Genomic DNA, 66,410 nt, shown 5'->3' with positions numbered 1-66,410 from the left:
CTCCCTCCCTCTGTTTCGCTGGAAGCGTTTTTAAGTATTTTTTGAGAGAACGAGAGAGATAAACACTCTCTCTCTCTCTTTTACCGAGATGAAAGAATTTTATGGTACTAGTATGTAAAATGTTTATTGATAATTTCAGTTATTTAATATAATAATAATACAACTAATTACAAATTCATAATGGTCGTATTTTAAAGAGATGAAAATTACCTTTCCTTTTCACTTGTAAGGATAATTCCTCTTTCTTACTGATGAGAGAGAATTTTAGGTAGATGCACGTTTATTATATTTTCAAATAATAATTAATAATAATAATAGTAATAGAAGTAGTAAAATAATACGACAACTAATTTCAAAGAAAATTCTTCCCTTCGTCTTTTTCTGTATCAATTTCCCTACCTCATAACTCCAGTGAAACTCAGAGCTGGGAAAGTAACAATACCATACAATGGTCAACAAATTTAATGGTTTTATGTAATTCTCTCTCTCTCTCTCTCTCTCTCTCTCTCTCTCTCTCTCTCTCTCTCTCTCTTCTCTCATTTTAATGAAAATATACAGTAATTTGTGAATACACAGTGTTGCACATGGAAAAAAGTAAATTATAGTGATAATTTTAGGGATACGGCCCTAAGAAAAATTGCAAATTAGTGAAATTTTCCCTGTGGACATGTTTTCAACAACGTCATTCCGGCTTACGACGATTTTCGGGTTACGAACGCGTCTTAAGAACGGAACCCCCGTCGTAACCCGGTGACTGTCTGTATTGAATTCTCCACCCGAGTCAGAGATTATCATGTGTGGAATTCCATGTTTACAAATGTAGCACTCGGGAAAACTTCCTACGCATTCGATCGCGGTTTTAGTTTTAAGCGCTATCAGTTCTGTATATCGAGTCAAGGCATCTATGATTACTAAGAGGTGCTTATTTCCTCTGTCTGACTTGTAAAACCCTGTTAATAAATCTAAGTGTACTCTTTCAAAGGGTTGATTGGGCACGGGATAAGCCCCTAGGCTGACAGGTGTCTTTGTGTGCCCTTTGTTTTCCTGACAGTGCGACAATTAGCTATGTGCTTTTTTATATCTGTAAGCATCGTATTCCAATAAAATAATGATTTGGCTTTCTGTGACATGATGGAGAACCCCTGGATGGCCATGTAATGGATTTGCATGCAACCAATTTAAGACAGTTGGTATAAGTGAGATTGGTACCACTACCTGGTCGTTAGTCACCTGTGGCGTGTTGCGGGTTTTCCTTGTCACAGATCTACAACAGAATATTATCCTTGATTATGTAATTCTGCTGCGTATACTTTATATATTCTTTTTCCTTAGGATTTCCGTTCAAAGCAGCTATGATTTTTTCTAATTGCTGATCTTTTCTTTGTTCAGTCTGTATTAGTTCAGCGCTCCAGCCCAGATCTTCCTGTTCAGATACAGTTTTAACAATAGGCATGGATGTTGATATATCTATTATTCAGCTAATGGCTCCGTTTTTATAAAGGATGACGTGGGGTTGCGGTGAAATAATGCGTTCAGCAATGCTAATTTGCTTTCCCAGGCAGATACCCGATCTTCGCGCCAAAGTCTTGGATGATCATATGCCACCGAGTTCGTTTGGGACTGTGACTAAACCCTTTAAAGAAGTCGGTTAGGGGTTTATGATCAGTGAGAACTTTGACGGGATAATTTTATATTATGAACTTAAAATGCACTAGTGAGTTAACAATAGCCAGCCCTTCCTTATCTATTACTGCATATTTACTTTCGGAAGGTCTAAGTGTACGTGAATAAAAAGCTATAAGGAAAAACTGTTTGTCATATTGCTGAAGCAATACCCCACCTACTCCTAGGTCTGAGGCGTCTGTTGCAATAAAGAATTCCTTACCGAAGTCAGGAAATTTTAATATAGGAGAACTACACAGTTCATCTTTCAAGTTATCAAACGCCTGTTGATGCTTCTCAGACGATATGAAATCTACGCCCTTCTTCGTAAGATCGGTTAGGGGAGCGGCTATTATTGAGTAGTTGCGTATGAACCTCCTGTAGTACCCGCTACACCCCAGAAATTGCTGTATACCCTTGACGTTAGTAGGTATCGGAAAGTTACGGATAGCCGACACCTTATCGTGGACTACTTTAAGACCTTGACTAGACACCGTAAAACCTAAATAGACTAGTTCTGTTTTGAAAAATTCACACTTACTTATCTTTACCCTTAAATTATGCTGTCTTAGTCTCTGTAGCACTAGCTCCAGTTTACGTAGATGTTCTTCTAAGGTATTAGAAAAGATTAGGTCGTCCATATAGGCATGTAGGATATCCCCTAACAAGTCTCCAAACACTATGTTGATCATTCTAGTAAATGTTATTGGAGCACAACGTAAACCAAAAGGCATACGCAAAAATTCATAATGTCCCCTGGCTGTGCTGAAGGCAGTGTATGGGATACAGTGGGGCCTCGCTTAGTCGCGGATCAGCAATCACGGATTCAGTTAATCACGGGTTTTTCCTTGGACCACTTCTCAGTCTATATATCGCTGGTATGAATCACAGCATTGCGGGCTTGTCGGTGGTAGGCTAAGCCTTGTCCGTTCCGATAACCAACAAATGCATGAACAGATTCACTTTATGATATTAACTGACAATAAAAGTAATAAAACCATTCTCACCTTATATATTATTGGCATATCTTCATAATATATAGCCTATTCATGGAATAATTCCACGTCATTGACATCAACTTGTAGTTAAGCGGCCAGCAGAAATGTAAACATTGAGTTACACTTCACAGCATCTTTGTCATTCTTAACCTTTTAGAAATGTTAATAGTAGTTAGAAATGTTAATAGTAGTAGTTTAATTACAGTAGTAATAACATTTAGGAAAACATAAATTTTCAATTCGAACTTCATTATTGTTTTGGTATAACGTAATCAACTTCTCTGAACACTGCAGTCATACAAATGATAATTGTCATAGATTATCGTATGTTGTTTGCAATCGGCGACGAAGCGTAAACGTGTAATAAAACCATTTTTACTTTACATATTATTGTCATATATTCATAATAAAACGCAAATCTTATATATTATTGGCATATCTTCATAATAAAAAGCCTCTTCAAGGAATAATTCCTTGGGGAATCCATTTTTCAAAAGACAAAAATACACTTTACATGTTTACAGTATACAATGAACAATGATTACTTTATTTTGATATGATTACATTAATGTTACAGTATGGTACTCTAAGCAGTACAGTAACTATTTATTATCATAAATGTATAGTCATTCACGAAAAAAATACATATGACCACCGTGACGTCACCGTTCTACAAAGTACCGATGTATTTTTACGTAAGTATCCTCTAAACTCTGTCATATATCACTTTACTTACTTTTTTTGTGAAGCCCAAATGCTACGTATATTCCGGAAAATTAACGAAATCGCGAATTTTATCATAGAGCAAGATTCACTAATTACTGTTTTCTTCTTCTTTTCATGACTAAATGCATTTTTAGAATAAACTCATTCACAAATTTTCAAATACTGTGAATGTAAATAGCAAAATCTCTCTCTCTCTCTCTCTCTCTCTCTCTCTCTCTCTCTCTCTCTCTCTCTCTCTCTCTCTCTCTCTCTCATCACTTACAGAAAAAAAACTATAATACTGATCTATTATTATCGTAATAAAAGAACAAGATGGTCCCCGAAAGAATAAAAATATGTGTTGCCATATTTTTATTCTTTCTACGATTTACGAAACTGTGCTTCAATACAACTTTTATAGTTGACTCAGTGATTATCACATATTATAACAGTATACAAGAGAATATCTTATCACTATACATGTTTCATTTCTTATTATCATAAAATATTTAAAATACAAATTTCATGGTTATTCTCGAGCTAAGATAGTCAACAGTACTCTAGTCCTAAGCTGCTCTCTCAAGCTATTCTCTTGCTAAGCTGCTCTCTCAAGCTATTCAAGTTACTCTCGTCACAAGCTGCTCTCTCTCCTCTCTGCTCTCTCCATCTTCTCTCAATGAAATAAATTGATTACTCTATCATAATATCATAAACTATTATGTACAAAGTTAAAAATAAGAATAATTAATTCCATTAATAAAATTAGTTTTCTTTTAAGCAAAACTAAATTGTTATCCAAAATAATTCTTTCGGTAATAAACGTCCATCAGCTGATTCTAAACGTAAACAAAAGACAAAACTAGATTTTTATTGCTGTATTTTGCAGTTTATACATTAATATTATAGTTGGGTGCTGTAATCATTACAGTAAATCATGTTTTTTTTATAATAAATATGTTCATTCCAGAAATAGATATACTATGTACTTTTAGTTTGGTGCAGCAGCCAAATCATGAAAATAGAAAGGAATTGTTAGGTAATTATAATTTTGTTTGCTGATCTGATGCAGGGGAAATTGAAGATAGGAAAGAATAACTTTGAAACTGTCTTGAATTTAGTTTAAGGTGATAGTTGAAGAAATATTTGGTGCTTGAACTAAAGTAGGCAGATACAAACATTGAAATAGTGGTCTTGGGTGGGCTAATTATTAAAGTAGGCGGTTTAAAGCAATTTCCAGGGGGGGGGTACCAGGATAACACTGGTATTTACTTGTCACGGGGGGTTCTGGGCCCTATCCCCGTGATTAACGAGGCCCTACTGTACTCTCTTCTTCTAAAGGTATCTGGTGAAAGCCTTTAAGTAAGTCCAAACTAGTAAAATATTTGTTCTTACCTAACAAAGATAAAATATCGTCAGTACATGGTAGTACTGGGAATCGATCAGGGATCGTTTCCTCATTTAAACGACGGAAATCTACGTAGATACGCCAAGTTCGATCTTTTTTCGGTACGACTATTAACGGAAAATTATAAGGGCTGTTCGATTTCCTAATGACTCCTTCTTCTAGCATTTTACCTACTTCATCATTTATCTCATTCTGTAATTTCATAGGAAGTCTGTACGAAGGTACATAGATAACTTTCTGCTTGTCTTTTAACCTTATTTGGTGTTCTATGACATCCGTTTTTCCTAAGGATCCCTCAGTAGTGGAGAAAACATCATGATATTCAGTTAAAAGATTCAAAAATTTCTGCTGAATTTCTTCTTCTTGGATGTCTTTATTGATTTTACTTTTAATAGATTGCAAAAGGGATTCATCCGCAACTGATTGAGCATGATTGATCTCAGCGACGGTAAGAATGCGATGTTTATAAACTTCCACATCCAAGATATGTTGATTTTTGTGAATTACTAAAGTGGTATTCAGATGATTACAGACTTCAATGTTGCATTGTTGTTGTGAGCTGACTGTATATATGGCTTGTGTGACGGACAATCCGTTAGTTTTCAGAGTGTCGGAAAGGATTAACATTTCAGATCACGGCAAAGTTTTCTTTACTCGCACTAATATATTCGAAGTTACGTTCGACTTGAGAGTTTGCGTGCAAGCTGATATTACGGGTGAGCAAGAATTCTGTTGGGTCGCATGGATTATTTCTTGATTCATGAGACAAGTGATTGGTTCCTCAACGTACGTTACTGTTTTATTTGTTGTCTCCTTTTTGTCCAAAACTGATTTTAAGGTGTTAGAAGACTTATAGAATTTTCCTTTGATATACACGCCGTGTTTGGCAGGGGTCTAAGGTAATGTTTTGATGCCCATAGACGGGGTATCCTATAATTACAGCTGGATACATATCAGTGTTTTGTACAACGATAAAGGTATCGGTAAACGTGCGCTTACCGACCTTGTACTGAATATTGAGTTACTCTTACCACATTTAATTCATTATTTCCGATCCCCGAGAGCCTTACTCCGGACTTCTCTATAGGGAAGTTCGAAAACAAATAATGTGAAGGACCGGTGCTCTAAATTTACTGCATGTAATGTGGGGCGTAATTCATTTTGACTTATTATGGCGTGAATTTGTTGCAAATCTACGGGAACCTGCACTGATTTTTTGGATTCGGCCGTGTGTTTCATAGGAAAACCGATTGTCTCACAATGATCTGGTAAATGATTAAATTGGTTATTTGAAAGAACAAAACGATCTTGATATAATTGACCCAACATCATCCTCTCCCCCATTGGAGTTGACTACGTGGTATTTGTTTTGCTTTGCACACTCGGAAAATTCGTCTGACCTTGTGAGTTTTGGCTAGACGGCCTGGGAACAGAGTTACTTGAAGCACAATTTGTTTGTTTCTGATGCTGTTCGTTCTGCTTCTTCTTATAGTACTGAGGATTCTTCTTCTTGTTTTCATTGGCAACAGTTTGCGTGTTTCTAGGATTCTGCTGTTGATTCCGCGAGAAGCAACGATTATATGAATGAGTGGAGCTGTTATGAATTGAACAATAACGCGTCCGACAGTCTGAAATCATGTGTCCTGGCCGCTTGCAATTGTAACAAGTCATCCCTGCAGCTTGATTATTATTAACTACGTTTACTTGTTGTGGCTTATTTTCAATTTTTTTGGTTTGCAAAAACAAATTGAGTAAGCAAGGGATCGAGGTCAGTACACTTAAACATGTGCTTTTTGATCTGTTTATACACATCTAGTTCCGTACTGTCGGGCGTTAGCTTTTTGTCAAAACACCGCACTAAAGCTTCAGGCAACATAACTGTCATGGAAGTCAAGGATATCAGCCGTATGAAATCTTTCACAGCGATATTGGCTCTTGTAACCCAAGTGGAGTTACGTAAGTTATCTTGATATTCATTTAGCCGGTCGGCAATTACTGCCACCCGTTCTACAACATTAAGCTGAGTCATAGAGGCTTGATTAAGGATGTTCCTTAAAGCCAAAACTACAACTAAGGCTTCCTGTAATTGTACAGATGGGTCTGTGATGCATTTTGCGTTTAAATGAGCATCTACTGATGAGATCCATGACTCGACGTTTTGAGGCAGGAACCCATTGACCCGACCTTGAAAAGGAACTATCGCTGACCTTGCACTCACTAGAGTAACAACGGGATTGTGGTTACCGGGTGCGGAAGAGCCAACAGCCGCAGTGGTTGCCATGTTCACTGTTGCTTTTTTCTTATCACTACGATTCCTTGCGATCCTATCAAAGTATCTATATGAGTACACCCGTCCACTGCGTAAACGCATATGCAATATAAACTAAAGATGTGTTGCAGATTATAGTAAAGTCCCCCAAAATGATAATATTAAAGACAGATAATGTGATAAAGATATTTCTGGAGAACTGCTGTAAGAAAGAGGAATTAGCAACAAAGAGAAAAAAATTCTGCAGGTCAGAATTCGTAGTTGAAGATAGATTCCTGTAATGAAGGAAGATTAAGATTACGTATAACTCACCCCAGGAATAATGGACGATCGACTCTTGATGTAAAACACTTCACTGATAAACCTGAATGGATAAAGGATGTACTTAGCTTTAGTATATATGCAGGAAGACTGTTGTTGTTGTGATGACGTCACAGCCTCCCTCTCTCTTGTGTTGCAGGAAGACTGTTGTTGTTGTGATGACATCACAGCCTCTCTGTCTCTCGCGTTGCTCCGTGCTTGACCCAATATCTTCGCCTTGGCTTCTGGTCATGCGTTGTTTATTTGTTGAATGTTTCGCTTCCCATTGAAGATCCGATGCTGCATTCACGTCCGGTTTGATTCTTGTAGATATGTGATGAAAGTCATTCTCTAAACGTTGATTTGGCTGCTTGAATACGTCTCGATGAAGGACATTTCTTAGTGTTCGTAGGATGTTTATAGTTGCCTATGTTGATTGAAGATCCTGTTCCTTCTGTTTTACTTCTGATTAGTTACATTCTCGATGATTCCATTTGCTTCGGTAGACGGTAGATGTAGACGGCTGCCACCATTATTTAACTGTCTTCGGTCCACCACTTACAATGATATAGGACAGAGATCAGTTATATGTCTATTCTTGCTACTGTGATAAGCAAGCATTGTGGTTCTTTCCCTTTCTAGTTGAAGTGACATCAAGTAGATTTTATTCTTCTTCAGAATTGGGGAGATTACTCAAACTTCCTGAGTTAACTTCTTAACAACTTTATTTCTCTTCTCCATCACTGGAGTATAGGAAAGGTTGGTCAGATGACCGCTCAGTTTGAGAATTTAGGTAGAAGTAACTTTACAGAGGGTTGCATCGATAGCTTAACACTAGCTATCTCAGCGTTTACAATGACAAAAAAAAAGGAGCCAAAAATGAACTCTTAATCTTGAAAACTAAGCGCGCTGTGATTTAAAAAAAAAAAAAAAATTTTTCTGCTTCCGTGCTCACTCCGAGGAAACCCCCCCGGCATATAGGAGACAAATTTTAATATACCGCTTCGGCGTTTAAGGGTTAAGATGAAAACGATTACATAATGAACGTGACGGACAAAGAAACAGACAGGCGATCATAACCAAGTTTGTTAGGCCTAACGGGAGCGAAGACATGCATGTCCGGCCAGTCCCCGAAACCTCAAATGGTTCACAAAGCCTTCCTTCAGCAGAAGAACTCTTCACGAAGGATGAGATAGAGTAGTATGTAGGTTTTTTGGCAGAGGATAGGTAGAGGAAATTCATCCTAAAGGTTTTTTTAAAGGAAATGACTGTATCGATAGTTCAGTACTTCAGTACACTTGCACCCAATGGTGGCAGTGTTTACATGTGGGAGTTTTCACCATCCTGTGTGTAATTTTAAACTTTTTCATATTATTAAAACCTTTTTAATGTTTTATTTATCCATAAGAACAATTTCATATTTGAAAAAATTACAGTATAGTACATAGAAAGCATTGAAAATGGGTAGTATAAAAAAGTTTGATTGGGAAAGTTGGCATTTGCCTTAGCCCTAATGGAATTATTCCCTTAAGTTATGTGTATCGAAATCTGTGATTTTCCAGTTCTGTGAGGCCTTGGATTGACCAAATTCTTGCATTATTGGGGACTGTACTGTAGTAGGAAAACTTGGTATTAGCATTTGCTAAGGATAATAGAAAGTGGCCTCTTTTCCTGATTGCATTCGTACTCACTCTGTTACATGTTATAATGTTTATTGTTACAACACATACCCTGCCGTAAGACCAGTTAAGAGAATTCTTTGACATTAGTCTGATCACCATGAAGGTCTGGATAGACCATGGAAAGAGGCTATCCAATTAGGTTGAAAGGTCACCTGCTTGGGCATGAGCAGTCCACTGTCTAGTGACCCTGTCACATTTGCTGTGATTATCTTGTAAGTACAAAACATTCTTGTTATTTTATTGGACTTAGATGAGCCCATATAGTAGAGCAACCAGCTAGGCTGATATCAGTTAAGTTGAGTGCCACTATTTAGCGAGATGAATGATAATTACTTGTATTGAAATATAGTAATAAGAATTTTCATTAAAAAATTATTTATTTCGCTACTATCAGATATTTGTGAAATCTACTGAACCTCCCCATTCTAGTTGACAAAGCAAATAATTACTGGAAAGTTGGAGATTCACTTGAACTACCTGTGAGAGGGTAGAAATGAAATTCCCTTTTGGTCATGCAGGTAAAGTTACACCTAGATCTGACCCATAATTAGGATATGCTCTTGACTAGCAGAGAATAGTAGTAATGTGTAAACTATTATTCTTTATGTATGTAGTACAATTCTGCATAACACTTGCAATTTTCTTGTTTTTAAAATGTATACTTGTATTCTTAGTTTCATTTTTATGACTTTAGTTTAACCATTATGTACACCATATTGTAATTTTGTTTATTGTTGCAGGGTCTTGCTATTGATACTCTCTTGAAAATACCTCCTCACATTCTTCTCCCAAGTGATGTTGAGCAAGCAACACAAGTTTCTATTGCAGATGTGGCTCTTTTACAGACCGAGATTGATAATCTACATACACAATTAAAGAATGTAAGAAAAGTTGCTTTTGTTTGTATATACAATACATATTCCTTATATTTTTCAGTCATGTTGAACTCTAATTGTGCTTCATAATTAAAATCTTTAACCAGCACTTTATTTTCTTCTCTTCAAGAAGCTCCTTTTGACAGCTCTGTTGAGTATTTTTTTTTCTGTAGTCACCATTATTATTGAGACTTTGACATATAGTAGAGTAATATATGTAGTACGTAATGTTTTGCATGTACTGTTTATAAAAAAATAAATGAATTATTAGGTGTTCATGCTCAGTACAAACAATTATAATGTGAATGAGTGAAAAGGTTCCATCGAGTTTATATGGTTGCATCAAAAAATGCTTATGTTCCACTCACCATTACTACTAACCTCTCAAATATTCTCTTTCCAAGAATAATCCCTGTATTTTCTTCCCAGTTTTTTATTTTGCACTGATAATAGATCACGCTTCACAATTAGAGTAGAGCAAATGACCCATTTCAAATTTCAGCTTCTTTTCTCATCTTACATATTTCTCTTTAAATTATTTGCATAATAAACTTGACTGTCATCCATTCTTTTGAATTGGCTTGTCCTATTTATTAGTCTTTCCTTGCTTTTCTTATGGTAATTTCATTTTCATTGCTTCTTTTTTGCTCTTTTGGTGTTCCATGCTATTCAGTTTCTATATCATTATCGATTTTTCTGGGCTCAGCTCGTGTCAGCCTATGAAATATCCTTAAGATCATTATTTCTAGGCAAAATTAATCTAAAATTACCAGAGAAAAACAAAATTAAGAAAATGTCAGTAAAACTGACTCGCTCACTCTATAAAAGAAGTGTCGGTATGTGAATATAGGCGAGTGGGATCACTACCACGAGTCATTCACCATTTAGACCTTCCAACATAAAATCCCCACCAGAGAGAGCTGATGCTAAAGGGTGATGCGGCCGCTACTACTACTACTACCGACGCCACGGACAGCAGCGCCCCTAGCGGTCATCCTTAATCATTAGGTTCGCAGCGCTTGAGTGCTTTTTCCTCTCGTGTTGTCGTAATTTTACCTCGTCATTACGATGGAACGTGCAGCTATCGCATCGGCTAAGTTAAGTGCCTCATAAGTAGTATTTTACTGTTTTTTAGTCTTCCAGGGACCAGTATTTTCCTTCTTAATAGGTCATATACGGTCTCCCGGTTGACTCGTGGCGGCTGCGTGCCGCCTCGTGTTAAGATTTCCCGGTCTCCCATACTGGGACATCTTATACTTATGGGCTTACTATATTACGTTCATCGTTTATTACATCGTTTTTATAGCTAGGACAGCCCTTTTACCATTTCTCTTAGTTTGGTATTTAGGGCTATACCGTGTTTCTGGTCCAGCATCCCGGCTCTTGCTCTACATCGGCTACCGCTGGCTCCGAGTAGTCAACTGTTCTTCGGAACAGCTTGCCTCCTCCTGGGCTTCTTTCTCTTTTACTAAAAGTGTCTTTTCCCCCTTTACGATGTATTATCAGTGTTATTTAGGGTGTTAGGCTAGCCTAGGTGCATGTACCATGTGTTGGTACAATCTGGTTCACGTGGCCCCTGGCGTCCATGGTTGTGTTGCTATCGCGGCTTAGGCCACCTGCGATCACGTGTCCCTTAGCACCTTACCCTTCCCCTTCCCTCCCTACCAGGTATAGGGAGGGGTCTGGGGGACTCCTTGGTTGCCATGACAACCACAGTAGCCTTCCTCCCTCTCTCTCTGAGGAGGCCAGGAGCTCCCTCCCAGCTGGGGTACAGGGCGACCACTTGTCTCGGGTACCGGGTCACCGAGCGGGTAGCTGTAGGGACGGGGAGGGGTAGGCCACCCCCCCTCTCTCTCTCTCCCGCCGTGTTACCCCGCCGGGACCTCCTACCTATTGCTTCAGTCCCACCCTTCCCCTACTGTAATGAACGGAGCCTCCGATGAAGCGGGGGCCCCTTTGGTTATAGGTTCGTCTGGCTCCGCCAGCGGGCGGGGTGGACATTACTAGTGGTCTGTTGCTTGCCTACTATATCCTTTTTTCCGCTACCGGAGGAGAGCTCGCTCCTTACCCGGGCACTCTTCTAGTAGACGGAAAAATTTATACTTCGTTATATATACGGATATACCCTAATATTACGGTGAATTTTAGTTTTAATTTATTTATGTGTACCATCTCCGTCGTTCTCCATCGTGGTTTCATGGCTCCTCACCACTCCTGGTTGGAATCTTTTTCCTGTCTCCGGCGTAGCCTTAGACAACTCCAACCGCCTAGTTACCACACGTATTATGGCGGGGCTCTGGTTTAATCTAACTTTCACGCTCCGGCATGCAGCGGAGCAATTGTTAGGCTGTAAGTGTGCACCTGATACTTATGTATCTCTCCACTTACAGGCTACCAACTGTCAGGTCCCGGGTTGCAACGCAAACACTCTACGACCCCTGCGCCCATGAGGAGTGTAGGACTCACGGACCCCACCCCGTGTGCAGCCACCACCCACAATGGACTGATCGTCTGGCACCCAGAAGCTTGCACCATCTGCTACGACCTTGTTAGTCAGCTGTTGGGTGGGGTAAGTCTACTCTTAGACTTCTTGGTCTTATCACTAATAACACTTAGTTTTAAGCTTTGTTCAACCCTGTCTCCGCCACTAGAAGCTTCATTTCGCCTTCTCTTTCAGGCTGCCGCCGTGAAGGAAGTCGCCTTGGCAACCCTGAAGGCTTGGGTGGGCAGCTTCGGGAAGAACGCCGCCAAGGGCCAGCCGTACATTCTGGACAAGAAGCTGGCCGTTCAGATCTTCCCCGGTGGCAAGTCGACCGGCTATGTTGACCCCATCTCGGCAGCCCCTCTCATAGCTTCGATACAGCAGGAGGTGCAGCAGGCGTTCGGGTCCGTCTCCACGCAGGAGCCGGTCCCAGATGTGGCTAACCTGGACCTGAACATCGAGCCTATGGCGGTAGGGGCAGAGGATTTGTTGGTTGAGGTAGGTGTGTCGGGCGCCCAAGGTCTTTCCTTGGGCGCTCCTGGATCTTCTTCTCCTGTCCTTTCTACTGCCTCTTTCCAAGGCTTTACGGGATCTGAGATCCCTGCCCGCTCTCCCCCGCTCTTTCTGTACCCCGAAGGTGAAGGGACAGAGAGAACAGAAGACCCTCCATAAGACGACTTCTAAGAAGTCGTCGTCTTCTTCAGCTAAGAAGTCTACGACTTCCTACGCTGACGCGGTGAAGGCAAAGCCGAGCTCTTCTTACTCTAAGAGCTCTAGAAGCAAGGCTTCTAAGGAGAAGGCTCGCGCTCCAGCCGAGCCAACGCCTTCTCCGGCATCCACCGGATCCACTCCGGTAACTCCTGTTGGGGTGGCGGGACCAAGCTCCTTTGATCCCACCACCTTTTCGGCAGTTGTGATGCAGCAAGTGGGAGAGATGGTTGGCTCGAGGATGTCCGCCCTCGGGTCTAGGTTTGAACAGATGTTTGCGCAGCTGTCAAACACCATCAACCAGTCTGGCCAATCCATTCAGGATCTCTCTAACAGAGTTAGAGAGCAATTGGACCGTTTTGCTGGACTTACTCAGGTTCCTCAGCCAAGCTCCCCCGTAGCAGGTACTGGCATTTTGCAGTTACCTCCCTACGAATCCCTACCAGCCTTCTCCATGGATAACCCATGGAGAGTGGCCGCTTATGCCCCCTTCAAGGACGGCATGATCTCTATCCCGGAGTGTGGAACTCGAAGAATTGAGGACTTCGAGTTCTATCCTCCTGGACTGACTCAGCCTTTCATTGGGTATGCTAGGCTGACCGTTGCTGCTCTCACTAGAGAGGACAAGATTTCCCGAGAGAATGTGCTGTACAGTAGGGATCACGCACAGCGGGAATGGGTTCACTGCCTGGAGGATTGGGAGTGTACTAACACTAAGCTCCAAGCTTTCAAGAGTCCGTTCACTATTTTCGCTACGGAGGAGGAGGCTTCTCTTCCGTTCGCTACCAAAATAGTGGAAGCGACTCTTCAGGCAGTCCTCAAGGACGAGCCCATGCCACAGCTGAGGGAAGCGGAATCTACTTCTCCGCTCTTCCCAGCCTTTGGAGAATTGTGGGAGAACTTGCCTGCCACGTTCTCGATTGGTAAGCTTAAGCCAGACTGCGCAATGGACCAGTTTGGCGAGAAGCTTCCAAGGCTGCCTGATACCCTGATTCAGGCAGAGTTTGATGCTCGAACAAGATTTGGGAGGTCCCTTAACTCCCTAATCATTACAGAAATGGCTGCCCTGTCTTATGGCACAGAACCTTTATTCAAGATTCTGGCCAAATCTCAGCTCCAGACAGTCCAAGCTGATGCTTTCGACTTCTTCCTAGCTAGGAGGAACTGCCGAAAGCACGTCTTGCAGGAGGCCACTATCAGGCTTCCAGCATGTGGGGTGCGGACCTCTTCCCAGAGTCCTCTGTGAACGAGGTGCACCACGAGGCTGCTAGGCTCAACCAGAGCCTTAGGGCTAGGTGGGGCATCTCTTCCAAGAGGAAACAAGAGACCGCCCCTGCTGCTGGTAAGAAGCTTAAGAAGACAGGAAGAAGGTTCCAGCCTTACCAGAAGCAACAGCAGCAACAGCAGTTTGTTCAGGCCGTCCCAGTTACTCAACAGGGACAGCCGTCTACTTCAAAACAGACTCAACCCATCCTCCTGTTGTCTCCTCAGACTCAACCGTCAACCTCCTACGCAGTCTCGCTTGCCTTCAATTCTATGTACGAAAGCCAGGCCTACCCAGCCTTTAATAGGTTCTCTAGGGGTAGCAGGGCGAGGGGCCACTTTCGCCAGCGTGGCACAGGAAGAGCTGCAAGAGGTAGACAATTCAGAGGAGGGCGCGGAGGTCAACCCGCCCAACAACAGTGAGGCTCCCCAGGTAGGAGGGAGGCTGTTCCTCTTCCGTCACAGGTGGGGTTCAGCATCGTGTCCAAAGGATTGGGTTGGAGTTGGATCAAAGATCCCCCTCCAATCAAATCATTCTATCAGGAACCATCAAAGGAATTGACAGATTATGCGGAGGAACTCCTTCAGAAAGGAGCTATTGCGAGAGTCAAGCATCTAAAATTTCAAGGTCGCTTATTCAGCGTACCAAAGAAAGGCTCAACAAAAAGAAGGGTAATCTTAGACTTGTCAAAGCTAAACTCTTTCATTCGTTGCGACAAGTTCAAAATGCTCACCATCTCGCAGGTACGGACCTTACTTCCCCGTGGGGCCGTCACATCCTCCATCGATCTTACAGACGCATACTATCATATCCCTATAGCCAGGCACTTCTGTCCATTCCTCCTAGGCTTCAAACTAGGAAATCAGACGTTCTCATTCAAAGTGATGCCCTTCGGTCTGAATGTAGCCCCCAGGGTATTCACGAAAGTAGCAGAAGTGGTAGTTCAACAGTTGAGAACTCAAGGGATAATGGTAGCAGCATACCTCGACGATTGGTTGATCTGGGCACCAACGGTCGAGGAATGTCTCAAAGCCACAAAAAAGGTAGTTCAATTTCTGGAACATCTGGGGTTCCAGATAAACAAAACGAAATCCAGACTTACTCCGGAGTCTCGTTTTCAGTGGCTAGGAATCCAATGGGATTTGTCTTCCCACAATCTGTCAATTCCGGTGGTCAAAAGGAAAGAAATAGCCAAGTCTGTGAAACAATTTCTCAAATGCAAACAAACATCAAGGAGAAACCAGGAAAGAATCCTAGGTTCTCTTCAGTTTGCCTCAGTGAACGACATCCTCCTGAAAGCAAGGCTGAAAGATATAAATCGAGTTTGGCGATCGAGAGCAAACGCCAAATCTCGAGACAAGTTGTCAATAATTCCACAGATCCTTCGCAATCAGCTCCGTCCATGGACAAAAGTGAAGAAACTTGCCAAATTGGTACCCCTTCAATATCCCCTTCCAGTGTTAACCATTCACACGGATGCCTCCCTGTTCGGATGGGGGGGATATTCTCAATTCAAGCAAGTTCAGGGGACTTGGTCAGTTCAGTTCCGCCAGCTTCATATAAAACGTCCTGGAAGCAATGGCAGTATTTCTTACCCTGAAGAGACTCCTTCCCCCGAAGAAGTCTCATCTAAGACTAGTTTTGGACAGTGCAGTGGTAGTACATTGCATCAACAGAGGAGGGTCCAAATCAAAACACGTAAATCATGTCATGATAGCTATCTTTGCGCTAGCAGACAAGCACAGATGGCATCTGTCCGCCACTCACCTGGCGGGGGTAAGAAATGTGATAGCAGACGCTTTGTCCCGGTCAGTCCCTCTGGAATCAGAATGGTCCCTGGACGACGGGTCATTCCAGTGGATATGCCGGAGAGTCCCAGGTCTCCAAGTATATCTCTTCGCCTCACAAGCGAACCACAAGCTCCCTTGCTATGTGGCCCCCAACCTGGACTCTCGGCTTATGCCACGGACGCCCTGTCGTTAGATTGGAATCAATGGAGGAAAATTTATGTTTTTCCTCCAGTGAATCTTCTTTTGAAAGTCTTGAGCAAGCTGAGGACTTTCAAGGGACTAGTAGCTCTGATTGCTCCAGACTGGCCAAAAAGCAACTGGTATCCTCTGCTTCTGGAATTGGGTCTCCGACCTCAACGGATTCCCAATCCCAAGCTGTCGCAATCAGTACAAATGAGGACTGTGTTCGCTTCCTCAGGAATTCTTCAGACCCTAACTTTATGGACTTCATGAAGTTTGCGGCTAACAAAGATGCTAACATTGATCCACAAAACATCCTCTTCCTAGAATCAGATAAAAGAGAGTCAACTATTAGACAATATGACTCAGCTGTTAAAAAATTAGCATCCTTCCTGAAAGAATCAAACACTACAACCATGACAGTTAACTTAGCTATATCCTTTTTCAGGTCCTTGTTTGAAAAAGGCTTAGCAGCTAGCACTATTACTACTCATAAATCGGCTTTGAAGAAAATCTTTCAGTTGGGTTTCCAGATAGACCTAACAGAATCTTACTTACGTCTATTCCCAAAGCCTGTGCTAGACTTAGACCTTCTCAAAGGCCTACTGCAGTTTCATGGTTCTTAAATGATGTCCTCAAACTAGCCTCAGATACTGACAACTCGTCTTGCACATTCATAATGCTTCTTAGAAAGACGTTATTCTTATTAAGCCTTGCTTCAGGAGCCAGAATTTCAGAACTGTCGGCTCTATCCAGAGATGCGGTCATGTGGAATTCCTCCCCTCAGGAGAAGTTCTACTTGCCCCGGATCGTAGCTTTTTAGCTAAAAATGAGGATCCCCTTGCAAGGTGGGCTCCTTGGAAAGTCATCCCTCTTCCGCAAGATCCTTCTCTCTGCCCAGTATCAACTTTAAGAGCCTTTCTATCTCGTACATCCTCAAGATCCTCAGGTTCTCTCTTTATGAGAGAAAAAGGTGGTACTTTATCAGTAAAGGGAATCAGACAACAGATCCTTTACTTCATTAAACAAGCCAATCCTGATTCATTTCCAAAAGCACATAACATCAGAGGAGTAGCCACCTCAATTAATTACTTCCAACATATGAACTTTGAGGATCTTAAAAAGTATACTGGATGGAAATCACCGACAGTCTTTAAACGTCATTACCTAAAGTCCTTGGAATCTTTAAAATTTTCTGCAGTAGCAGCGGGAAACATTGTTTCTCCTGATACTGTATAGTAGTTGTAGTATAGATCCAGGTCTCCTTTCTACCTACCTCGTCCAACATGCCTCACCCTATTGCCATGCTACTCGGAATACTCTAGCCTTAGCTGCTAGAATCATATTGGTGGATTGTCCCTTATTTTTTTGCTAGGGACATCCACGTAATGTACATATAATGTACTTCAGTGTTTCTACCCTTATTTTTATGCTAGGGTAGAACACAATGTGTTTGTATATTTTGTAAATATCTTGATTAAGTGAATCATTCTCTATTGTTTTGCCATTACATTATTATATGTTACTATGTTTAATATAAGTTAATTTTAAGTACTTTATATTAATTGCTTTCTTTATCATACCATTGTTTAGGATAAGTTAGCTTTAAGTACTTTGTTTGTATACTGTAATGTCCCTGATTCACTTATATTATATATCTCTTTTTACTATCGGGTTTCATTTGTCCTTATTCCCATCTTGTCTGTTTCTCTGGTACTATTTCATAGGCCGACACGAGCTGAGCCCAGAAAAGGGATTTTGACGTAGGAAAAATCTATTTCTGGGTGATTGGCTCGTGTCGCCCTATGAAACCCACCCTGTTTTCTTTTACCCACCCTGCAGGACAAGATGTTCATAGATTAAGGATGACCGCTAGGGGCGCTGCTGTCCGTGGCGTCGGTAGTAGTAGTAGTAGCGGCCGCATCACCCTTTAGCATCAGCTCTCTCTGGTGGGGATTTTATGTTGGAAGGTCTAAATGGTGAATGACTCGTGGTAGTGATCCCACTCGCCTATATTCACATACCGACACTTCTTTTATAGAGTGAGCGAGTCAGTTTTACTGACATTTTCTTAATTTTGTTTTTCTCTGGTAATTTTAGATTAATTTTGCCTAGAAATAATGATCTTAAGGATATTTCATAGGGCGACACGAGCCAATCACCCAGAAATAGATTTTTCCTACGTCAAAATCCCTTTTTTCTCCTCAGTGTTTTTAGAAGGGTGACATGTCATGAAAGGATAGGATCCCATTTCAAAGTCATTATCCATCGGAAAACGAGGGTATTAGTATAAATTCAAATTAAATTCTTGTACGCCAGGAAACTAGTTCAGTCTAGTCCTGATTTATTTACATGAAAAAATGCCCATCCCTTCCTGAACAAACCAAATAGGGTATAGAAACTTTTGAGCTATTATTGCATCCAGGAGGTGGGTCCTTTTAAAATTTGCATGGAGTTACATGAATAAAGATACATCAGACTTCATTGCTCATCCAATTTTTAAAACTTAAAAATAAATAAATGACATGTATCAGTCACTTAATCTGTACTTGAACTGCCCCCTTCAATGTAGGGCCACCTAGCTATCTTGGAGTGGCTGTTGAACACTTAAAATGAATTTTGGTGTATGAGTCCATGAGTCCTATTCTTGAAGTTAATTTTTGGCTTAAATGATGCCAATTTTTCCACTTACATTAAATGGGAATCATTCACTTAATGTATGGACTTGAATGGTGTAAATATGAAAGTAACACCTCAAGGTAACATATGCTATGGAGGAGTTATGGTAGTTGCATTTGACAACGTTCTCAAAGGTTGTTTGTGAGAGAGAGAGAGAGAGAGAGAGAGAGAGAGAGAGAGAGAGAGAGAGAGAGAGAGAGAGAGATTGGCTTGTTAGGTTGTTTGTGTTCTTGTGAATGGATAGTTAACAAGAGAATTGCCCACTTGGTGAGAGGTTGCTGTGTCTGTTGGGTCGGTCGCAAGTCTGGTCTGTTTTGATTGAGTCTGTGATCAGAGCCTGTGATTGTCAGTAGTGACGGCAGTGGTCTATGAAGAGTATTGAGGGCATTACTGGTCAATTAAATTGTGTATTATTGATTTGTTGCTTATTTTGTTGTTAAGTTTGATATTGTTTGCTGTAGAGTTGTTGTGCCTGTGTTAGATTTGATGTGCTTGTGAGTTTCTGTTGAGTTATATATGAGTTGTAGTTGTGAGTTATGAGGGTTATTGTTGGCGAGCTGTTGTGATTTCTTGATGATGTTAGTGAGTGTGTATTGTCTTGTTATATTGTTGTTTTTTATGTTGCTAGTGATTGTTTATGCAGTGGTCTTTTGTTGTGGTTGTTGTCCTTGTTTGATTGTTTGTGTGTTGTGTTATGACGGCTGTATCCAGTGGACAGTGCAGCTCCTCGCCCTGAGTGTGTCAAGTAGTTGGTAAGTACATATGTTTTGAGAGTTTTGTATTTAGGTTTGTGATCCCTCCACATTATTTATTGGCGCCCAACATGGAGCTGCTGGTGTGGCAACTGCAGGATGGTTGGTGTGGTGGGTTGTATGATTGGTGAAGAAAATGAGTATGGAAGGTTTGACTGAAGTGGAGAGGCTGAAGGAGGAGTTGCAGTTGGCGAGGGAAGCTAAGGAATGATTGGAAGTGGAGAATGAAAGGTTGAGGGTAGATTGTGAGGTGCTGAAGAGCGAGTTAGAGGAAATGAGAGGAATGCTAAGTAGTGGAAAAGTAGAAATGAAAGAAGAGGTGAAAGGAGCGGAAGAGAGAGAATGGTTGAGAAAATGGATGAAAAATTTGGAGTAATGATGAATGCAGTGCAGGTGATGATGAAGGGATTCATGGGAGAGGGAGCAGTAGGAGGTAGGCCTACTGGGCCTTGTGATGGGCCAGGAGCAATTAAGAAGTGAAGAACAAGTGGATGAGAGTACGAGTGACGAAGGTGATTTGGTTGTGATAAGTAAGGGAAGGAAGGTGAAGACACAGGATAATTATAAACCTGAGGACAAGAATAAGAAGGGGGCTGAGGAAAAGAAGAAGACTTAAGGGAAAGAAGGTTAGTAAGGGTGAGGGACAGGATGAGACTAGAACTGAATACATCGGGGAAAGGGCTGAGAGTGATTAAGATAGGAGTGAGTGGAAACAGGTAGGTAGAAAAAAGGCTAAGAAGAGCATTATCAAGAGCATGGATGTTAGTATGGAAATTGATTTGTTGTATTTGGACGAAGTTAAGAGGGATGAGAATGGAAGTAGCGAAAGTGAGAGTGAGAGTGAGCAGGAAGTACGAAAGGCTGTGTATATGAGAGAGGTACCCCGATGTGCACAAAACGAGGAATATGGTAGTAGGGACATGGGGAACTTTTTTAAGAAATATGAGAAGTATTGTGAGGCCTAGTATGGGGATAACAAGAGAGTCTGGGCAAGAGTGTTAGGTAATTTCTTGACGGGAGTTTTGTTGAGTATGTATGGGGTAGTGATGAGTGTAGGGAATGAGCCTTATGAGAGTGTGAAAGCCAGGATTGTGAAACAGGCAAAGAGGATAAAGAGTAGCATTAGGTACGTTTAGGAGAAAACATGATTTTGAAGAGGCAAGAATGAATGTTGGGGAGTCGTTGTCACTGTATGTGTGCAGGTTGGAAACATTAGCTATGAAAAAGTTTGGGGACAAAGGGATAAACGAGTGTAGGGAGTTAGTGCGAAAGTTGTTGGCAACTGTACCAGAGAGCGTATACAAGTTTATGAATGAAAAACGTAAGGAGAAAATGAGATGGACGATTGAAAGGTTGGCATGGAACAACATTTTAGAAATACCAGTAGAGGATTATGAGTTAGATAGGTATATGAAAGAGAGTAGAAGTGTTAATGTTAGACTGAAGTAGCAGAGGGTATAACAGAGTTTAAGAGTTATAGGGAGGTAGTTTTAGAAGGGCTGAGGCGAACGGCAGAGAGAGTAGTTGATAGGAGCGATAGAGCAAGTAACGTAAGTATAGTTAGCCCTAAGAGAGATCCGAGTACAAGCGTTGAAAAGTAGGATCAGTTAGTTGTGAACGAGAGCAGCAGTGTTATAGATGTGGAAAGCCAGAACACAAGAAGATTGAATGTCGGTGGACGTTAGGAGCATGCTTCAGGTGTGGGCAAATGGGGCATTTAGTGAGCAAGTGTAAGAAAGATAGGGATATTAAGTGTTACAGGTGTGGACAGATAGGGCACATAGCGAGTGGATGTTGGGGTGCCCATGTGAATGTGGTTTGCGGCAGCTATGGGAAGAATGGACATTATGTGAGGATGTGTAGAGAGCCACGAGCAAAATGTGTAGAATGTGGAATGGATGGTTATGTAGTGAGTGTTTGTAGACGGAAAGCTAACAGTTTGGGAAACTAGTTAAAGAGGGGATTCAGTTGAGTGGGTCCTCTAGTGTGTGACAGTATGTTCCGATGAATGCAATGAGTGAGTGGTTGAAAGTGAATAAATGTGAGCCGACCATCAGTGAGCAAATGGGTCTGGGAGATCGGCAGTTAGTGTTGGTTGAGTATGGAAGAAAGCGGAAGGTAAAGAAAGGGAATGAAAGGAAGAAGCATGAACTGCATGACAAAGTTGTTAATGCTAGGGTACAAATGGTTGATAAAATGTATAATAAATATGGATAGTTGTGAGGGAATGAATGATATGTATAGTGTGTGTGGGTTTGAATTGTCAGGGTTTAGTGACAGTTCAGCAGGAAGGTGAATCAAGTGGTAAAGATGTGGTTGGCAGTGTGAATGAGTCTCTTGAGGAGTTTGGCAGGAGTGTAAATGAGGTAAGTGGTTTGGTGGCAGAGTTACGAGTGATATTAGGACAAGAGTTAGAAGGGGTAGATGAGATAGTGAATGGGATTTTGGAGGACAGTAGCGAGGGAGATAATGTGAGTCTGGAAGAAGCGAATGGCGATGCGACAGAGTGTATGAGGGTCCTCAAATGAGATCCAGTGGGCCTTCCTCCGAGCATCCTTGGGTGTTGCAAAAAGTGATTTAGTGTGGATGATGCGAGTGTAAGGGGACATTGTTAAATGTAACAGGGGAGGAAATATGGGGTAGTTACGGTAACTGCATATGACAACGTTCTCAAGGGTTGTTTGTAAAAGAGAGAGAGAGAGTGGCTGGCTGTTTTGGTTGTTGACTCGTTAGGTTGTTTGTGTTCATGTGAATGAATTGTTAACAAGCAAATTGCTCGTGCGGCGAGGGGTTGCTGTGTCTGTTGGGTCGATTGCAAGTCTGGTCTGTGTTTTGATTCAGTCTGTGATCAGAGCCTGTGATGGTCAGTAGTGTCGACAGTGGTCTATGAAGAGTATTGTAGGCATTAAGGTCAGTTAAATTGTGTTTTTGATTTGTTGTTTAGTTTATTGTTACGTTTGATATTATATTTGCTTAGAGTTGTTTTGCCTGTATTGTTAGATTTGTTGTTTGTGAGTTTCTGTTGAGTTATTTGTGAGTTGTTGAGGATTATTGTTGGTGAGCTGTTGTGGTTCAGTGGTCTTTTGTTGTGGTTGTTGTCCTTATTTGGCTGTTTGTGTGTTGTGTTACGATGGCTGTATCCAGTGGACAGTACAGCTCCTCATTCTGAGTGTGTCAAGTAGTTGGTAAGTACATGTGTCTTGAGAGTTTTTTGTTTTTTTGGTTTGTGATCCCGCCACAATGCTTTGGGTGTCTAGCCTTTCTAATGAGTATCAAAGTCCTTTAAGTAACAAAGACCTTATTTTGGAGCCAGCACTTGAATATTTTCTAGATCTTACAGTTAGTAGGAATGCCTAACCTAAACTAACCTGAACTACTTTATATTTAAGATTCAGTTTAAGAGAGATTTATCCCATCCCAAATGCGACTGAGAGTGTATGAGGGTCTGTGATGGTAATATGAGGGTCTGTGATGGTAATTGCTTCCTAGCAAAGAAAGATAAAGGAAAGCAGAAGACATTTTCGAGAAGTTCGGCAGCAAGGAGGCTTTCGCGCCCGTGTTGAAGGTGTCTGTTCTTGCCGCTGTTCTGGAATTGTCGGGCGTGTTGTGGAGTGCAACACACGCCTAAGTGGAGGGAGAAATGCCACGATTTCTGATGCAATACCTCGTCTAGATTCATCTAAAAACTTCCGGAAATCTTGCGAGTCTGTGACGCTCGCCGTAGGCTCCGCCCCCAGAGTGCCGTATAAATACGACGAACGAACTTTGGAGAGCAGAGATCGCAAGAGAGAGATTTCCAGTTAGTCACAGAGAGATATCCTCAGTAAGAGCCACTGGTCAGAATATCAGTGAGAGATCAGCAGCAGAGATCGTCAGAGAGAGACTAGAGACGAAGGAACAACCGACAAAGGATCAGAAGAAAAAGTTGCTCGGGAGTTGGTTGGATACTGGTGTAGTCGTCTTCAGGAGTGGACGAATTATCTCGTATTGTCTCGACGTCGAGCAGACTTCAGAGAAGAAAAAGTCCTGTTAGATGTTTTGGGGGAGTTCCTGCCTTACAAGTAGACTAGTTTCTGTAATACAGAGTCAAGAGGACGTCTGCAATCATCGTTTTCCTTTTGAGAAGCCATCGCTTCGGATTACCCAATTGATTAGCAAGTATTTGAATTGCCTCACTGTTCCCCCAGTTCATGCAGTGTAAGATTCTATCTTTTTATGTAAATAGGAGATACCATTCTGCATTTACCTTTGTTAGTAAGCTTGTAAATAAACCTTTGTTGTGTTAGTGTTTCTTTCTATATTCGTATCCCCAGTTGCAACTGTTGGTGTTGAAATAATTTTTTTATTTATTTCATATCGAACCTGAAGCGGACCTCTCTCAGAGGCCATAACATTGTGTCGACCTTTGCCAGGATATTTCGACACTGTAACATTGTTGTGACCTTGCCTAGGCTATCAACACATTAACGGTTTGAAACAGGGAGAATATAGAAAGAATCAGAATGAGTGAGATGGTGAAAGAGTTTATTGAGTCAGGTAAGGTACTAGGTCTAGAAGGGAATGATCTCCGTGAATATGTGGAAAGGAAAGAAAGAGAAAAGTATGAGAGAGATGAAAGAGCAGCTGAGAGAGAAGTGAGGAAAATGCAGCGAGAGAGAGAAATGTTGATAATGCAGCAGGAAGAGAGAGAGAAAGTACGTATGCATGAGCAGGAAGCAAGAGAGAAAGAATGTATGCATGAGTTGGAAATTGCGTGGTTAAGACAAAGTACTCGTAACAGTTGGTCAGACGAGAACGAAAATGGAGCTGATACGTTAGGTATGAGTGCAGTGCTGAAATTAGTACCAAAGTTCGATGAGGAAGATGTTACGACATATTTCATGTGTTTTGAGAAGTTAATGGAACGAGTAGGTTCTCCTAAAGAAATGTGGACTTTATATTTGCAGTCAGTTTTGAGTGGTAGGGTACTTACTGTGTATAGTTGCATGTCGAAGGAGGAATGCGATGATTACGATATCGTGAAAGAAACTGTTCTTAGCGCATATAGGTTAGTACCAGAGGCGTACCGTAAGAAATTTAGAAATTTGAGAAGGGATGAAACTATTACGTATGTAGAATACTGTAAGCAGTTAGAGAGGCTGTTTTTTGATTGGTTAACTTCTGCTAAGGTTGAGGATTTTGATAGTTTGAAGAACTTAGTGTTGTTAGAAAGCTTCAAAGATAACGTATCTCCTGAGATTAAGCTTTATATAGAGGATAGGCGAGAAGTATCTTTTGCAGGAGCAACTAGGCTAGCTGACGAATATAGTCTAACTCATAATTTGAGTGTTAGTAAGAAACGAAATGATCCTTCGTCTGGTAGAGTACAAAGCAGTAAAGGTTTCAGTCCTAGTAATAGCAATGTGAGTAGAAGTGACTATTCCTGTTATACATGCGGAATACCTGGTCATACGTCTAAGGTTTGTAAGAGTAAGGTGGCATCTAGTGGCTCAGAATTAACTTGTTTCCGATGTAATGGGAAAGGGCATTTAGCGAGAAATTGTGCAGTAGAAAAGAAGGACGGTAAGAAACCAGTGTCTCTAGTTAACCTTTCGTCAAGTAGGAATGATGTGTTGAGAGAAACTAGGAAAATTTTTGGTGAATTTCTGTCAGAAGGTGTAGTTTCCTCTCTTGGAGGAGTAGATTAGAGAGAAGTAGTCTTGCTTCGAGACAGGCGCTGCTGTCTCACTGATTCGAAGTGTGTGTGTGCCAAACAGGGCAGAAATCAATATGGAAGAGAAAGTCATGTTAGGTGGATTTCCTAACACTTGTGTTCTTTGTCCTTTGTTGAAGTTGAATTTAGAAAGTCAGGTAGTGTCAGGAGAAGTAAAACTTGCAGTTGTGGACAATTTGCTCGTTGAAGGCGTTGACATTATTGTCGGTAATGACTTAGCTTTATCCAAGAATGTGAATCCTGTTGTGAGGAATATTCCAGTGCCTGAAATGGTAGTAACTAGGTTGGGTTTAGATACAGACATAGACTACGGTCATAATTTGTTCGTGGATTCGAACGAGAGTAAGTTCGTGGATTCGAACGAGAGTAAGTTCGTGGATTCGGACGTGAGTAAGTTCGTGGATTCGGACGTGAGTAAGTTCGTGGATTCGAACGTCAGTAAGTTCGTGGATTCGAACGAGTGTGATAGAGGTAGCGAGGTTGATCTTGGCATGAGTGTGGATGAGAGACCTAACTCTATCGTTGACATTGAAAGCCAAACGGAAGGCGTAGCTGTCGAGAGTAACGTAGTAAATTTACCAGTATCTAGTATTAGTTACGGTGATGAATTAGGCTCTAACATTTTGGATAAGGATGAGCTAGTCAAGTTGCAGAAAGAGGATGCGACACTAACCCGAATTTTTGAATGTGAGCTGGATGATGATCTCGATGATGTGTGTAAGGAAGCTTTTTGTGTAAAGGGCGAAGTTTTGTGTCATGTTCATCCTAAGTCAGGTAGTAAAGGGGAAGTCACAGAACAATTAGTAGTTCCTAGTAGGTTTCATGAACTAGTTTTGAAGTTAGTACTCGATGAGCAAGGACATTTGGGAGTAAATAAAACTTTCAAGTGTATTAGTAGGGGTACTTTTGGACTAAAATGAAAAATGACGTAAAGAGGTATGTTTTAAGCTGTTTTGAATATCAAATTGCCGGGAAACCGATTCAAGAAATATCCTGAGTTCCGTTGTGTAATATTCCTTCAGTAGGCAAATCTTTTGATAATGTAATTATAAATATGGTCGGAATTTTGCCTAGAAGTAAGGGTAGAGATGTTTGGCAACTAGCGGAGGAGAACGGAAGCGATTGGCACTTAGCGAAAGAAAACACAAGAGGAAGTCAAGGGGAAATTAAAGGAAAGCATGATCTTAGAGCAAACAAGAGAAGTTTGTGTGTAAGAGATAAAGTTTTAGTACTAGTCTCGAGAGAAAGTCCATTTTTACCTTATAAGTACGAAGGTCCTTTTTCAGTTTTAGAGAAGAGGGGAAATTTACATTGTAGAATTAATGTGGGTAAGAGTAGAGCAAAGGCAATGAATGTAAATTTGCTTCAGAATTATAAACAACGCCCCATGCCGTGGCCTCCGCCCGTGTAACAGTGTTACTGAGTGAGATTAGTTTTGAGAAAAACACAAGAGGTGTTTTAGTGTTTATAAGTTTTAATCAGAGTTCAGTAAACAGGAAAAGTAAGAGAGAAGGATAATTTATTAGCTGATAGCCTCTCTAGAGATTTCTCAGAACGAGTAGCCTAATAACCGTTTTCTGTTATCGCACGAGTGAGTGTGTGTGGAGAAGCGTGCGTGTTTGACTGGGTTAAAGCTTTATGCAGAATTGTTCCCTGCTGTTTAATTCTTGCTTCTCTTTAGAAAAAAAAATAAAATCAGTTGGTTTCATTTTTTTTCTCTTTTGGGGGGGCGTATGATGGTAATTGCATCCTAGCAAAGAAAGATAAAGGAAAGCAGAATGCATTTTCGAGAAGTTCAGCAGTAAGGAGGCTTTCGCGCCCGTGTCGAAGGCGTCTGTTCTCGCGGCTGTTCTGGAATCATCGGGTGTATTGTGGAGTCCAACACACGCCTACGTGGCGGGAGAAATGCCGCGATTTCTGATGCAATACCTCATCTAGATTCATCTAAAAACTTCCGGAAATCTCGCAAGTCTGTGACGCTCGCCGTAGGCTCCGCCCCCAGAGTGCCGTATAAATACGACGAACAAACTTTGGAGAGCAGAGATTGTAAGAGAGGGATTTCCAGTTAGTCACAGAGAGATATCCTCAGTAAGAGCCACTGGTCAGAATATCAGTGAGAGATCAGCAGCAGAGATCGTCAGAGAGAGACTAGAGACGAAGGAACAACCGACAAAGGATCAGAAGAAAAAGTTGCTCGGGAGTTGGTTGGATACTGGTGTAGTCGTCTTCAGGAGTGGACGAATTATCTCGTGTTGTCTCAACGTCGAGCAGACTTCAGAGAAGAAAAAGTCCTGCTAGATGTTTTGGGGGAGTTCCTGCCTTACAAGTAGACTAGTTTCTGCAATACGGAGTCAAGAGGACGTCTGCAATCATCGTTTTCCTTTTGAGAAGCCATCGCTTCGGATTACCAAATTGACTAGCAAGTATTTGAATTGCCTCACGTTTCCCCAGTTCATGCAGTGTAAGATTCTATCTTTTTATGTAAATAGGAGATACCATTCTGCATTTACTTTTGTTAGTAAGCTTGTAAATAAACCTTCGTTGTGTTAGTGTTTCTTTCTATATTCGTATCCCCAGTTTCAACCGTTGGTGTTGAAATATTTTTTTTTTATTTATTTCATATTGAACCTGAAGCGGACCTCTCTCAGAGGCTGTAACATTGTGTCGACCTTTGCCAGGATATTTCGACACCGTAACAGGGTCCTCAAATGAGAACCAGAGGGCCTTCCTCCAAGCATCCTTGGGTGTTGCGAAAGGTTGATTTAGTGTGGATGATGCGAGTGTAAGGAGACGTTAAATGTAACGGGAGGAAATATGGAGGAGTTATGGTAGTTGCATTTGACAACGTTCTCAAGGGTTGTTTGTAAAAGAGAGAGAGAGAGTGGCTGGCTGTTTTGGTTGTTGACTCGTTAGGTTGTTTGTGTTCATGTGAATGAATAGTTAACAAGCGACTTGCTCGTTCGGCGAGGGGTTGCTGTGTCTGTTGGGTCGGTTGCAAGTCTGGTCTGTGTTTTGATTCAGTCTGTGATCAGAGCCTGTGATGGGCAGTAGTGTTGGCAGTGGTCTATGAAGAGTATTGAAGGCATTAATGGTCAGTTAAATTGCATGTTATTGATTTGTTGTTTAGTTTATTATTACGTTTGATATTATTTGCTTTAGAGTTGTTGTGCCTGTATTGTAGATTTGTTGTGTTTATGAGTTTCTGTCGAGCTTTATATGAGTTGTTGTAGTTGTGAGTTGTTGAGGATTATTGGTGGTGAGCTGTTGTGATTTCTTGATGTTTTTAGTGGGTGTGTGTATTGGCTTGTTATATTGTGTTTTTTGTTTTGCTAGTGATTGTTTGTGCATGGTCTTTTGTTGTGGTTGTTGTCCTTATTTGGTTGCTTGTGTGCTGTGATACAACGGCCATATCCAGTGGCCATATCTAGTGGACAGTAGAGCTCCTCGCCCAGTGTGTGTCAAGTAGTTGGTAAGTACATGTGTCTTGAGAGTTTTTTGTTTTTTGGTTTGTGATCCCACCACAATGCTTTGGGTGTCTGGCCTTTCTGATGAGTAACAAATTCCTTTAACCCTCTAACGCCGGAGCGGTAAATAAAAAAATGACCCCCGTATGCCGGAGGGGTTTGGGAGTGAGCGCGGAAGCGGAAAAATATTTTTTTCAAAAAATCACACCACACTTAGTTTTCAAGATTAAGAGTTCATTTTTGGCTCCTTTTTTTGTCATTGTTTGAAGTTTAGTATGCAACCATCAGAAATGAAAAAAATTATCATTATCATATATAAATAATGCGATATATGATAGCGCAAAAACAAAATTTCATATATAATTGTATTCAAATCGCGCTGTGCGCAAAACGGTTAAAGGTAACAAGTTACTTTTTTTTTCGTTGTAATGTACACTAAATTGCAGTCATTTTGGTATATAACACATTGTAAAACGATAAAAGCAACACAGAGAAAATATTATCACAAAATGATGCATGAATTCGTAGCGCGCGGACATAAAAAAATAATTTTTTTTAAAAATTCACCATAAATCAAAATATTGTTATAGAGACTTGCAATTTGTTTCAAAATGAAGGTAAATGATGGAATATTACGATACTGTAAGATTTTTAGCTTACAAATGCAGTTTTCGACCATTTCGGACGAGTTAAAGTTGACCGAATGTCGAATTTTTGTTTAAAATTTTTATTTATATGCAAATATAAAAAAAATGAGAAATGCTACAACCTTCAAATATTTTTTGTTATATTGTGCATGTTTTTGCGCACATTTTCATATATAAAACTCTAAAAAAAGCTTAATATGAAAAGGCACAAATATTAGGAGAATGTGACCTACGCATTTCGGAAATTCGCTGCCGAGAATCGGCGTGCGGAGGGAATAAAAATATTTTTTTCAAATATTCACCATAAATTGAGATATTGTTCTAGAGACTTGCAATTTAATTTAAAGTGAAGATAAATGATTGAATATTACTAGACTGTAAGATTTTTATGTTACAAATGCGTTTTTCGACCATTTCGATTGAGTCAAAGTTGACCGATCGTAGTTTTTTCCTATTTATCGTACTTTATATGCAAATATTTCAAAAATGAGAAATGCTACAACCCTTCCAATATTTTGTTATATTGTGCATGTTTTTGCGCACATTTTCATATATAAAACTCTAAAAAAGCATAATATGAAAACAAGGCACAAATATTAGGAGAATGTGACCTACGCATTTTGGAAATTCGCTGCGGAGAATCGGCGCGCGGACGGAATAAAAATATTTTTTTCAAATATTCACCATAAATCGAGATATTGTTCTAGAGACTTGCAATTTGTTTTAAACGTGAAGATAAATGATTGAATATTACTAGACTGTAGATTTTTATGTTACAAATTCGTTTTTTTGACCATTTCGGTTGAGTCAAAATTGACCGATCGTAGTTTTTTCGTACTTATTGTACTTTATATGCAAATATTTCAAAAATGAGAAATGCTACAACCTTCCAATATTTTTTGTTATATTGTGCATGATTTTGCACACATTTTCATATATAAAACTAAAAAAAGCGTAATATGAAAAGTCACAAATATTAGGAGAATGTGACCTACGCATTTAGGAGATTTTCGGCCGAGAATCGGCGCGCGGAGGGAAAAATTTTTTTTTTTTTCAAAAATTCACCATAAATCGAGATATTGTTCTAGAGACTAGCAATTTGCTTTAAAGTGAAGATAAATGATTGAATATTACTAGACTGTAAAATTTTTATGTTACAAATTGCGTTTTTCGACCATTTCGTTGAGTCAAAGTTGACCGATCGTAAGTTTTTTCGTAACTCATCGTAATTTATATGCAAATATTTCAAAAATGAGAAATGCTACAACCTTCCAATATTTTTTGTTATATTGTGCATGATTTTGTACACATTTTCATATATAAAACTCTTAAAAAAGCGTAATATGAAAAGGCACAAATATTAGGAGAATGTGACCTACGCATTTCGGAGATTTTCGGCCGAGAATCGGCGCGTAGAGGGAATAAAAATATTTTTTTCAAATATTCACCATAAATCGAGATATTGTTCTAGAGACTTGCAATTTGTTTTAAAGTGAAGATAAATGATTGAATATTACTAGACTGTAAGTAATTTGCTTACCCAAAAAAAACCAATATTTATAATATATATATATATATATATATATATATATATATATATATATATATATATATATATATATATTATAAATATTGGTTTTTTTTGGGTAAGCAAATTACTTACAGTCTAGTAATATTCAATCATTTATCTTCACTTTAAAACAAATTGCATCACTGCTTCTCGTCGGGTAGTGGACCCTGTGTGTTGGCTGCAGCCAGGGGATCACATACTGGAGGCCTTAGAAGGGCGCAAGGCAGAAACAGTGCCGGGTGTGCCATATGAAATGGCAGAAGGAGAGACACCGTTCTTCTGTCGTCTCTGCAAAGTTGCTCTTTGCAGGATAGGGGAGTGTGACCGAAAATACACACTAAGGTCACGTATTGGAGCGCTCCCCCTAAACCGACAGCGGAGGGCGCACGGGGCCGCCGGGTCCATCAGCAGTAAGGGCGCGCGTCTCCCTCCTCCACCTGTACCTCGTCATGTCGAGTGGAAAAAAATGCAAGACTCTTCAATGGAGGAGGGAGAAAACAGAATAGAACGAAGAGTCAGGATTACGAGTGAGTATTCTGCATTTATTTTATATTTATTTTTATATTTATTACAATTTTTATATATCTGTATCTATGCATGATAAAATAATAATAAGACATTTCCTTGTATGCAAAAAGAGAAGTGTCACCTGCATTCCTTTTATTTATGTATTGGTACCAGAATCGAAAAATGTAATATATATTTTACGTATAAAAAAATATGTGTATATATATATATATATATATATATATATATATATATATATATATATATATATATGTATATATATATATATATATTATATATATATATATATTTTTATACGTAATATATATCTATATATATATATATATATATATATATATATATATATATATATATCTATATATATATATATATATATTATTTTTATACGTAAAATATATATTACAATTTTCGATTCTGGTACCAATACATAAATAAAAGGAATGCAGGTGACACTTCTCTTTCGCATACAAGGAAATGTCTTATTATTATTTTATCATGCATAGATACGGATATATAAAAAATTGTAATAAATATAAAAATAAATATAAAATAAATGCAGAATACTCACTCGTAATCCTGACTCTTCGTTCTATTCTTGTTTTCTCCCTCCTCCATTGAAGAGTCTTGCATTTTTTTCCACTCGACATGACGAGGTACAGGTGGAGGAGGGAGACGCGCGCCCGTTACTGCTGATGGACCCGGCGACCCCGTGCGCCCTCCGCTGTCGGTTTAGGGGGAGCGCTCCAATACGTGACCTTAGTGTGGTATTTTCTGTCACACTCCCCTATCCTGCAAAGAGCAACTTTGCAGAGACGACAGAAGAACCGGGTGTCTCTCCTTCTGCCATTCATATGGCACACCCGGCACTGTTTCTGCCTTCGCCCTTCTAAGGCCTCCAGTATGTGATCCCCTGGCTGCAGCCGACACACAGGGTCCACTACCCGACGAGAAGCGGTGATGGCGGGGCCGGCAGCAAGAGGGGCGTCGTCAGCAGGGGCGGCGGCTGCAGGGGCGTCGTCAGCAGGGGCGGCGGCAGGTCGACCGAAGTTGGCCCTCCTATCTGCCCTTTCCGCTAGGGGCAGATCTGCAACTCGGGGCAGGGGGTCAGTTATGGAAGGCCACTTATCGGGATCGAAGTTGATGAGGGCATTCCCGGCTTCCTCTAGGAACTGTAAGTGGGTCAACCTTGGAAGATTGTCACCGCGGTACCACAGTACAGTATGTAGGCATTTTGGAGGGCCAACTGAAGGATGTATTTGAGGAGCTTCTGTGTCCACCTTCTGGTTCTCCTGGCGAAGGGATAATACTGGATGAGCTGATCAAAGAGATCAACTCCTCCCATGTGCTTGTTGTAGTTCCCAATGACGGTAGGCCGCTCGATACGAAACTCCTCAAACACAACTCGGCCCTGTCGACGTGTCTTCTTCCGCTGTACGATCTCTTCTTGGATGGGTTCATGACTCGTCGTAATCATGGGGACGAGTCGGACACCCTTCCAACAGATGACGAAGACAGCGCCCTTCCGCCGCCACTCTGTCTCTCCTCTTGCCAGGTGTTGTGGATGACTAGCGAACCTCTTGAGGACATTCGGGGCCCCACGCACCAACCGAAGGGTACCACTGCATGGCACACCAGCTTCAAAAACAGTTCCTGGGCCAGGGATACGAGTTATAATAATTATCCATAAACAGGTGATATCCCTGGTTACGGAAACGTCCCACAAGACTGAATACAGTGTCACGCAGCTTGGAGAAGACCCCGGAATACACTGAAAAGTCCACGACGTATCCAGTGTTGGCCTCGGTAATAAGGAAGAATTTCACACCATATTTCTTCGGCTTCTTGGGGTTATACACTTTATACTAAGACGTCCTTTGTAAGGCATCATCCCCTCATCCAAAGACTGGTTCTTTCCAGGAATCACGAGATTTTCTACACCGATCACGGATATAATCCAACACTGGGCGCACTAAAATGAGGCGATCACTCTTATTCCGGGGTATGGCCCTTCGGTTGAAGGCGTTGAAGTACCTGTCCAACGCCAGGAAATTATCATGGGACATAACGCCAGGCACATTAGGCATACATAAAAAATAATTCCTCCTCCAATATTGCCTGACGTCGGAAGCAGGTGTCATACCAAAATAAATGTGCAGCCCCAAAAAATGCGTCTCGTGTACCAGGTATTCCAGCAATTCCCGCGTAAGGAAAGCTGGATGAACCCCAAAACAGTCAGGGGTACTGGTACGGTGAGATCAGGGGTTGCCGTGATGGGGTGCATGTTAGGAGGGGTGGGGTCCTCCGTCCACCCCTCGTCACTCTCCGACGACGAACCTTCACCTTGGCTGACGCGACGAGCCGACCTTCTATGTGCCCGTGCACGGGTGCGGGCACGATATTGCACTCTACCCTCCCCCGTTGGCCCATCACCCTCACTTAGGCCTTCACTTTCTGTATCGTCCTCCGCAATAAAACTAGACCCCATATCCCCATCCTCCCCCTCCTCAGATTCCCCCTCGTAAGCACTGAAACCACTGAATTCGAGCTCATTTTCGGGATGTGAGCCTCGAACGGACATTGGGGGCATATATTCATCCTCACTTTCATCGGGACTGATGTCCTCCATCACTCGTACCATCCGCCATCAAAATGAGGACTTGCGACATGTTGCCGATCAAGCTCCGATAGATATTCATCTATGTCCCTTGGTTGGAGGCCTCCCAAATGCCTACGAATGCCCCTAAGGACGCCCACATGCTTCCTAGGGGTAACCAAAGGCATACGCTGTGTTCCTGAAACACTTTCAGCCACGTGTGGCCGCACAGAACGGCCTTGAGGTGCGGGGTCATGCTGGGTGCTTGGCCCCTCGCCAGCATCCAGGTCCAAAACTCTCCTTACACGATCCCTTACGACGGGTAAAACTCGCCTTTCGCGGTTCACACGTCGTTGAGACATATCTATGAATGTCCTGTAGCAACACAAATGCTCAAAGTCTCGCACAAGTCCAGAAAAACACGCTTTTGACGAAAGATCGCTCTCGGATGATGCGCCACTGATGCTGGCTGGAGCGAGAAGAAGGGATATCGCGCATGCGCACTTGGGTCACGCTTCAAAACAAAACAAGGCCTTGATCAGTGAACTCCCAACATCTCCCAAGGCGCGTGATTCAAAAGTTTTAGGCTGGTAGGCCTATAAGTATTTTTCCGCGAATTTAAAAAAAAACTTTTGTATGTCGACGTAAAATACGTCCAGTCGGCACCCGAGAGACAAAAAATGTCGACGTAAAATACGTCCAGTCGGCGTAAGAGGGTTAAGTAACAATTTCTGATGAGTAACAAGTCCTTTAAGTAACAATTTCTGATGAGTAACAAAGTCCTTTAAGTAACAATTTCTGATGAGTAACAAAGTCCTTTAACATAGACCTAATATTGGAGCCAGCACTTGAATATTTTGTAGATCTTACAGTTAGCAGGAATGCCTAACCTCAACTAACCTGAACTACTTTATATTTAAGATTCAGTTTAAGAGATATTTATCAAGTCCCAAATGGTATCACAAGAAAAATAATCCTAATGTGGTAGCTGAGAAGAATTGAAGTCCACTAGGGTAAGGTGTCACTTTGTCATTTTGATTCGTGGAGGAGTATAACTTCCTCTAGGCTTAGCCCATGAATTTCAGGGGTTCCTTTAGGTTTGGGGTAGGACTCTCGGCATTCTCTGTGTTTGCCCACTAACATAAAGTGTCAATCCTAACAAGCAGGTTAGGATTACATACACTTATACCTTTAATAATGTTGGTGCCATTTCTTCAGGGTAGGGTAAGGTAGATGAACATTTTAAAGTCAGTTCCTGCTGTGTCCTTAATGGAAGAAATAATCCTCATGATAAGTCTATGATACATTTTTGATATTTTTAGACTATTTTTTTTTTTTTTTTTTTTTTTATTATTAATCATGAAAATGCTCCTTGAAAAATTAGTACCCCAGGACCATTAGACAACAGATCATCGTTGGCAGCAACTTAGTTGTTGCTCCTTCTCACTCTGATCTGATTCATTTGAAACATTGAAACCATGCAATTACAAGAAAAAGAAGAAATAGGAAATCATTCCTTGTGTTCTTGTACCAAATTCTTATGATGTTTCCCTGATCATTTATGATGGCAATGTAGATAGCTTTGAAGTTAACAGATATGATTGTGTTGGGGCAGATTTCCTTATTCTTGGGGGTCACTTGGTGCAAGAAGAGATATACACTACACTTTTCCCTTTTACAGTACATGCAGTCCCCAGTTATTGATGGTCTTGGTTAATGGCAATCCAGTTTTATGGCGCTCATCTAGCACCTTAAACTCGGCGATTTACGGCGCCATAAGGTGCTGATAATAGTTATGGTGCCATAACATACCTAACAGAGATGCCATTAACCAAAACTTGCCATAAATTGTTGAGTTTTGGTTAATGGCAGTTTTGGCTTATCAGCACCCTGCTGAGAATGGAAGCCCCACCAATAACCAGGGACTGTCTGTATTTATAATTGTATGTACGTGACCCTTCATACGACCACACATGCACATGTGAACAAACAGTACTAAACTTGACCTAAAGTTAGTTTGTGTGTGGTTTTGTTTTTAACTTTTAAATTTTGTCAGACACTTTTGACTTTCAAACTTGGTCAGTACTCTTAGTAGTACCTCCTTGACTCAAGGACATATTAACATATCCGATTCATATATGGTACAGCATAAGAAAACAGATATTGTATGTAAAACCCTCTCAATCTGATTATACACAAGAATAAAATAAGGGCCTTTATTTCTAGTGCAATTTACACATGTTTTTGGGACCACACTATCAAAGCTAAACAATCAGCTGTGCAGTATCAAAGTTCTATCATCTGCATTGTCTTTATAATTACTTGATAATCTTCATCTCAGCACTGTAATCAAGTAATAACACTGTACAACAGGATATCCTTTTCCAGTCTTCTTCAGTCTACAAAAGCCAAAAATTAAGTGTCATGATTCGACTTTGGTGCTGTGGAAGGTTTAACATTCATCCTACAGTCTTAGCAAAGCAGAAAGAATTAATGAATGACAATAATGAGAGACAGATGTTACAAACAAAAAATAACTATTACAATGTTTGCAAGCAACCAAAAATATCATCTCAGAAGGGAAACAAATTGTTGGTGGAAATGGAGTCACCAGAAGGAATCCTAAAATCACTGGTTTTTTTCTTGTTCCAATTCATTTGATGAATACTCTGAGAAGGAACTTGAAAAGACCCCATGATTCAAACCCCTTGATGAGGTGAGGTGGAGAAGGCTTAGAGACCCACTGCAGGTATAGAATGCACAATTATACCTTCCATTTTTGCAGGGGGTTCAATCTGACCTTGATATTTTTATCCCTTTCCTTCCCCCTATTATAAAACTTGTGTACTTCTTCATCTATCATTAACAACCTACATTACTCCATGCATCTGTATTTGTCTACTTTTTTTGAAGGATGTAATAAGAGTGGAAGTTTTCACTTTCATAAAAGTTTACTGTTCAGATGAATGTGAGAGTTGTGGTGATGTTAGTCACCTGAAAATGATTTGGACCTCTTTGGCAGAACCATTCTTGAAGGTTTGCTCAGTGAATCTAGGGGGAGCTGATCCATTGGTTAGGAATCTTGATTTTCGGCCAGAAATGCATCATTACAGATAAGGGGAGGATGGTTTCATGTATAGCATGGTCTCAGTCCGAACAAATGGGGGGATGAGCTTCTACCTATGCCAAGTAATTACTTAGCTAACGATAGCCTCGCATGGCATCCTAAAATTGAAAAAAATGTGTGTGTAAGTGACTATTACAATGCATGGGTGACAGGTCCCGCCCACTGCAGCGCAAACTCGCAAGCGACATTAGCTGATAGCGTTGTTCTTCTTTATGCCATGCAGCTGACAAGATGTTGTCTTAAGTTCACGTTCGCTGCTTTCTCGTTGCTCAGAAGTCGGTGATGTACCTGCTTTAGTTGGTTTTTCACTGGTTGGCTTTACTGACATTAGTTTTGTTATCTTCTCTTAGATCAGAGTATTAGTATGTCTGACTCTAGTGCTTCCAGTCTTTGCTATTGTAGCGAAGGCTGCAAGACTAGACTGACCAAGTTTTGCTGTGATGCACACACGAGATGCAGTAAGTGCAGAAGTCAGGTGTGTACAAGAGAGCTTACATGAGATGAGTTTAAGAGTGGGATGATAGTGGGTGGAAGTTTTTAGAGTTTCACCTAAATAGGCCGGAGAAAAATATTATCAGGAAGGCATCCGCTAGAGCCGAAAGTAGGGCCTCCCTTAGTAGGGACTCTTCCCCTAGGTCTAAGACAGACTTCAGTTTGCCTCTTGCATCTACTCCTGGAAATAATCTTTCACCTATCCTCAGCTCTCCTTCTCTCCCTCCTCCCACTCCAGTGCTCAGCTCCCAGGCTTCCAAACCCGATGCCATTGCCAGTCTCGAGTCTAGGATTAACAACAAATTTGATGCTAAGTTTAATCTAGTTTTAGGTTCTGTTGCAGAGTTGTGGGCATCCCTTAGGGGCCTCATGGACAAGGAGGAAAAAGTGAGCAGTGATGAAGTGCAAAGTGAAGTGTCAGTGGAGGACACGATTGCCCATCCCACTGGCTCTGTTAGATGAATGTCACTGTCTCCTGCTCCCCTGCTACTGTGAGAAGACATACCAGAGGTCCAAGGAAGACTGATGGGGTTTGCCCATGGGCTACCGCCCCCTCTGTCAGTCCTGTTTGTTGAGTCCCAGGATACGACCGATTGCCGTTGAAAAGGTATGTCAGTGGATGTGCGCCGCTTGTCATCAAGTTCCAACTCGGAGTCTGATCTCAAGCGTCGTAGATGCTACGGCAATGCCTCTAGGCCTTTGAAGAGGCATGTGTGGGATTTAGCTCCGAGTCCCCAGTGCCAATCAAGTGGCATAAGGACTCATACGATGCCCTTCCTTTGTGTAGCTTCAGGGTTGACCCTTTAGTGTTTGCACCTGTGCAGTTACCTTTGCACCCATGGGATTCTCCTGTACTGCCATCTCCCAGGGACTCAAAATGTCAGGAGTTCCGGGTTAAACACTCGTCACCTGAATGGCTGGATGGGCACGCTCCCACTCCCAAGAGCCCAGTCTCAGGCGCGCTCCCATCTTCAGCAACAGTTCGCCCACCACTGGTTACCGCACCATCAGTTCTCGTTCCCGCTTTGACTGCTATCACTTCCACATTGCCTGCTCCTACTCCTCTGGCGGGAGTTTCCCCTAAGATGACAGCCGGCAATCTTTCACCAGTTTCTTCAGTGGACAAGGAAGATAGCGGTCAATTTTCAGCCCAGTTGACTGCATACAAGGTCTTGGTTCGCTTCCTTTTGGAGAATTATCCAAGGTTCTTCACTGCTCCTCTCCTGGCATCTCCTGTCTCTTCATTCCTGATGTCGAAGAGTCGTGGGAACTCTCTCTTCTTCCCAAAATGGTTCTGTCCACCTCCTCCAGGAAGGTGCTGAAGGTGGTCAAGGAGTGACTTTTGATGAAGAGGGAACAAGGGAAAGCAACATTCGTTCATCCTCCCCCTCACCTTATCATGGAGTACCATAGGCCTTACGACACAGGAAAAAGCCCCTCCCCGGGAGTCACTGCCTCATCACGACAGGTTTTCTCAAGTCTCATCGACTTATCGCGCTATGCAAACTTCACCTCGGCTAAAGCCGTCTTCTCTTCGGCAGAGCTGGATCACCTCGTCAAGAGCCTGTTCAAGGTGTTTGAGGTGTTCACCTTTCTCAACTGGATGGTGGGGACTCTTGCTGAGAACATTGAGAACACCACAGAGACGGTTGACTCTGTTTCAACAGCCCCTCTGTGTGTGCTTTCGTGCACGGATAAGGCTGTCCGTGATGACACAGCGGAGCTTGTGTCTCTCTTCACCTTTGGACTGCTGAAGTATTCTTTTGCGTCAAAGGGACTTACGGCCTTGCAGAAGGCAGCTTTGCTTTTCGCTCCTCTGGACCCCTCTCATCTTTTCCTGCAAGCCATAGTAGAGCAGATAGCTGCAGGCCTGCAGAAGTCATCGATTCAGGATCTGACTCAATCGTCTCATTCCAAATCTTCTTCGTCTGTGCCTTTCGTCCCAGGTTTGTCTCCCCGCTCCAACAGCACCCTTTTAGCGCAAGAGACCCCAGTCTCATTATAGACCTCACTCTAACCTGCGCTTCCATCAGAAGTCCATCAAGAAGCACTCCATCACCAAGTCTCAACTGAAGTGAACAAGAAGTCCTTCATGCCCCAGTCAGAGCCAGGCTCCTCAAGCTTAAAGGTGGGCTTGCAGAGGAGCAGAGCCATGGATTGTCAGGGTATTAAAGGAAGGTTAATCCATCCTTTTCTCAGAGGCCCCTCCTTTAGTCTCATCGCCCATCGCATTGACGGTGTACTCAAAAGGATCAGAAAGACTCTCGGCCCTTTCGAAGGAAATGTCATCCCCTCTTCGAAAGCAGTCCATAGAAGTAGCAGAGGTCCATTCCCAAGGATTTTACAATCGCCTGTTTGTAGTTCCCAAAACATCAGGGGCCTGAAAACCGGTACTAGATGTAAGCGCTCTCAATCACTTTGTAGTAAAGACCAAGTTTATGATGGAAACAAGCCAGTCAGTCGTGTCATCCATTCATCCGGGAAATTGGATGATCACCCTAGACATGCACGATTCTTATCTATGTATTCCAGTTCATCCAGCATCAAGGGAAGGTCTTCCAGTTTCATTCCCTATGTTTTGGTCTCTCTCCTCTCACCAAATGGCTTCACCTGATAGGCATTAGCATCTGTTTTTATTTAGACAACTGGCTTCTTCGCTCGCCATTGAAGGAACAGTGCATGAAGGACCTTCCAACAACGTTTCGTCTCTCAAGAGTTGGAAATCCTGCTAAATTTCCAAAAGTCCCAGTTGGTTCCATCTCAGGAGATTCTTTATTTGGGGATGATTCTCAGCTCTCAGACTTCTTGGGCTTTTCCATCCCCAAAGAGAATTGCAGGTTACATTCAGTCAATCTCCAATTCCTCGCTCTCTCCGTCATGCTCAGCTCTTCAGTGGATGAGTCTGCTAGGAACGCTTTATTCCATCGAGACCTTTGTTCCTTTGGGCAGGTTACATACGAGAAATCTTCAGTTCTTCCTCAAAGCCAACTGGGACAGGAAGACTTAACTGGACTCTGTGATATTTCATATCACACAGGAGATAAAATCTGATCTCAAAATGGTGGCTACCAGAAAGAAGGTATTCACAGGGAAGATCCCTTCTTCCCCCCAAACCCAACCTGGACTTTAACTTTAACGCTTCGGATCTGGGCGGGGAGCTTTCCTAGGGTCTTGGGAGGTATCTGGGACCTGGTCTCCAGAGAAGATGAAGCTGCACATCAATGTCAAGGAGTTGAAGGCCATTCACTTGGGCCTACGTCACTTCTCGTTCGTGTGTGCAACAAGACTGGTTGTACATGTGGACAACACCACGGCCTAGTCCTACATCAAGAAACAAGGAGGCACGCAGGCCTTTTCCCTCTGTCAGACGACACAAGAGCTTCTCCTGTGGGCTCATCTACATCAAGTAACACTCATCACCCACTTCATTCAGGGGAAATTAAATGTTCTGGCAGACAAGTTAGGTGCTTCTCACCGAATGGACTCGGGATGACAGGATCTGCTCCAACCTGTGGAGATTGCGGGGCAGACCACTAATAGACTTGTTCGCAATATCAAGGAACAACTGGCTTCCTCTCTTTGTTTCCCCAGGCCCCAGACACTTGAGCATGGGCGACGGACACGCTGCTGATGAACTGGTCGGGATTGGATCTTTGCATATTCCATCCCTTCAGCCTAGTCAGGAAAGTTCTGAACAAGTTCATGTCTCACAGCAATGTCTCCATGACTCTGGTAGCCCTGTTGTGGCCCATGAAGGAATGGTTCCCCGGACCTTTTACGTATACTGGTGGACTTCCCACAACTGCTCCCCCAAAGACCATGGCTGCTCAGACAACCGCACTTCAGAAGGTACCAAAGGGTTGTCTACACTCACTCTGACAGGCTTCAAACTGTCTGGAAACTCGTCAGAGCAAAGGGATTTTCAAGAGCAGCTACAGATACTATTGCAAGGTGCAGAAACCAGTCTACTAGTAACATCTACCAGTCAAAGTGGGCAGTCTTCCGTAGATGGTGCTTCAGACATCTCATCTTGTCTTCTGAGACGTCTGTATTAAAAAATTATAATTTTTTCCTTCTTATTTACTGAACTGTACTTCATTACAAGTTTAGTTAACTCTATGGTTGTCACATTCGGTATATTATGATGATACATAAGAGAATATTTAATCACTGTTGATGTTTCATCTCTAATCACTAGAAATATTTGAAATCTAAATTACATGTGTAAGCAACACAAGGTTATACTCTCCTCCCTAGCCAGTCAAGTAAGGTCTTATCCCCAGCTTCTCTCTCTCTCTCTTCTCTCTCCTCTCTCTCTCTCTCTTCTCTCTCTCTCTCTCTCTCTCTCTCTCTCTCTCTCTCTCTCTCTCTCTCTCTCTCTCTCTCTCTGAAGTGTTGTGGTAGACAACCTAAAATCTCTCCTCAGAATAGTAACAAAATTCTAATACAAGCAGAACCCTGAGAAGAATATGACTTTTATAGATGGTGCTGATACTATTGAGGTGGAACTTCATTTCAATTTGAATTGCTCAAGGAGCATTGTTTATTCTTCTCAGCTAATGGACTACACAACTGAAAAGTTACAAGAAGAGCTTAAAGTAGAAGGTGTAATAAAGGTTAAAAGAAGGAAAAAGTAAGTTAACGTTAGCGGACACCTGGACCCATTTTAACATTTGCTATATTGAAACTTCCCAAAGTTCTTTAGGTTGCCTGGTACTCATTCAGAGTGAGGCAGTATAAACTTAGACTAAGATGTTGTCACTGCCAAGAATTTGACCATGTTTTAGCATCCTGTATATGCAAAGCACAAGGGATAGAATCCTTATGTGTTAATTGTGGCAATGGTGAGTATGGGCCATGTACAAAAGATTCTGTCTGTATTCATTACAGAGGTAAACACCCATCTTTGTCAAATAGATAGCAAGATATTCAAGCTGTAGAGGTTTTGGACCGAGTAAGGTTTGCCATAGCAAGATCATGAGTATTGGAAAAGTATATTAGACCCAATGTATCCTTTTCAAGTGTTATAGCTAGCTGTAGTTCTCAGTTTAGAAAATCATGGAAGGCAAAGAATCAAGAAAATTTATCTCATAGCATCCTGAATGATAACGATAACAAAAACAAAGAACTGAGTAATAAATCTCTTTTAGAAGCACCCCATGTGAATTGTAATCTCTGTGTTGACTCCACCTCCATTGCCTGACCTTATTAATGACTATTTACCAAAAGTTAAGAAATCGAAGACCAGCACCGAAGACTTTCATAAAAAGGTGTTTGTGCCTCGCTTTAGTGTAGGAGCTAGGGAAGTTCTGTTGGAATTTTAAGAGCCAGTAATTTTGTTTGTTTAGACAGTTTCTACTATCAATAGTGAATATAAAAAAAATTGGTCACATGGTCTGACCAGTGTCATTTTTGAGAAATGTACGCCATCTTGATTTTTCCTGGAATTATTTTCTTGAAAATGATTATGCTTGTAATATCAGGGTTTGGCATGTTATGTCATCTGTTTTCCTGTATGCTGAGTTCAGTAAAAACTTAAAAGAACTCTAAAATTAATAGCAATGGTTTTTTTGACATTCTACACATCAGCAGAGATTGAAAATGTTCCTGTTCAAAGAAAACAACATGCGGAGAGAAAAAAATAAGTTGAAAATATGAATTTTCAGACAAAGAGTTATATACTAACTGATCTTTGTGATGGATTTATGAAACAGAGTCCTACACTTACAATATCAAACAAAGAAATCAAGTCCGTATTCATTGAAGTGTATGGTGATAATGTATGTTTTGCATACCCAGCTTGTCTATGCATCGAACATTGACTATGGTTTGGTTGTAGATAAAGTTCAATCTTGTGATGCTATTAAAAACTGTGCTACCATTCTCCATGAAGAGGCTAAAACTATGGCTTCAAATTTGCATCTCAAAAATTTTGTGATGCAAATGACCTAACAAGAGCTGAAATCAAGTATGAACAATGTCTGCAAAAGCAGTGGGACAAGTTCCTACAGGCATTAGCACCATCTTCCATTAAATCAGCAACTACTCAACTTAGATATGATGCATTGTTTCAGGTTGCTTATTTCATAATTCACAATGGCTTGAACAAAACACGGCATGTTGCCAATGCTCAGCCATCAAGGATTTTGCTGCAGCTATGATGATGTCTTACGCCAAGACCAGATGCTAGCAGATAGAACCATCATCATGGCAGAAGGACACCATGTCCCAATACCACCTTAAATTAAACCTGAGATCCTTGTGTGTAGTGCTATGGACAATTTTGATAGAGAAGAAGATACAAAGTCAGGTATGCATGGAACACATGGTTTTGTTCCAAGATCGTCAAGTAGAGGATATTAGATGAAACCGATCATCCAGAAAACTATGCAAGTATGTTTGGTATTGATGGTACATCACATACTCTCAATAAAGAAATCAAAGCTCAGAAGCTTTTGTGCCACCACAAGCCTAAACGTAGATGCACACTTTCAAGTAAGATTTTGCCAAGCAGTGATTTAAGTAAACTAACTGAAATAAGAAAAGTAGGAAGAGATTTGAATCTTGTATGGTTTCTCTTACAATTTCTTAAAAATTCAAATGTACCTCAGCTCGAATTCCCTAATGAAGTAGAAATGCCATCAAGAAAAGCTTTTGAGTGCATTGGCTAGCCATCCATCTTATCGGGCATTTACTGGATTTACTTCAATCCTGCCATATTCTGCAACACAGTATGATTCAATTTATACATCAATGGTAAACTTCTAAGATATGCTGCATCAGTTAAATCTTCAAGAGGGTTTTTTGTGGTGTGATGAGGGAGTATATCACATAGCTAAAGAAATACAGCTTAATTACCTAGAAAAGTTTTCCAACATATTTCTTGGTCTTTGAGAATTTCACCTGCAAAAAGTGGTGCTGTCATGGATTGGACTTATGAAATTATTGTCAAGACTAAGACAATGGGCCCACATTCAGCAGAGTGCTTTAAATGGCAACCATTATGCTCGGACAGTCAGAGTAATTGGAATGTTGTGTGAAGTCAAGCAAACACTTCAGTGGAGAGCATTCCTGGATCAGTTTAATAAAGCAAAGTACTCTGCATTGTTTTCTGTCATCAAATGTGTGTAGTTATCAGTGAATGTAGAACAATGTTTATCAGAAGAAAATAAAATTGCTCAACAACAACTTGAGTGACATCCAAACATATTTTGAGGAATTCAGAGAATGCGGTGTGAAGGAGAGTGAGGTGTTCTGTCACTGGGACCAGTTTGTGTCTACACTTGTACCACTTCTTACAGACCTATTTGTAGGTGACAGAGAAAATAACTGGGATTTGCATGTATGCAGCATAGGGAGTGTTTACCACTGTTCTTTTCCTTCGACAGAACAAATTATGATCGTTGGTGTACATGTACTTTATATTATGATGATTGCTTGAAACTTGGTGAGGATCACCCACTGATATATGACTTTAAAAATGGTCATTTTACAGTTCAGCATTCCAGCAAAAGATTCAGCAGTGTTGCATTGGGTAAAACATTAAAACAACAATACAATAAACCAGCAAAGGGATCTGGAGGAATAACTGGATTTACAAGACAAATAGATGCCGGGACAAAGCATGACCTAATCAGTCATAAAAAAGGCAGCCTGACCAATTTCTTGAGAGCAGTTTGTGGTCTGGATAAAGATGATGATCTTGCTCTCTATCATGAGTTCTCCAGGTCACTAACAATTCAAGACCAAGAGTGTGTTATGTTACTCTTTTGTGCTTGAGAGAGGAACTCCCTTTTTGAGGACTGAAAGTTGTGGCATATCTAATCTCATAACTAGGGCGAAAATGGATCTACAAGTATGTGAGTATATACTTCATGTCCACGGAAAAGGTAAGACTGCTTACCAAACTTTTGGCAAGGAAAGGCGACGAAAAAATCAAAGAGCATTATAGATCCTATTCACAAAATGTTCCCTAATAAACAGAAAGTAAAATCTGCCATTGAGTCTGCACTGAAGGAAACAAGTGATACGTTATGATGGATAGAAATAGCACGATCCAGAGGTTTCAGTGCAGAAACATAACTGAGGTAGGAACTCACATCCACATCTGATTTATTTTGGTATTGTTTTTGATATGTATGGAGAGAAAAGTCTAAAGCACTGGAAATGGCTTAGGAGGAAAAAAGTTTATCTTATTGTTGTAACACCTAACAGTCAAAGTACACCTCTTCTTGTTAATATGGAAACTTTTTGGGCCTCAAGCCAGAACAAAAAGCTTTTCCAAGGACTGTTTGTAGATTGGCTTGTAAGCAAGGAAACCACAAAAAAACCTTGTTTGTATTTGGGAGGAGGCCAGAAAGTGACACCAAAGATATGCATGAAATTGACAAAGGATTCTGCAACTTGGATACCCTCACTCCAATGTGAGTGTGAGGAAGCTGATTATAGGATTATGAAACACAAAAACTGTGTGCCAACAGACTTCGTTGAAAGAGTCATGATTGCTTCAGCTGATACGGACGTTATGATCTCTGCATTATACCACTTTAAAATGAGTTATCAGAAAGGTGGCCTGAAGGAACTGAGGATTATTAAAGACACTTGTTCATCTGTCAAATATATACCACATCACAAAATGATTGAAAACATGGATGACCTACTTGTAAACATTCTACCTGCAGTGCACAGTCTAACAGGTTTTGATACAGTAGGCAAGATAGGGACAAAGCTCATTGCACGCAAAACTGCTCTACACTTGTGGGAACTTTTGGAGTATTTGGGGGCAGCTGCTCTTGATGAAGAGATTATACAAAATTCAGAACAATTTATTGTCATGGTACTTGGTTCATCAAAGTTATACTGTGATGGTGTATAATTTGAACAATACCATAAGGCAAAGAATCTCAGCTTTTCTAAACTTTGTCTCCTATCGTCAACAATGATATTTCAGAGCAAGCATGCATACCTTCAGTGCTACATGTGGATGAATGTGCTGGAGAATCAGTCATCACCGGACCCTCTGAAATATGGGTGTACAGAAAAAGATGAAATTTTTAGCCTATCATAACAACAGAACTTTTGCAACCTCCTGAATTTGTATCACCTTGCACCTGTTGCAGAGTTGCTAAAATCCATTTTTGTCCATTTTGCAAGTGTAAAGGAGTGAATTTATGATTAAATGTGAAAATACTGTACAACACAACATTATTAAATAGCATTTTATGTTTCATTGGTTCTTAACCCTTAAACGCCGAAGGGGTATATTAAAAATCGTCTTCCGTGTGCTGAGGCGGTCTCGGAGTGAGCGCGGAAGCGGAAAAAAATATATATATTTTTTAAATCACAGCGCACTTAGTTTTCAAGATTAAGAGTTCATTTTTGGCTCCTTTTTTTGTCATTGCCTGAAGTTTAGTATGCAACCATCAGAAATAAAAAAAACTATCATTATCATATATAAATAATGCGATATATGATAGCGCGAAAACAAAATTTCATATATAATTGTATTCAAATTGCGCTATGCGCAAAACAGTTAAAGGTAACGAGTTAATTTTGTTGTTGTTGTAATGTACACTAAATTGTGATCATTTTGGTATATAAGACATTGTAAAACGATAAAAGCAACACAGAGAAAATATTATCACAAAATAATGCATGAATTCGTAATGCGCGGACGTAAACAAATATTTTTTCAAAAATTCACCATAAATCTAATTATTGTCCTAGAGACTTCCAATTTCTTTCAGAATGAAGACAAATGATTGAATATTACTATACTGTAAGAGTATTAGCTTACAATTGTAGTTTTCGACCATATCTGACGAGTTAAAGTTGACCGAATGTCAAATTTTTTTATATATTTTTTTTTATATGCAATTATTTTAAAAATTAGGAAAACTACAACCTTCAAATATTGTTTGTTTTATTCTACATGAAATTGCACATATTTTCATATATAAAACTCTATGAAATGCCTAATATGAAACGGAGCAAATATTCCGAGAATGCGACGTGCGCATTTCGGAGATTTGTGGCGGAGAATCCGCGCGCGGAGGGAAGGAAAGTTTTTTTTTTTTTTTTTTTAATTCACCATAAATCTAAATATTGTGCTAGAGACTTCGAATTTGTTTCAAGATGAAGATAAATGACTGAATATTACTAGAATGTAAGAGTTTTAGCTTACAATTGCATTTTCGACCATTTCGGTAGAGGCAAAGTTGACCGAACGTGGTTTTTTTTTCTATCGTGATTTATATGCAAATATTTCGAAAATGAGAAAAGCTACAACCTTCAATTATATTTTGTTGTATTTTACATGAAATTGCGGCAACATTTTCATATATAAAACTTATTGTAACGGCTAATTTAAAATGGGCGCACATTTTCATATAATAAAACTTTGTTATGTAACGGCTAATTTAAAATGGGGCAAACATTACCACAATCGCACGTATGATTTTTTCGGAAGAGTTACCGCGCGGACGTAAAGAAAATGTTATTTTTTTAATCAATTCTTCATAAATTGAAATATTGTGCTAGAGACTTCCAATTTGTTGCAAAATGAAGGTAAATGATTGAATATTACTAAAATATTAGAGTTTTAGCTTACAATTGCGTTTTTCTACCATTTCGGTAGAGTCAAAGTTGACCAAAGGTTGAAATTTTGGCACTTATCGTTATTTATATGAAAATATCTCAAAACTGATAAAAGCTACAATCATGAGTATTTTTTTGTAGTATTCTACATAAAAATGCGCACATTTTCATATATAATACTCCATGTAATGGCTAATTTAAAATGGTACAAAAATTATGTCAAAGTGACAAAATAATTTCCGAGATGTGTCACTGATACTTTTTAGTGCGGCAAGAAAGAAATTTGCGCTTGCGCGCCTGCGTAACGATTGTAAACAAAACAACACCTTGATCCGTGAACTCCAAGCATCCCCCAAGGCACGTGATTCAAGAGTTTTTGGCTGGTACGCCTATAAGTATTTTTCCGCGAATTTTTAAAAAAACTTTTGTATGTCGACGTAAAATACGTCCTGTCGGCACCCGAGAGACAAAAGATGTCGACGTAAAATACGTCCACTCGGCTCTTAAGGGTTAAAATAGAAAACAGAAACATTTATATACATATAGGCACTAAAAACTACATAAAAGTATTTGCTATAAATTTCAAGAGTTTTTATCCTTTTATTGAACTTGGCATACGGGAAAACATACAAAATAACATGCCACACCTGATATTACAAGCATATAAATTTTAAAAAGATTTCTTTGAAAAACAAAGACGGCAGTAATTTCTCAAAAATGACCACTGGTCAGACCATGTGACCAATTTTATTATTTATTCACTATTGAATGTAAGAACTGTCTATACAAAAAAAAATTCTGGTTCTCAAAATTCCAACAGAACTTCCCTAGCTGCTGTACTACTTGAGGTGGTGCCTGCACTTGTGGGTGCTCATGCCTCACTTGAGTCAACACAGCACCTGTCGGTGCTTGTGCCCCTCCTGAGGCAGCACCGGCACTGCTGGTGCTTTTACCTCTTTTGAAGTCCTTTGATCACGTCCCAGAGTCTTGAGAATTTTTCATTTGTCTCCTTGATTTTTTACGAGTTTTTTCCAATTGTTTCTGAGAGGGATTATGCTGTTTGGAAGGCATTTTCTGCTATGTGGTACACTGCAGGTAGGCTTAGGTCAGCAGGCCCCTTTGGAGGCAGATTGTAAGGGTCATCGGCGTAGATTACCACAGAGCAGGTCCTTAGCCACTTAGTGATGTGATATTTTCTTGTGAGAGGACAGGTTTTTCGTGGATCGCTCCTTGAGAATACTCTCTGGTATCAAGATCTTTGCATTTCGTATATGCAACATTAATTTCCTCATCGGAGAAGACATCACTGACAGATTGTATAGTGGACTCGACGTCAGAACGGTTCGATTGGTATTGTATAAAGTAAAGACAGATGTTCGCGAGTACGGAACGTGTGTGTGGGGGACAGGCACCGGTAGGTGCCAGGATAGGGTCACTTGCGCAATGGTTGGAGGTTGGTCGGATGACATTTTTGTGGTAAAGGAGGGGTCAAGCACTAACACATACACTCCATTCTTTTACTCATTTCCCAGGACCAATAGGCCTCGAGTAGCAGTGATTTGAAAGATTTCTAAGGCACTGATTGGATCAGAAAGAATATTAGTATATCTGCAATTGCACAACACTCTGGCTTACACGCCGGGTATTACGTGGAGTCGCTATTAATGCATTGCTTACTATAAGAGGTATAATCACCAAGGGCAAAAACCCTTCTTTTCTGTAAAGAAACGCGAGAGGCACCTCCAACACATACATCCACCCCCACACACGAGCTATAGTTTTTGTCCATATTACACCCAGATATACTAGTACCTAGTTACTACAATACAAAAAGATGCAATTATAGTAGGAAAATATGAAAAAATGAATAACAAATTTGTATCATGAGTTTTATAAAAAAAAAAAGAAAAAAAAAGTGGTACACAGCATTGAGCATGATCATTTTATTAAAAGTTACAGTAATATAATTTGATATGTGGAAAAACATAAAACAAAGTAAAAGCTTCAAATGTGTAATAGGCTGTATGTGTATACAGTAGAGTGTTTCTTATAACTGTATTATTTGTTTTTTCTGTCTCTTGCATTTTGCATGATTATTTAATTATAAGTTACAATACAGAACAGTAACATCCTTTAGTAAAATGTGAAAATTGTAAAACAGAAACACCTCTTTAAGTCTCACACATGCATAGCCTTCTCCACTCATCCTGCATGGCATTCCCACCCTCCTCCCAGCTGGAGAAACTCCTTCCTTGGCTAGCCACCCCCCCCCAATGACCCTTGCTCTGTGTGCTAATTCCTGTGAACAGCATTACTAATGCTTCTCTCTCCTAGGCCTCCCGCACCTCCCAAAACTCCTTCTCAGACTTTTTATGAGTACATTTCTTTAGACCCGCACAGCGTTGCCAACCGTCGGAGAGCATTTTTTTCAATTTTTATGAAATTTATATACAAGTAATATATCATATTTGTATCTTTGGTCCCCGGGATTTCAGATAGTTTCAATTTTTATATGTAACTTACCAAGTAATTACCTGTAGGCAAAAGCTCACAGGTAATTACTTGGTAAGTATGTGTAAATTTAATTTTATTATAAAAATGTCATTTCCAAATAAGGTGATCCTGGATAATCAAGGGATTACTGCAATAATAAGTTGATTGACTCAGTTGTCTGGCATTTTCCAGACTGGTGTGAAATGGTTTGTTTACTTTTAACAGGTGTCAGGATACAGGCACAAAGAAAGATATTAGTATGTACAAAAATGAAGATGCCTTTTAAAGTTTCTTTAAGTTGATTAATACAAACTTGTTACTGTACTATGAATGTCATCTTCCCAAATCATAAAGTGATATTTTTGTACCCACCTTTTAGCAGTGATTCATGAGTTATGAGAGACTAGGTTTATTCTATGACACACTGCTTACAGATTTAGGTTTAAAATTGAGATTCAGAGCATGGTCTGTCTGCTTAGCCAAAAGTCTGTTACTAATGTTTAAAAGTAATGTTAGCCTCAAGAAGGATAGAGTTACATGTTTTTGTATTGTATTGGTTAGAAATTTTTGTGTTGGCATACTTTGTGCTTGCATAGGCTGCCTGTATACAGCCTCTTGCCATAAAATGTGTGATTAGCACAAGGTTTAGCCCGTTGATGCTTTCCTCGTTCTCTCTCTTTCTCACTTTATGTCCAGAAGCAAAGGCATATATGAAACTAGTTTGTATTCTGTGAATTGTTGATTAGCAAATAAATTCAAATGTATTTCTTATAATATACACATTAATGCTTACAGGAAAAATATATGCAAGCTCGGTATCAAGAAGAGCTCCAAGAGATCAGCAAGGTACTTGAACAGCAGCAAAAGCTCAGAAATAGTGTTTTAAGTTGCCCACAAATTAAGTGTGCTGAGGATCTTAAACAGAACCTGCTCTTTATCCAGGCCAATGAAGGAGACATAAAACTTGCTAATGATAAAGCTAAAGAAGTATTCTCAAGCATTTCTCAGATAAGGATTCCAGGCCCAACAGAATTACTTTCTAAGGGGATTATTGAGTAATTTGTAAATTTCATTTCTGGTCGTGAGTGAGTTTTAGGACAGGGAATGAACATTACTAGGAAAATTATTGAATTTAGAAGAAACTCTAAGAAACAGATGTCAAACACATTAAATTTGCTGATAGTGATTTTAAATGCTGCTCATATTAATTCAGCCTACTTAGAAAAAGTATTTTAGTAAAAGTTGCAAAGCAGTAAACTTTCAATTGTTATTTATCGAGATGTAACAACAAGATAACTGTATTTTTTTCTATCATTGTCTGTATATACATGATGTATTAGGAAGGAAAATAAATTTGTGATCTTTATTGTGTAGTGAAAATTTCAATGTAACTGGTTACTATTTGTATGTATCATTTTTTCTTCTTTTCATGATGTTAATCCTATTGTCTTATTGGGAGCTGGTTGATCAGATTGTATTCTGATGTCTTTGTGCTACTCTTTCTTAGTAAGATGTTAACTTGGCAGTTAGTGTTTTAATCATTATTCTTTTATTATGCTGTGAAGTGTGTTCTCTTTGATTTGTATCACCCATATCTTTTATAGTGTGTACAACTTGAAAAAAATATTACTGATTTTTGTATAGTTTTGTTGCTGAGTATGAATGAACTAAAGACAGGAGTGCTCTTTCTCCTGCCTACAGTGATCACCACGGTCTTTCTATTCATCCTTGACATACAGATATGGCAACACTGTGAATTGAAAAGTTCTCCATTTCTCGTAAGTCTTTTAGAATGTAAACATGCACATAATATGTACTACTAACTGTTTTTGTAGTGCCTAGGTATTATTATCAAATTTGTTAGCTAGTGCATCCCTCAAGGTGGGATTTCTGGATTACCCTAGGCTACAAAACTATGTCGTGTTTAAATCTTTCCATTACATTTTTTAAATTACAATGATTAAGAATTTTGTTATTTAACATTATTAATCAGTTTTTTTTTCACTATTACGTAGAGAATTTTAGTGAACAGTGTAAAGGAGTAATGTTATAACCTAACAGTCTTTCTGGTTAAGGAAGTGAAATATCTTCAACTTCCTAAGCATTGCAGGTATTCTCTGTAAGGATGAATACAGGACTTCAATTTGTTATGTATCCCTTACAAAGGACTTACGAAAAGATGAGTGCTGGAAAAGAGATGTATTCTCTATATAGCTGAGATTGATACTGATTTAAAATTTAGCGGCCTAACGGCCGTAGGCATGACATAATGAAGATTTCACTACAATTACAGAAAACGGAGTTAATTATAAGTTAAACTAAAGTAATATACATCATTTGCTCCTATCTAAATGAAAACACAAAATAAAACAATATTATAATGGAAAAATAACCTTGGCAATCATTTACAATGAGCACACACCATAATATCTCTAATATCCATCATAACCATAACGTATCACAGGTTTTCTATTTCTAGCTGAGTGCCTGATAGGAGGCACATCTGCTATGGGAATATCACTAGAGGCCCTAATAGTTGGTACACTTATGTTATTGTGAGGCGAAGCACTGAAAGGAGACCCAACAGAAATATAAGGTTGCATTATTGGTTGATGAGAAGGTAATTCATTATAGGATGATAAACAACGGGACTCATTATTGATGCTTTTCTTTTGTCCTGAACCTACGGTTGACACTAGTTGATTACAGTGTCGTTTCCATATGACATTCCTGAACATGAACATTATAGTACACATTTACACCAAATTTCTGAACAATTGTACCATGGAACCATTTCGGACCATCTTTAAAGTTAAGTCTCAGGACTTTATCACCTACCTCAAATTGATTTATTTGTTTGAATTCACGAGAAGGTTCATTAGCAACATATTTAGGGGTTATTCTATCTTTGGCCGATACAAACTTTCTATTATTAAAGGACACTGATGGGGGAATGTTAGTAATAGAATGTGGAACAGTACGATAATGGAATAAAACGAGCTAAGCGTGTTTTGAATGATTCATCACTTTGATATTTCTTAAGCAAATCTTTTACAACTCATACCCCCCTCTCCATTTGACCATTACTTGATGGTGAATAGGGAGGAGGAGTTATATGAATAATGCCAGAAACTTTTAAAATTTATTATTAGCAAAACACGAAGCATTATCTGATACGAGTGTGTCACACAACCCATTACATGAAAACACCAAACGCAAGGCGTCCATTGTTTCATTTGCACCTGTACTATGCACTATTTCTACTTCTATATACTTACTATATGAACATGAGACCAAGGCCTCGGTGGAGTAGGCCATATTACGTGTTTATTCTTACTTGGTCTTGTTTAAAGAGACTGACACAACTCACAATTTTTAACCAGCCTTTCAGCATCATAATCAATGTTAGGGTACCAGATAAGAGAGCGCACCAAAGATTTCATACTACATATTTCTGGATGGTCTACATGAAATTTCTCTAATACCATTTGGCATAAAGAATGAGGAATTAAAACACAATTCTGATACAGAATGCAGCCTTTCATAGTAGACGTATCCTTCAGAATGTTCTTATATGGCAATAAGTTAGACTTAGCATTGATAGGAACACCATATTTTATACAGTGTTTCAATTCAGAATAACTTTCATCCTTATCTGTCTCCTTTTGAATTTCAACACACATTATATTCATATCGGAGAGGGAATTCACAGTAAAGATTAGTTCATACGGCTCACAATCATGACCATATTCAGGTAGAGGCAGTCTACTTAAACAGTCACTGTTGACATTATCTGTGCGTTTTGAATATTCAAAACAATAATTAAACTCAGCTAGTCTTAGATAACAACACTGTAACCTAGCAGAACACGTGAAAGGTACTCCTGCTGCTGTATGGGAGAACAGTTTACGCAAAGGTTGTTGATCATTCCTAATGATGAATTTTGAACCAAGAAGTTCTCTGAATTTTTCACACCCAAACACCACAGACAATGCTTCTCTTTCAAGACTTTAGTAATTACGTTCCACATTGTTAAGATTATGTGACGGAAATTTTACAGGCAGCCACTGAGAGTACATATCTTTATGTTGCATCAGTACAGCGGTAATCCCATATCCTGAACTATCTGTTTCCAACAAGGTCTCATAACCTGGATTATACAACTGTAGAACCCTGAGAGATGTGGAAAATAATTTAACAGTATCAAAGCATTTCTGTTGTTCTTGATTCCATACAAATCTTACATTTTTATGCAATAATTTACACAATGGGGCAAACTCGTCAGTGACTTTAGGAATAAACCATTTATAATGGTTACAAAGTCCCAAGAATGCTTGCAATTGCTTCAAGTCTTTGGGTGCAGGGGCATCAACAATGGAATGAACTTTTCCAGATTCAGTATGCACCCCCTTACTATTGAAAATATGCCCTAAATAATGCACCTCATCTGTTAAAAATGAACATTTGTTGTTATTAACTTCGATACCAGCATCCTGAAGAGTATTTAATACTCTCCTCAAGGTAACAGTATTCTCATCAACATTAGGAGACAAAATAAGTAGACCATTCTGATAAATAATTTCATCAATGTCATTCAGTAACTAACATAAATGACTGGAATATAACGGGACTAGCCCGTAAGCCAAATGGGAGGTAATTGTATCGATACAACCCTTCACAAGTGTTAATTGTATATTTCGTAGATTCTTCATCTAATGGCAACTGTAAAAATGCATGTGCCAAATCAATTTTAGAGAAAGCTGTTGCAGAGCCAGCTTGTGCATATGACCTCGTCAATAGAGGGTAATGGAGTCTGCACTGGATAGAGGAATTTATTCACTGTAACCAAAAAATCACCACATATTTGAATGTTATTCTCATCCTTCATAACATAAACTGTGGGTGAAGCCCAATCACTGGAAATTTACCTTAGATATTTTACCACTAGCATTTACAAGCTCTTCATTTACCTTACTTTGTAAATGCAATGGAACAGATCGAGCCCTTGCAAAAATTGGCCTTGCATCAGACGACATTTAAAGAGAGTATGTTTGACGTCAGACTGAAATTCATCACCTAAATATGTTTTAAATTCCGACGAAATTCTGTTCCTGACGTCATCATATTTACTCGCATATACCTTATTTACCTTATCAGAATGTTGCATAACATCAGCTAACACAAGTTCAATATCCATCTTTTGACATAAATCCCCACCTAACATATTAACATAACTGGAATTTACAATTAAGAATTTGTGTTTCAACATTGTGTGACCATAGGTCACATTTACATAAGTTTCTCCACATAACTATAGCAATTCCACTGTATCCACAAACATGGTGTTTTGTTGGAGAAATAACATCTGCTCTGGCTGCATCACTGACGTATTGTAGAAACATGACTTCCACTATCAATTTCAAAATCGACTTTCTGATTGTTAATAAAGCAGCTTAACACATGGTGAATCAGACATAGGCACAGTGGAGTTTATTCTAAAAAAGAATTGACCCTTCGTTGAGGGCATTCACAGCTCTTCAGTGTCACTAACATCTGTCAGGTCACAGCACGCCATCCCCTTATGCTGTGTTGCCACATCTCCCTGGGTCATTGCCGCATCCCTCGGAGCTGCTTCAGAGACCGCGTTCGATAACTTTGCAATGGATTTGCAGCACTTAGGAAGGTGGCCATTTTTCTGGCATTTACTACATTTCAATTTCATGGCAAAACAATCATTAGCAAAATGTTTTGTTTGCTGACCACACTTTATGCAAAGATATGAAGTAGGAAAATTTTTAATACCTTTAGGCCTATGTTCAGTAATTTTATAGCTTGTCTGATGACTGCAGTCTGGCTTTATATCCTGAGCATCAGCAGAAAATGTTGCCAGCAGTTTCGCCTTCTGAACACACTTGTTAAATGACTTGTCATCACATTCTTGTAACAAACCACTCTGAATACTTGCAGACGTTAAGCCACTCACAAATGCATCTCTCAGAGACCTTTTCCGACAACAATCCTTATAATTGCAATTTGAACACAAGTCATTTAATGCACGGGTATAGTTTTCAATAGATGCAACAGGAAGTTGTTTTCTATTCAGGAATTGTACCGTTGCACCTATCACCACTTTTTAACCTTATACTGAGCAATTAGCTTTTCTTTGATATTTTCGTATGTGGTGTCTAACAGTTTCACTGGTTTAAGTCTCCTTTGGACAAAAGTAACGACATTTACAGGAAGAGATTTTACCAAAATACTAACCTTGGTACTGCCATCTCCAGCTTGCTGCAACAAATCAACAGATTGAACTGTGAATTGTTCAAGAAACTCCACTACAGTTTCTAAGCTAGGATTGAATGCTGGACAGTGTGTAGCCTTGTTTATTAAATTTATTTTACCATTGTATTCCTCGTCGCCAATTGAAATATCTTCAACTGCTTAAGTATTTCAGTTATTCTCTGTAAGGATGAATGCAGGACTTCAGTTTGTTATGCATACCCTACAAAGGAGTTAGGAAAAGACGAGTGCTTGAAAACAGATGTATTCTCTATAGCCAAGACAGACACTGATTTCTCTATAGCCAAGACAGACACTGATTTAAAATTCAGCGGCCTAACGGCAGTAGGCATGATGTAATGAAGACGTCGCTACAATAACAGAAAATGGCGTTGCTTATAAGTTAAACTAAACTAAAGTAATATACAACAGGAAGTGATAGCTTTGATTTGCATTCCCCTAATGTATTCAACTTCCTAGCTAAGCTTAAAATTAAGTGCCTTTTTTAGAAATTTTAATTTGCTCCAACACGTTATACAAACCATTGGTCCTTTACATAAGGAATTACTTTCAACGCCAGCTGGACCGGTCGTAAGATTTAATGACAAGGTAGTTCAGAGTAAATGCTTGTCTGATGGTCGGGAGACCCCCCCGACTGGATGTAAACATTCCACTATGCTTTTGATGCCATCTGGTGCAGACGTGTGTTGACCTCTGCCCGTTTCTGTCATGAGATCGTGAATGTTCTTTTTGGCTTTTAGCCTGAACCTAAGTGTAATTGTGTACTTCTGTAAGTATTTTTTTTGTTTTGTGGTATTGCAGTGCAGTTATCATCATGCAATCCCACGATTTGTATAAGTCCTCGTGACCCACATCCAACTGGAGAGTGTGCCCTGGAGTGGGAGGCCGGAAGTGTGGGGCTTTCCGATCAAGTGAAAATGTGGATCCTCGTGCCCTTTGCACAAGGTGTGATTGCAATCATGTATTAACGTGTGATTGTTGTCTCTTGGTAGGAGGAGCAGTGGGAGCAGTACGAGAAGAGGAAGAAGCCGCGTAAAGCTGCCAAGGTGTCGTCGGAAAGCTCTACCTCGACACCTCTGCTGATGGACACGTGGTCGTCTTTTCTCCCCCCTCGTCAGCTCCCTCATATGGCTCTCTCCCCTTCGGGATTTAAGCGCCTCAGTGGCATGGTTGGTTTGGTGTTTACTTCTCACCTCGGTGGTTGCGGGTTCGATTCTCGGCCATTCCATTGAGGAGTGAGAGATGTGTATTTCTGGTGATAGAAGTTCACTCTTGACGTGGTTCGGAAGTCACGTAAAGCCGTTGGTCCCGTTGCTGAATAACCACTGGTTCCATGCAACGTAAAAACACCATACAAACAAAACAATCTCCCCTTCGGGGGACATGTCTCTCTCCGCATCTTCACTCGAGCTGTCGAGTGCAGAGGAGGGAGGGAGACATCCCAATCTGTGTTGTACTCGGTGTCTTCTGTCTGCTCATGGGAAGCTCTTTCTCCCGCTGAGCGAACTGGAACTGCCCCCCATTAACCCGACTGTTCCTTCCTCAGGTGTGTCTGCCTCCTTGGGTGGGGACCTGCAGCAGGTGTGGCGTTCGCTGAGTCTTCCAGGCACTCCAAGTATCCAGGGACTACTCCTCCATCTAGGGTGGAGTCGAGGACGACCACGACAGTTTCGACCCCGGGGTATTTGGCTGCTCTTCACCTAGTCTACACCCAGCACATGACAATGGTCACCCCCACGGCTGCGGTCCAGGCCCCATTGCCACTCATACCCAAGAGGGAATATTTACTCCCTCCCCCAGGTTTTGCTGTCTTCGCCCCTCTGCCTGACTTTGAGTGCCCGAAGAACTTGCTCTTGGATCTTCCACCTGTTGCCGTCGCCATGCCTGCTGGCCCTGTTCCTGCCCGTGGAAGTGCTACCTCTCCTTCAGTTTCTCCTGGCCAGGTGGAGCTGGGCCCCGTTGCCCCCGCACCTACCTCAGCTCCAGCCTGGATGGGAGACCTGTCTGCTGTCCTGAGGAAGTCAAAGAAGATGAAGGTGTCATCGTCATCTTCTCCATCTTCGTCTTCGTTGTTGTCTTCTGCTTCCTCTTCCTTATCTACTACCAAGGCCCCCCAGCTGAGGAGGAAGAAGGTGGCCTCGCTCCCCCCCCCCCAAAAGGGTCTGTCTCGCTCCGGTGAGACAGGTGGGCCTTCCACTGGTCCTCCCGTTCCTCCGGGAATGGGGCCTGTCTCTCCTTTGTCAGGGAAGAGGAAGACTGGGACCGTGAAGGTAACAGCCACCGCTGGTACCTCTGCTTCCAGCTCTAGAGGTTACACCTCCGGACCGGGAACCTTCTCAGCTGCTCGCCAGCGAGCGTCACTGAGTGTGCGGTCACCAGCAGCCAAGGTCCAGACGGCTGAGTACGCTCACCGTCAGGACCCAGGCACAGAGCGGAAGGATGGTAAGAGTCCCTCAGGTGACTCTCGCCAGACCGGCGATTGCTTGTGTAGCGATCGACCAGTACCCAGGGTTGATATGACGGTCCCATCAGACCGTTCACGTGTCGAGGCTGGGAAGAGGTCCCCCCGGTCCCTGGGAACAGCTTTGGCTGCTTGTGGGACCGTGGCATGTCGTGAGGATGGTGCTCGCTTTCACCGCGTTATTGGACGCTACCATTCACCATTCACCCGACTGTCGATCCCATCCACAATGCTGGTAGCAGCTCCCCTGACGCACGAGATCGAAGCTACCGTCCTCGGTCCAGCTCGATCACCACCGCGGGTTGGCGATCACCTGCAGTCCTCCCAGCCTACTGGCTCTGCTGGTAAGCAGGGTAGGATCATCAGGTCTTCCTCACCTGTCCCTTCAACCTCCTTGGGCTACACTGGGAGGAACAAGGCGAACAGGAGTGACCGTGAGGAGTGCGCTCCTTGCGGTCCGGCCACGAGAGCCTATGAACCTGGTTCGGTTTTGGGACCGGACAGATCATATGCTCAAGTGGTTAGAGGAGACCACAAGGGGTCGGGCGAGGTTCTTCCTCCTGAAGGAAGAGTGTCTTGGGAGGTACTCGGCCTGGATGGATCTGACGGTCCATTGCCTCAGGACGTGGTCACCCCCGAGATACAAAGGTCCTTTGCAGAGGTCATTGCTCTGATCCGTCAGCACAAGGACCTCTGGGAAGGATCGGTGGTTGCCCCCTCTGACCATTCATCGGGGTTAGAGTCGTTCTGGGGACTTAAGAAGGAACCCAGAGCGTCAGTGGGCTACCCTAGTCTTCCTAGGCTGACGAAGTGCTGGACCAGGTGGACGCTCTTGTCTCCAGACAAGAGGCTTCACTCAGGGCCAGCAGGCTGGACAAGCTGCTTTCCCCTCCTCTGCTTCGTCAGCGGTGTTTCTACGTGCCTTTGACAGACCTAATGCCAACCAAGCAGGTTGATCCAAAGTTAGCTCACCTAATTCTGGGAGTGCCTCTTCAGCACCTGCTGTAGAGAACCTTCTCTCTGGTTCTCGCAGCAAGAGGCATCGGCTCTGGAACCCACTGCCATGGCAGCTTTCCAGGCCATCTCCTGGCTGGATCTGTGGTCCCTCACAGTATCCAGAGTTACAGCCTCCTCGGGAGCCATAGTTCCTGGGGAAGACTTGGCGTTCAGGAGACTCTGCCAGTCTGGAGGTAGAGCCATTTCCTACCTCGCCCACCAGACAGCTAACCCGGTTTTGAGGAGGAGAGACGCAGTCCTGACTCGCGCAACCAGAGCGGACAGTCATGAGGTAACGTTGGGTCTGAGGAACACCATTGCTGAGTTCCTCCTCTCTCTTCTCCAGAGAGATGGTGGATGCTGTAGTGGAAAAGCGTAGAGCAGAGGACAGCGATCGCTTAGTACATCAGGCAGTTGCAGAAGACTTCTGGGCAGTCTCACTTAACTGCGGCTAAGCCTCGGAGCTTAGCTAGCACTTCCTCCGCTCCTAAGTTGTCAGTACCGTCGAGGGTAGCGCAAGAAAAGACCCAGCCTTCCTCTTTCGCTTCAAGAGGTGAGCGTCAGCCCTCCTCTTAAGCCTCCTCCTCTCACGGGAAAGGGGCTAAGCGGAAGGGGAAGAGAGGGAAACGCTAGGGACGGCGTTCCCCCTCATCTGCTGCCAGAAGTTGGGGGGTGCCTCGCGAGCCATTGGGCAACTTGGCAGCGCTATGGAGCCAAGACTTGGGTAGTGGATGTCCTTCAGGAGGGATATCTACTTCCCTTCGAGTTGAGGCCACCCCTCACTTCACACCCAACCCATCTTCGAACATACGTTCCTGGTTCTGCCAGGGACGAAGCACTGACTCAAGAAGTGCAGACCATGCTGAGCAAAGGAGCTGTGGAAATCGAACAAGAGCGGTCACCGGAGTTCTACAGCGGACTTTTCCTGGTGAAAGTCTACGGAGGCTGGAGACCGGTGATAGATCTTTCTCCTTTGAACCGATTCATTCACCAGAGTTGGTTCATGATGGAAACAGCATGCTCAGTGCTCGATTCTGTGAGGGAGAACCATTTCCTGCTTTCAGTGGACCTGAAGGATGCATATTTCCAAATACCCATCCATCAGTCCTCCAGGAAGTATCATCGCTTTATCCTCGGCAGGACGGTGTACCTTCAGGGCACTTTGTTTCGGTCTCTCAATTGTTCCACAGGTGTTTACGCAAGTGTTCACTCTGGTGTCGGCTTGGGACCATTCGGCCAGGATATGTCTGATGTATCTTGATGATTGGCTGGTCCTGGCGAGCCCTCGCTCGCAGTTGCTACAGGACAGATCGCCTCCTCGACTTCTACTGCGATCTGGGGATAGTGGTAAATTTCAAGAAGTCAGATTTCGAACCAAAGCAGAGGATAAAGTACCAGGGCATGCTGATCAACACAATAGCAACACAAGTCTTCCCGCAGACTTGTGGATCAGCAGATTCAGGGAAGCAGCTCGTCGGTTTCTGTCATGACAGGAACAGTCAGCTCAGTAGTGGCAAGTCGTGATCGGTCACCTGTCGTCACTAGAGCAGTTAGTCCCTCACGGGTGTCTTCACCTGCGGTCTCTGCAATGGAGACTAAAGGAGTGCTGGTCACAGGCTCAGGATCCGCAATCCTTCCTGGTTCCTCTTATGGAGGAAGTAAGGGAGGATTTAGCCTGGTGGCTAGACGACAGGAACCTCTTGACAGGAGTGCCACTTCACACCCCCCCTCTGGAGATGCTTCTGTTCTCAGATGCATCGACCAAGGGTTGGGGCACACACCTGGAAGAGTTGCTGGTTGCAGAAGTGTAGAACCGACATGACAAGCACCTTCACATCAACGTCCTGGAACTCAAGGCAGCGTTTCTTGCGCAAGAATTCCGGGAATGGCTGATGGGACACTCAGTGGTATTGATGAGTGACAACATCACGTTAGTGGCATACGTCAACAAACAGGGGGGCCTAGTGTCCCTCCCGTTACACCAGTTGGTGATGCACATGCACGAGTGGGCCTTAGCTCACTTAGTAGAGCTGTCAGCCAGATACATTCCAGGCAAGAAGAATGTAGTGGCAGACAAGCTCAGACACCAGAATCAGGTGATTGGGACAGAGTGGTCACTACACCCAGACATGGCGGAAAGGCTGTTCTACCTATGAGGCCATCCAGTAGTGGATCTGTTTGCCACCCGGCACAACGGAAAACTTAAGGTTTTCTTCTCAGTTGTGCCAAACCCATGGGCGGCTACAGAGGATGCGGTCCAACATCCATGGAACAACCTTGTAGTGTACGCCTTCCCCCATTCTGCCTGATCACAAGGTGATCAGCAAGGTGCCAGTCACCTGCAATCTTCGGATGATTCTGGTGGCACCCAAATGGCCTCAGGCCACTTGGTATCCGGACCTGCTGGCTCTTCTCTCGGAGGCACCGTGAGAGATTCCCCCACGGCACAACCTGCTTTGTCAACCGCATGTAGAACGATACCATCAGGCAGTACATTCCTTGTCTTCACAGTTGGGGGTTAGTGCTATCAGTGCACCTAATGCGGTACACTGTAGCATTACTTAAGGTTCTTTGCAGCGCGCCCTCGCCCTCTAGTTGCAACCACTTTCGTTCCTTTTACTGTACCTTCTTTCATATTCTCTTTCTTCATCTTGCTTTCCACCCTCTACTATCACTTGATTCATAGTGCAGCTGCAAGGTTTTCCTCCTGTTACACCTTTTAAACTTATAACTGTCAATTTCCAGTTCAGCGCTGAATGACCTCATAGGTCCCATTGCTTGGCCTTTGGCCTAAATTCTATAGTCAACTCAACTCCACCATCTCTTGCGAACAAGAGGCTTTTCTCGCCGAGCAGCAACAGAGATGGCTGGATACCTGACAGTCCTCTGCAGCAGAGTACCAGGGAAAGTGGCCACTCTTCTGCAGGTAGCGGATTTTCTGATATTCCTTCGCCGAGAGAACCTCCTTTCTGTTTCAGCAGTCAAAGGATACAGTGCCGCCCTGGCCCTAGTCCTTGAGCTGCGAGGAGTTGATATTTCCTCCTTCATGGAAATATCTCTCCTGATGAGGAGCTTCAAGAGGTCTTGCCCACCCAAGGAACTCAGGCCCCTGGGTGGGACAGGACTCTTGTCTTAAGGAGTTTGACTCGTAGACCCTACGAGCCTCTCCAGGAGTCGTCAGACAGGGATCTGACCCTCAAGACCGTCTTTCCGCTGGCCCTGGCATTGGTGAAGAGAGTAGGAGAACTTCATGGTCTTAACTTCGATGTCAAACGCTCAAGGGGATGGGGATCAGTAGTGAAGACTCAGAACTCTTCAGTCCCTGACGCCAGGTTTGAGTCCTTCACGATCCCCTCCCCAGAGGACTTTACTGGTAATGATACAGAAGAGATGTTACTTTGTCCTGTTAGAGTGCTACGGTGCTATATGAAGAAAACTCGACACCTCAGGCCCGAGTGTCGACGCCTCTTCGTTAGCACCGGGGTGACCAAGAAGTGTCCAAGAACACTTTCTTTCTGGCTTCGTGAGGTGATCAGGAAAGCATATGACTCCGAGAGGAGTGCCAACACCAGTACCTTTTGTCTGAGAGCCCACGAAGTTAGAGTTATGGTCAAACTCTTGTATTCTGCAAGAACTTGTCAGTTGCACAGGTGCTGAAGGCAGGGGTGTGGTCCAACCAGACCACCTTCACCTCCTGCCATCGGGATATTGCCCATAGGTCTTTGGACACTTTTTCCTTGGGACCCGTGGTGGCTGCTCAACAAGTTGTTTAGCTTACCCAGCTCCTTTAACAGGACAAGGTTGCATCTCGTCCTCGTGATATCGCATGAAAGATAGTGTGACTGGCTCCTCTTCCTTCTCTTTTCTTCCCTCTTCCTGCGGGCAGAGGGTAGCGGTCGTCACATGCTGGACAGGACAAGGGTGCGGGTAAGCTACATAACTGAGCTCCATTCTATCTCTTTAGTTAGGGATAGAAGCATTTATCCATCCCTTCCTTAGCAAGGGGGGAAGTGGACAGCAGTAAAGGACTAACCCAATGCTTTATATTTGGCCTTTTACTTATGACTTGAAGTTCTTGCTTGCTATTACTAAGAGGTACGCATGCCTCCCTCTTATGAATTGGTCCAGAGGTCTGGCCGCTGATCCTGCAGTTCTCACTCCGATCAGTTGGACAGAGGCTAAGTTCCCCCCTTGCTCTTATGACCAGGGAGGGAACCCAGGTTGGGCAAACACCAATCTGTTCCCAAGACTCAGATTCCTCCCACCTATAAGTGAGTCTTCCTTATGTAAAGGACCGATGGTTTGTATAACGTGTCTGAACAAATCACAATTTTTGAAAGTAAATTTATTTTTCCTAACTATACAAACCTGATGTCCTTTACATATAGGCCCACCTCATGCCACCCCTCACTCTGTTCCTGGGCCTAAAGCAAAGTGGAATGTTTACATCTAGTCAGGCGGGAACCTTGTCATTAAATTTTACGACCAGTCCAGCTGGCGCTGAAAGTAAATTCCTTATGTAAAGGACCCCAGGCTTGTATAGTTAGGAAAAATACAATTGTTCACACGCAAACAAACCTTTGGTCTTAACATTAGGATAATTTCTAACACCTAGCTGGATCCAGTTAAAAAACAAATGAAAGCAAGGAATCTTGTGATATCTGGCAATGCATGCATAGGTCGGGTGAAGAGTGGTCAAGTACCACTCACCTACGCCACTGCATCAGTCTTTTGTTTAACCGCCTGGGCGAGAGTCGTGGTTAACCTCTCTTGCCCTTTACCCTGTTCATTGCCCGTTTTGCTTGTGTTTAGTGTGTGTGTGTTTGGCTGATATTATGGCTGCTTCTGCGGCGGCGACTGATCCCCACATCACATGTAGCAGGCACCGTTCTAATTTTTGTACTATAACGAAACCTTGCACGGAATGCTTGGCATGGCCTAAAGAGCATTGGAAGTCATTTTATAGCAAGAGAGCATCGGAGGGTTTCGACTCTTCCTTCATGGGAGGGTTTTTTGCATCTTCCCGATGCTTTGTCCTTCAGTATTCATCCCCCATAGTAGAGTTGTTCCTGTGTCTCCTTCCTTTTCTTCCATTGATTCGTCACTGGAAGTATCGGGAGGCCACCAAGCTGATGTTTGTAATGTCGCCCCTTCTTAGGGAGTTAATTTGATTCCCGGAAGGGGAAGGCTTTTTCATCATTCTCATTTATTCCAGAGTTGGAGGCATCCAAGATGGCAGTGGTTTGGAAGACTCTCGGACTAGGAGTTCCCCGGTCCTAGGAGGGGTTGCTAGCGCACTTTATGGAGGCTCGCTACCCCCCTCCTCAGGCTGGCCAGGCCATCCTCCCCTCCTCCCGGCCTCGTCATCGTGGGTAGCTGAGGCCAGCCATCTTGTATTGCTCCGCCGGTGACTGCTGCAGCTTTGAGTTGGAGGGAGGCCATGGCGTCAGCCCCATTGATGACGTCACGGGATTATCGTTGTGTATTTCTCCGCCAGTGGCATCTGATTCACCTTCACACCGAGGGGAAGCATAAAAAACTATATATACTGTCTACATACTATAAATGTAAAAAAAATATTAACAAATACTCTTCCCCTTCTCCTCCTAAACAATTATTAATTCCTTTTGAAACGACTCACTTTACCAGTTCTTTCCTAACATCTACCTGAAAACTATC

The 66,410-nt window shown here is 41.6% G+C and overlaps 1 protein-coding gene across 1 annotated transcript; it reads left to right on the top strand.

The window, feature by feature from the left end:
- Window positions 1–9,761: 9,761 nt before the first annotated feature.
- Window positions 9,762–52,681, top strand: LOC135195703 (protein MIS12 homolog; the record flags this gene model as incomplete). The annotated part of the gene is given in 2 exon segments (XM_064222102.1): window positions 9,762–9,902; window positions 51,770–52,681. Coding segments are annotated over 2 exon segments (405 nt in total), but the record flags the coding sequence as incomplete, so codon positions are not given.
- Window positions 52,682–66,410: the final 13,729 nt, after the last annotated feature.

This window comes from Macrobrachium nipponense, chromosome 16 (assembly GCF_015104395.2).
Source record: "Macrobrachium nipponense isolate FS-2020 chromosome 16, ASM1510439v2, whole genome shotgun sequence".
NCBI lineage: Eukaryota > Metazoa > Arthropoda > Malacostraca > Decapoda > Palaemonidae > Macrobrachium > Macrobrachium nipponense.
The sequence above is the reverse complement of the archived record's forward strand: the minus strand, read 5'-3'. Positions and strand labels throughout refer to the sequence as shown.